This window comes from Manis pentadactyla, chromosome 3, assembly GCF_030020395.1.
Source record: "Manis pentadactyla isolate mManPen7 chromosome 3, mManPen7.hap1, whole genome shotgun sequence".
Classification (NCBI taxonomy): Eukaryota; Metazoa; Chordata; class Mammalia; order Pholidota; family Manidae; genus Manis; species Manis pentadactyla.
The window spans coordinates 106,011,505-106,083,593 of NC_080021.1; the positions used below are offsets into that span (position 1 = coordinate 106,011,505).

Consider the following 72,089-nt stretch of genomic DNA (forward strand, 5'->3'; position numbering starts at 1 on the left):
TCTTCCACATGTACACACCTAGTACCTAACTACTGTAACCATAAGGGTGGCTAATTATACTGCTGGCCAGGAGAAGTTCACCCCGAACCAGGTATGCCTAAAACTTTATTTCATGGTCATTAAATGACATTTATGCAATCCCTCCTTGTCCTCATTGCGCTAGAGGAGCCTTGCTTTGGAGTGGGATATGCAAAAATTATTTTTTTTTCTGGTGGTTTTTCCATCTCTCCTTCTTTCCATTTCTTCCTCCTCTTGTGCTTACTGCCCGCAAAGTGGCTGGTTGATGATCTCTCTTCCTTCTTGACCAATTCCAGGAAAGAAGGGACTTTAGATACAGGACTAATTCTCAAATGACTTCTTAAATTTTTCAGCTTAGTGGGAAATCATTCCCGTTGGACACCAGAAGAAGTTACTTGATTGTTTGCATGTCTCTTCCGCTACCATTGTGTTTACATACATACAAATGAAACCTTATTAAAAATGAACACCAAGGGAAATCTGATCTGTGGAACTCAAGAAAGAAATGCTAGGACTCACAGCTTAGGAGGAGAATTCATGCTCAGAGCAAATGTCACACAGCCCGAGAGGGCCACAAGGATGTGGTGGGGAGGGGAACATCAAAGAGAAGGGATTGGACACTGGGGTTAACTGTTTTGCACAACCTCAGGATCACTGTTGACCAGCCCTTAGCTCCTTTTTACTGTGCCTCTTCCTTTATGATAAGTGCTCCTCACATTTTAAAGTACTAAATGCTCGAGGGGCGGAAGATGGTGGCATGAGTAGAGCAGCGGAAATCTCCTCCCAAAACCACATATATCTATGAAAATATAACAAAGACAACCCTTCCTAGAATAAAGACCAGAGGACACAGGACAATATCCAGACGACATCCACACCTGAGAGAACCCAGCGCCTCGCGAAGGGGGTAAGATACAAGCCCCGGCCTGGCGGGAGCCGAGCGCCCCAACCCCAGCTCCCGGCGGGAGAAGAATAGGCAGAGCGGGAAGGAGACGGAGCACAGGACTGCCGAACACCCAGCCCCAGCCATCTGGGCCAGAGTGCAGGGCCCTCGATACTAGGAAAACAGGGCAGCAAGAACAGTGAGTGGGCACTGGAGGCCGGGCGCCGGAGGACATAAGAAAAGCAAGCGACCAATTATTTTATTTTTGTTTTTTTTATTTGCTGTTTTGTTTTGGCGAGAGCTTTTTGGAACTCTTAAAGGGATAGGACCCCCAGTACTAGGGAAACAGGGCAGCAAGAACAGTGAGCGGGCAAAAGGGGCCTGGCGCCGGAGGACAGCAGAAAAGTGAGCGACCATTTTTTTTTTTTTAATTAAAAAAAAATATTTTTTTAATTTAAATTTTTTTTTTTTTGTGGTCGTTGTTTTGTTTTGGCGGGTGATTTTTGGAAGTCTTAAAGGGGCAGGGAAGGACACTTAATCCAGAGGTAGGGAATCCGGGGATCTCTGGGCTCCCTAACCCCTGGGCTGCAGGGAGCAGGGAGGCTCCTTACGGAGATAAATAGCCTCCAGGCCACTCCCACTCCAATGCCACTCCACCACTTTGGAGCAGAGGCCTGAACCGGGCCACGCCCACAGCAACAGCGGAGATTAACTCCATAGCAGCCGGGCAGGAAGCAGAAACCCTGTCTGCGCGCAGCTGCCCAGCACAAGCCATTAGAGGTCGCTGTTCTCCCAGGAGAGGAGGGCCACAAACCAACAAGAAGGGAAGTTCTTCCAGCCATCACTTGTCCCAGCTCTGCAAACTATTCCTATCACCATGAAAAGGCAAAGCTACAGGCAGACAAAGATCACAGAGACAACACCAGAGAAGGAGACAGACCTAACCAGTCTTCCTGACAAAGAATTCAAAATAAGAATCATAAACATGCTGACAGAGATGCAGAGAAATACGCAAGAGAAATGGGATGAAGTCCGGAAGGAGATCACAGATGCCAGAAAGGAGATCGCAGAAATGAAACAAACTCTGGAAGGGTTTATAAGCAGAATGGATAGAATGCAAGAGGCCATTGATGGAATTGAAATCAGAGAACAGGAACGCATAGAAGCTGACATAGAGAGAGACAAAAGGATCTCCAGGAATGAAACAATATTAAGAGAACTGTGTGACCAATCCAAAAGGAACAATATCCGTATTATAGGGGTTCCAGAAGAAGAAGAGAGAGGAAAAGAGATGGAAAGTATCTTAGAAGAAATAATTGCTGAAAACTTCCCCAAACTGGGGGAGGAAATAATCGAACAGACCACGGAAATACACAGAACCCCCAACAGAAAGGATCCAAGGCGGACAACACCAAGACATATAAGTATTAAAATGGCAAAGATCAAAGACAAAGAAAGAGTTTTAAAGGCAGCTAGAGAGAAAAAGGCCACCTATAAAGGAAAACCCATCAGGCTAATATCAGACTTCTCAACAGAAACCCTACAGGCCAGAAGAGAATGGCATGATATATTTAATACAATGAAACAGAAGGGCCTTGAACCAAAGATACTGTATCCAGCATGACTATCATTCAAATATGACGGTGGGATTAAACAATTCCCAGACAAACAAAAGCTGAGGGAATTTGCTTCCCACAAACCACCTCTACAGAACATCTTACAGGGACTGCTCTAGATGGGAGCACTCCTAGAAAGAGCACAGCACAAAACACCCAACATATGAAGAATCGAGGAGGAGGAACAAGAAGGGAGAGAAGAAAAGAATCTCGAGACAGTGTATATAACAGCTCAATAAGCGAGCTAAGTTAGGCAGTAAGATACTAAAGAGGCTAACCTTGAACCTTTGGTAACCACGAATTTAAAGCCTGCAATGGCAATAAGTACATATCTTTCAATAGTCACCCTAAATGTTAATGGGCTGAATGCACCAATCAAAAGACACAGAGTAATAGAATGGATAAAAAAGCAAGACCCATCTATATACTGCTTACACGAAAGTCACCTCAAACCCAAAGACATGTACAGACTAAAAGTCAAGGGATGGAAAAACATATTTCAAGCATACAACAGCGAGAAGAAAGCAGGGGTGGCAGTACTAATATCAGACAAAATAGACTTCAAAACAAAGAAAGTAACAAGAGATAAAGAAGGACACTACATAATGATAAGAGGATATAACCATTCTAAATATATATGCACCCAATACAGGAGCACAAACATATGTGAAACAAATACTAACAGAACTAAAGGGGGAAATAGACTGCAATGCATTCATTCTAAGAGACTTCAACACACCACTCACCGCAAAGGATAGATCCACTGGGCAGAAAATAAGTAAGGACACGGAAGCACTGAACAACACAGTAGAGCAGATGGACCTAATAGACATCTATAGAACTCTACGTCCAAAATCAGTGGGATAAACATTTTTCTCAAGTGCACATGGAACATTCTCCAGAATAGACCACATACTAGGCCACAAAAAGAGCCTCAGAAAATTCCAAAAGATTGAAATCCTACCAACCAACTTTTCAGACCACAAAGGCGTAAAACTAGAAATAAACTGTACAAAGAAAGCAAAGAGGCTCACAAACACATGGAGGCTTAACAACACGCTCCTAAATAATCAATGGATCAATGACCGAATCAAAATGGAGATCCAGCAATATATGGAAACAAATGACACCAACAACACTAAGCCCCAACTTCTGTGGGACGCAGCGAAAGCAGTCTTAAGAGGATAGTATATAGCAATCCAAGCATATTTAAAGAAGGAAGAACAATCCCAAATGAATGGTCCAATTTCACAATTATTGAAATCGGAAAAAGAAGAATAGATGAGGCCTAAGGTCAGCAGAAGGAGGGACATAATAAAGATCAGAGAAGAAATAAATAAAATTGATAAGAATAAAACAATAGCAAAAATCAATGAAACCAAGAGCTGGTTCTTCGAGAAAATAAACAAAATAGATAAGCCTCTAGTCAGACTTATTAAGAGGAAAAGAGAGTCAACACAAATCAACAGTATCAGAAACGAGAAAGGAAAAATGACGATGGACCCCGCAGAAATACAAAGAATTATTGGAGAATACTATGAATCCCTAAATGCTAACAAGCTGGGAAACCTAAGAGAAATGGACAACTTCCTACAAAAATACAACCTTCGATGATTGACACAGAAAGAAACAGAAAATCTAAACAGACCAATTACCAGCAACGAAATTGAAACGGTAATCAAAAAACTACCAAAGAACAAAACCCCTGGCCAGATGGATTTACCTCGGAATTTTATCAGACATACAGGGAAGACATAATACCCATTCTCCTTAGAGTTTTCCAATAAATAGAGGAGGAGGGGATACTCCCAAACTCAATCTATGAAGCTAACATCACCCTAATACCAAAACCAGGCAAAGACTCCACCAAAAAAGAAAACTACAGACCAATATCCCTGATGAACATAGATGCAAAAATACTCAACAAAATATTAGCAAACCGAATTCAAAAATACATCAAAAGGATCATACACCATGCCCAAGTGGGATTCATCCCAGGGATGCAAGGATGGTACAACATTCGAAAGTCCATCAACATCATCCACCACATCAACAAAAAGAAAGACAAAAACCACATGATCATCTCCACAGATGCTGAAAAAGCATTTGACAAAGTTCAACATCCATTCATGATAAAAATTCTCAGCAAAATGGGAATAGAGGGCAAGTACCTCAACATAATAAAGGCCATCTATGATAAACCCACAGCCAACATTATATTGAACAGCAAGAAGCTGAAAGCATTTCCTCTGAGATCGGACACTAGACAGGGATGCCCACTCTCTCCACTGTTATTTAACATAGTACTGGAGGTCCTAGCCACGGCAATCAGACAAAACAAAGAAATACAAGAAATCCAGATTGGTAAAGAAGAAGTTAAACTGTCACTATTTGCAGATGACATGATACTGTACATAAAAAACCCTAAAGACTCCACCCCAAACTACTAGAACTGATATCAGAATATAGCAAAGTTGCAGGATACAAAATCAGCACACAGAAATCTGTGGCTTTCCTATACACTAACAATGAACCAACAGAAAGAGAAATCAGGAAAACAACTCCATTCACAATTGCATCAAAAAAAATAAAATACCTAGGAATAAACCTAACCAACGAAGTGAAAGACTTATACTCTGAAAACTACAAGTCACTCTTAAGAGAAATTAAAGGGGAAACTAACAGATGGAAACTCATCCCATGCTCGTGGCTAGGAAGAATTAATATCGTCAAAATGGCCATCCTGCCCAAAGCAATATACAGATTTGATGCAATCCCTATGAAACTACCAGCAACATTCTTCAATGAACTGGAACAAATAATTCAAAAATTCATATGGAAACACCAAAGACCCTGAATAGCCAAAGCAATCCTGAGAAAGAAGAATAAAGTAGGGGGGATCTCACTCCCCAACTTCAAGCTCTACTATAAAGCCACAGTAATCAAGACAATTTGGTACTGGTACAAGAGCAGAGAAACAGACCAATGGAACAGACTAGAGAATCCAGACATTAACCCAGACATATATGGTCAATTAATATTTGATAAAGTAGCCATGGACGTACAATGGTGAAATGACAGTCTATTCAACAGATGGTGCTGGCAAAACTGGACAGCTACATGTAGGAGAATGAAACTGGACCATTGTCTAACCCCATATACAAAAGTAAACTCAAAATGGATCAAAGACCTGAATGTAAGTCATGAAACCATTAAACTCTTGGAAGAAAACATAGGCAAAAACCTCTTAGACATAAACATGAGTGACCTCTTCTTGAACATATCTCCCCAGGCAAGGAAAACAACAGCAAAAATGAACAAGTGGGACTATATTAAGCTGAAAAGCTTCTGTACAGCAAAAGACACTATCAATAGAACAAAAAGGGACCCTACAGTATGGGAGAATATATTTGAAAATGACAGATCCGATAAAGGCTTGACGTCCAGAATATATAAAGAGCTCACACACCTCAACAAACAAAAAACAAATAACCCAATTAAAAAATGAGCAGAGGAACTGGACAGACAGTTCTCCAAAAAAGAAATACAGATGGCCAACAGATACATGAAAAGATGCTCCACATCGCTAATTATCAGAGAAATGCAAATTAAAACTACAATGAGGTATCACCTCACACCAGTAAGGATGGCTGCCATCCAAAAGACAAACAACAACAAATGTTGGCGAGGCTGTGGAGAAAGGGGAACCCTCCTACACTGCTGGTGGGAATGTAAGTTAGTTCAACCATTGTGGAAAGCAGTATGGAGGTACATCAAAATGCTCAAAACAGACCTACCATTTGACCCAGGAATTGCACTCCTAGGAATTTAACCTAAGAATGCAGCAATCAAGTATGAGAAAGATCAGTGCACTACTATGTTTATCACAGCACTATTTAGAATAGCCAAGAATTGGAAGCAACCTAAATGTCCATCGATAGATGAATGGATAAAGAAGAGGTGGTACATATACACAATGGAATACTACTCAGTCATAAGAAAAGAGCAAATCCAACCATTTGCAGCAACATGGATGGAGCTGGAGGGTATTATGCTCAGTGAAACAAGCCAAGCGGAGAAAGAGAAATACCAAATGATTTCACTTATCTGTGGAATATAAGAACAAAGGAAAAACTGAAGGAACAAAACAGCAGCATAATCACAGAACTCAAGAATGGACTAACAGGTACCAAAGGGAAAGGGACTGGGGAGGATGGGTGGGTAGGGAGGGATAAGTGGGGGAGAAGTAGGGGGTTATTAAGATTAGCGTGCATGGGGGGGTAGGAGAAAAGGGAAGGCTCTACAACACAGAAAAGGCAAGTAGTGGTTCTACAACATTTTGCTATGCTGATGGACAGTGACTGTAAAGGGGCTTATAGGGGGGACCTGGTATAGGGGAGAGCCTAGTAAACATAATATTCGTCATGTAAGTGTAGATTAGTGATACCGAAAAAGAAAAAAAAAGGGCAGTTCCTGCGTGGTAACCTCCAATGAGTTCTACACAAGAGTATAAAGCGCATATAAAAGTGTAGGCAAAGGGTCTGTTTGTGTTTATACAGAGGATCAAAGCCTAATTGGGCTACCCCGAAAATGAACTAAGATACGATATGAAAACGAACTTCCAACATCAGCACTCTCTGGAAGACTCATGCCAGAAGATGATCATCAAAAAACCCCAACAAAGATCCACTCACTGCTACAGCTGTAGATGCACTCATCCCACCAGTTCCTGGACTTGCCATGGGAATGAGGAAGGACATAATCTAAGCTGGCCTGTGCATATAGTAAAACAACAAATTTGACTGTATCTATACTGTTGGAACTCAATCAAGAATTTGGAGAAGTGCAAATTGTAGCGCTCCAAAATCTTACAACTACAGACTATTTACTGTTAAAAGAACATATGGGATGTGAACATTCCCCAGGAATGGGTTGTTTTAATTTGTCTGATTTCTCTCAGACTGTTCAAGTTCAGTTGGACAATATCCATCATATCATAGATTAGTTTTCAAAAACGCGTAAGGTGCCTAACTGGTTTTCTTGGTTTCACTGGAGATGGCTGGTAATTACAGGTATGCTTTGGTTATGTAACTATACTCCTATTATGTTAATGTGTGTGCGCAATTTAAGTAGTAGCTTAAAACCTATACATGCTGAAGTTACTCTACAAGAAGATATGTCAAAGAAATAATCAATCTTCCCATGTTTTCTTCTGCCTGCTACTTCTATAGCTTTTCTTCTTCTTCCTTCCTAATTACAACCCTTAAATAAAATTCGTGCCTCATATCAAATTTACCGAGTATCATAATTCTTCCAAGTGGTAAAGATACCTCAAGACAAATGCTGGGCATAGAAGCTACAGGGCATAAATGTCCAAAGAAATAAAAAGCTAACCATTTCAAACAATAAGGCTTCTCTCTCACTTACCAACTTTACATTTCCCTTTATGGCCCCGGAAGATGACTGGTTAGCCAGAGATGGGTAAGATTCTTCAAGGGAGAAACAACCTAAGACAGGCACTGTTGCAGGGGGGGTCATCAGGTGAGAAATTGGGGATCAACAGAGGTGAGGCTTAGAACCTCACCCCCCCTGTTCTGAGAGAAATCTTCTGCATATGTGGATGTTTTATTGCCCTTGTCTAGCTTGGATTAACACATAGTCTACAGGCACACACCTGATCATCTACATTTGCTCTCTTACAACACTAAACTATGTTTTCTACCTTTATCTTATATCTATCTACCACTTCAGCATTTTATTAAAAATAATAATAATAAAGAGAGAAATGTGGTATCGACATATAAATCAAATATAAAAATCAAATGAGTATTCATATTTGAACTGACTGATTATAGTTCATAATGCATGAGCAAAACCGAAGGTTTCTGTGATGGCTGCCCTTGTACTGTTCACCATGCAAGAACTTATTCACTATGTAAGAATTTGTTCTCCATGTAAGAACTTGTTTGTTATGTCTCAGAAGATTGGAGACTGACGAAAATTAGGCTTGGGGTGGATTAATGTTTGTGCATTGAGCATTGACTCCCCTGTACAGAATTTTATTGTTGTTAACAACCATTTGATCAATAAATATGAGAGATGCCCTCACCAAAAAAAAAAAAAAAAAGTACACACTTCCAATGGTAAAATAATAAGTAACCGGGATGTAATGAATATAGTCAAGATATTGTAACAGCTTGGTATGGTGATAACTGGTACCTAGATTTGTCATGTATATAAATGTTGAATCACTATGTTGTACACCTGAAACTAATGTAATGTAGTACTGTATGTCAACTACCCTTCAATAAAAAATAATTATCTACAAAAAAAAAAAAAGTACTAAATGCTTAGGGCAGCTCTGAACAGAAGGTGAGCTCTCTCACTCAGGCTGCATCTCCACTGGTAGGAGTGAAGATGGAGTAAGGATGGCACCTGGAGGTCGGGTGCTTCAGAGGAGGCACTGTCTCCCCATGAGAGGATACAATTCTGTGTCCCATGTGCTCTGGCCACCACCTTAAGTCTTGGCCTCTCACCCCTGCAGGGCCCACCTTCTTAGTCAGCCCTGCCCTGCTCACACTAACTTTTTTTTTTTTTAATAATTATTTTTTATTGAAGGGTAGTTGACACACAGTATTACATTACATGAGTTTCAAGTGTACAACACAGTGGTAGAACATTTATATACATAATTCTAGGTTCCAGCTATCACCCTACCAGGCTGTTACAATATCTTGACTATATTCCTTATGCTATACATTACATCCCGGTTACTAATTTATTTTACCATTGGAAGTCTGTCCTTTTTTTTTTTTTTTTTTTGTGAGGGCATCTCTCATATTTATTGATCAAATGGTTGTTAACGACAATAAAATTCTGTATAGGGGAGTCAATGCTCAATGCACAATCATTAATCCACCCCAAGCCTAATTTTTGTCAGTCTCCAATCTTCTGAGGCAGAACAAACAAGTTTTTACATGTAGAACAAATTCTTACATAATGAATAAGTTACATAGTGAACAGTACAAGGGCATTCATCACAGAAACTTTCGGTTTTGCTCATGCATTATGAACTCTAAACAGTCAGTTCAAATATGAATATTCATTTGGTTTTTATACTTGATTTATATGTGGATACCACATTTCTCTCTTTATTATTATTATTTTTAATAAAATGCTGAAGTGGTAGGTAGATACAAGATAAAGGTAGAAAACATAGTTTAGTGTTGTAAGAGAGCAAATGTAGATGATCAGGTGTGTGCCTGTAGACTATGTGTTAATCCAAGCTAGACCAGGGCAATAAAACATCCACGTATGCAGAAGATTTCTCTCAGGACGGGGGGGTGAGGTTCTAAGCCTCACCTCTGTTGATCCCCAATTTCTCACCTGATGGCCCCCCTGTGACTGTGCCTGTCTTAGGTTGTTCCTCCCTTGAGGAATCTTACCCGTCTCTGGCTAACCAGTCATCTTCCGGGGCCATACAGGGAAATGTGAAGTTGGTAAGTGAGAGAGAAGCCTTATTGTTTGAAAAAGTTAGCTTTTTACTTCTTTGCATATTTATGCCCTGTGGCTTCTATGCCCAGCATTTGTCTTGAGGTATCTTTACCACTTGGAAGAATTATGATACTCGGTAAATTTGATATGAGGCACGAATTCTATTTAAGGGTTGTAATTAGGAAGGAAGAAGAAAAGCTATAGAAGTAGCAGGCGGAAGAAAACATGGGAAGATTGATTATTTCTTTGATATATCTTCTTGTAGAGTAACTTCAGCATGTATAGGTTTTAAGCTACTACTTAAATTGCACACACACATTAACATAATATGAGTATAGTTACATAACCAAAGCATATCTGTAATTACCAGCCATCTGCAGTGAAACCAAGAAAACCAGTTAGGCACCTTAGGCATTTGTGAAAACTTATCTATGATATGGTGGATATTGTCCAACTGAACTTGAACAGTCTGAGAGAAATCAGACAAATTAAAACAACCCATTCCTGGGGACTGTTCACATGCCATATGTTCTTTTAACAGTAAATAGTTTGTAGTTGTAAGACTTTGTAGCGCTACAATTTGCACTTCTCCAAATTCTTGGTTGAGTTCCAACAGTATAGATCCAGTCCAATTTTGTTGTTTTACTGTATGCACAGGCCAGCTTAGATATCTCCTTCCTCATTCCCATGGCAAGTCCAGGAACTGGTGGGATGAGTGCATCTACAGCTGTAGCAGTGCGTGGATCTTTGTTGGGGTTTTTTGATGATCATCTTCTGGCATGAGTCTTCCAGAGATTTCAGATCTTGGAAGTTCTTTCTCATATCCTATCTTAGTTCATTTTCGGGGTAGCCCAATTAGGCTTTGATCCTCTGTATAAACACAAACAGACCCTTTGCCTACACTTTTATATGCCCTTTATACCCTTGTGAAGAACTCGTTGGAGGTTACCACACAGGAACTGCCCTTTTTTTTTTTTTTGCTTTGTTTTTGGTATCACTAATCTACACTTACATGACGAATATTATGTTTACTAGGCTCTCCCCTATACCAGGTCTCCCCTATAAACCCCTTTACAGTCACTGTCCATCAGCATAGCAAAATGTTGTAGAATCACTACTTGCCTTCTCTGTGTTGTACAGCCCTCCCTTTTCTCCTACCCCCCCCATGCATGTTAATCTTAATACCCCCCTACTTCTCCACTCCTTATCCCTCCCTACCCACCCATCCTCCCCAGTCCCTTTCCCTTTGGTACCTGTTAGTCCATTCTTGAGTTCTGTGATTCTGTTGCTGTTTTGTTCCTTCAGTTTTTCCTTTGTTCTTATATTCCACAGATAAGTGAAATCATTTGGTATTTCTCTTTCTCCGCTTGGCTTGTTTCACTGAGCATAATACCCTCCAGCTCCATCCATGTTGCTGCAAATGATTGGATTTGCCCTTTTCTTATGGCTGAGTAGTATTCCATTGTGTATATGTACCACCTCTTCTTTATCCATTCATCTATTGATGGACATTTAGGTTGCTTCCAATTCTTGGCTATTGTAAATAGTGCTGCAATAAACATAGGGGTGCATCTGTCTTTCTCAAACTTGATTGCTGCGTTCTTAGGGTAAATTCCTAGGAGTGGAATTCCTGGGTCAAATGGTAAGTCTGTTTTGAGCATTTTGATGTACCTCCATACTGCTTTCCACAATGGTTGAACTAACTTACATTCCCACCAGCAGTGTAGGAGGGTTCCCCTTTCTCCACAGCCTTGCCAACATTTGTTGTTGTTTGTCTTTTGGATGGCAGCCATCCTTACTGGTGTGAGGTGATACCTCATTGTAGTTTTAATTTGCATTTCTCTGATAATTAGTGATGTGGAGCATCTTTTCATGTGTCTGTTGGCCATCTGTAGTTCTTTTTTGGAGAACTGTCTGTTCAGTTCCTCTGCCCATTTTTTAATTGGGTTATTTGTTTTTTGTTTGTTGAGGTGTGTGAGCTCTTTATATATTCTGGACGTCAAGCCTTTATCGGATGTGTCATTTTCAAATATATTCTCCCATACTGTAGGGTTCCTTTTTGCTCTATTGATAGTGTCTTTTGCTGTACAGAAGCTTTTCAGCTTAATATAGTCCACTTGTTCATTTTTGCTGATGTTTTCCTTGCCCAGGAAGATATGTTCAAGAAGAGGTCACTCATGTTTATGTCTAAGAGGTTTTTGCCTATGTTTTCTTCCAAGAGTTTAATGGTTTCATGACTTACATTCAGTTCTTTGATCCATTTTGAGTTTACATTTGTATATGGGGTTAGACAATGGTCCAGTTTCATTCTCCTACATGTAGCTGTCCAGTTTTGCCAGCACCATCTATTGAAGAGACTGACATTTCGCCATTGTATGTCCATGGTTCCTTTATCAAATATTAATTGACCATATATGCCTGGGTTAATGTCTGGATTCTCTAGTCTGTTACATTGGTCTGTGGCTCTGTTCTTGTGCCAGTACCAAATTGTCTTGATTACTATGGCTTTATAGTAGAGCTTGAAGTTGGGGAGTGAGATCCCCCCTACTTTATTCTTCTTTCTCAGGATTGCTTTGGCTATTCGGGGTCTTTGGTGTTTCCCTATGAATTTTTGAATTATTTGTTCCAGTTCATTGAAGAATGTTGCTGGTAGTTTCATAGGGATTGCATCAAATCTGTATATTGCTTTGGGCAGGATGGCCATTTTAACGATATTAATTCTTCCTAGCCATGAGCATGGAATGAGTTTCCATCTGTTAGTGTCTCCTTTAATTTCTCTTAAGAGTGACTTGTAGTTTTCAGAGTATAAGTCTTTCACTTCATTGGTTAGGTTTATTCCTAGGTATTTTATTTTTTTTGATGCAATTGTGAATGGAGTTGTTTTCCTGATTTCTCTTTCTATTGGTTCATTGTTAGTATATAGGAAAGCCACAGATTTCTGTGTGTTGATTTTGTATCCTGCAACTTTGCTGTATTCCGATATCAGTTCTAGTAGTTTTGGGGTGGAGTCTTTAGGGTTTTTTATGTACAGTATCATGTCATCTGCAAATAGTGACAGTTTAACTTCTTCTTTACCAATCTGGATTCCTTGTATTTCTTTATTTTGTCTGATTGCCGTGGCTAGGACCTCCAGTACTATGTTAAATAACAGTGGAGAGAGTGGGCATCCCTGTCTAGTGTCCGATCTCAGAGGAAATGCTTTCAGCTTCTCGCTGTTCAATATAATGTTGGCTGTGGGTTTATCATAGATGGCCTTTATTATGTTGAGGTACTTGCCCTCTATTCCCATTTTGCTGAGAGTTTTTAACATGAATGGATGTTGAACTTTGTCAAATGCTTTTTCAGCATCTATGGAGATGATCATGTGGTTTTTGTCTTTCTTTTTGTTGATGTGGTGGATGATGTTGATGGACTTTCGAATGTTGTACCATCCTTGCATCCCTGGGATGAATCCCACTTGGGCATGGTGTATGATCCTTTTGATGTATTTTTGAATTCGGTTTGCTAATATTTTGTTGAGTATTTTTGCATCTACGTTCATCAGGGATATTGGTCTGTAGTTTTCTTTTTTGTTGGGGTCTTTGCCTGGTTTTGGTATTAGGGTGATGTTAGCTTCATAGAATGAGTTTGGGAGTATCCCCTCCTCCTCTATTTTTTGGAAAACTCTAAGGAGAATGGGTATTATGTCTTCCCTGTATGTCTGATAAAATTCTGAGGTAAATCCATCTGGCCCGGGGGTTTTGTTCTTTGGTAGTTTTTTGATTACCTCTTCAATTTCGTTGCTGGTAATTGGTCTGTTTAGATTTTCTGTTTCTTCCTGGGTCAATCTTGGAAGGTTATATTTTTCTAGGAAGTTGTCCATTTCTCCTAGGTTTCCCAGCTTGTTAGCATATAGGTTTTCATAGTATTCTCCAATAATTCTTTGCATTTCCGTGGGGTCCGTCGTGATTTTTCCTTTCTCGTTTCTGATACTGTTGATTTGTGTTGACTCTCTTTTCTTCTTAATAAGTCTGGCTAGAGGCTTATCTATTTTGTTTATTTTCTCGAAGAACCAGCTCTTGGTTTCATTGATTTTTGCTATTGTTTTATTCTTCTCAATTTTATTTATTTCTTCTCTGATCTTTATTATGTCCCTCCTTCTGCTGACCTTAGGCCTCATCTGTTCTTCTTTTTCCAATTTCGATAATTGTGACATTAGACCATTCATTTGGGATTGCTCTTCCTTTTTTAAATACGCTTGGATTGCTATATACTTTCCTCTTAAGACTGCTTTTGCTGTGTCCCACAGAAGTTGGGGCTTAGTGTTGTTGTTGTCATTTGTTTCCATATATTGCTGGATCTCCATTTTGATTTGGTCATTGATCCATTGATTATTTAGGAGCGTGTTGTTAAGCCTCCATGTGTTTGTGAGCCTCTTTGCTTTCTTTGTACAGTTTATTTCTAGTTTTATGCCTTTGTGGTCTGAAAAGTTGGTTGGTAGGATTTCAATCTTTTGGAATTTTCTGAGGCTCTTTTTGTGGCCTAGTATGTGGTCTATTCTGGAGAATGTTCCATGTGCACTTGAGAAGAATGTATATCCCGCTGCTTTTGGATGTAGAGTTCTATAGATGTCTATTAGGTCCATCTGCTCTACTGTGTTGTTCAGTGCTTCCGTGTCCTTACTTATTTTCTGCCCAGTGGATCTATCCTTTGGGGTGAGTGGTGTGTTGAAGTCTCCTAGAATGAATGCATTGCAGTCTATATCCCCCTTTAGTTCTGTTAGTATTTGTTTCACATATGCTGGTGCTCCTGTGTTGGGTGCATATATATTTAGAATGGTTATATCCTCTTGTTGGACTGAGCCCTTTATCATTATGTAGTGTCCTTCTTTATCTCTTGTTACTTTCTTTGTTTTGAAGTCTATTTTGTCTGATATTAGTACTGCAACCCCTGCTTTCTTCTCACTGTTGTTTGCTTGAAATATGTTTTTCCATCCCTTGACTTTTAGTCTGTACATGTCTTTGGGTTTGAGGTGAGTTTCTTGTAAGCAGCATATAGATGGGTCTTGCTTTTTCATCCATTCTGTTACTCTGTGTCTTTTGATTGGTGCATTCAACCCATTAACATTTAGGGTGACTATTGAAAGATATGTACTTATTGCCATTGCAGGCTTTAAATTCGTGGTTACCAAAGGTTCAAGGTTAGCCTCTTTAGTATCTTACTGCCTAACTTAGCTCGCTTATTGAGCTGTTATATACACTGTCTCGAGATTCTTTTCTTCTCTCCCTTCTTGTTCCTCCTCCTCGATTCTTCATATGTTGGGTGTTTTGTGCTGTGCTCCTTCTAGTAGTGCTCCCATCTAGAGCAGTCCCTGTAAGATGTTCTGTAGAGGTGGTTTGTGGAAAGCAAATTCCCTCAGCTTTTGTTTGTCTGGGAATTGTTTAATCCCACCGTCATATTTGAATGATAGTCGTGCTGGATACAGTATCCTTGGTTCAAGGCCCTTCTGTTTCATTGTATTAAATATAGCATGCATTCTCTTCTGGCCTGTAGGGTTTCTGTTGAGAAATCTGACGTTAGCCTGATGGGTTTCCCTTTATAGGTGACCTTTTTCTCTCTAGCTGCCTTTAAAACTCTTTCCTTGTCCTTGATCTTTGCCATTTTAATTATTATGTGTCTTGGAGTTGCCCTTCTTGGATCCTTTCTGTTGGGGGTTCTGTGTATTTCCATGGTCTGTTCGATTACTTCCTCCCCCAGTGTGGGGAAGTTTTCAGCAATTATTTCTTCTAAGATACTTTCCATCTCTTTTCCTCTCTCTTCTTCTTCTGGGACCCCTATAATACGGATATTGTTCCTTTTGGATTGGTCACACAGTTCTCTTAATATTGTTTCATTCCTGGAGATCCTTTTATCTCTCTCTATGTCAGCTTCTATGCGTTCCTGTTCTCTGATTTCAATTCCATCAATGACCTCTTGCATTCTATCCATTCTGCTTATAAACCCTTCCAGAGTTTGTTTCATTTCTGCGATCTCCTTTCTGGCATCTGTGATCTCTTTCCGGACTTCATCCCATTTTTCTTGCATATTTCTCTGCATCTCTGTCAGCATGTTTATGATTCTTATTTTGAATTCTTTTTCAGGGAGACTGTTTAGGTCTGTCTCCTTCTCTGGTGTTGTCTCTGTGATCTTTGTCTGCCTGTAGCTTTGCCTTTTCATGGTGATAGCAATAGTCTGCAGAACTGGGACGAGTGACGGCTGGAAGGACTTCCTTTCTTGTTGGTTTGTGGCCCTCCTCTCCTGGGAGAACAGCGGCCTCTAGTGGCTTGTGCTGTCCAGCTGCGCGCAGACAGGGTTTCTGCTTCCTGCCCGGCTGCTATGGAGTTAATCTCCACTGTTGCTGTGGGCGTGGCCTGGCTCGGGCAGCTACTCCAAAATGGTGGAGTCGCGTTGGAGCAGGAGCTGCTGGGAGGCTATTTATCTCCGTAAGGGGCCTCCCTGCTCCCTGCAGCCCAGGGGTTAGGGTGCCCAGAGATCCCAGATTCCCTACCTGTGGATTAAGTGACCCGCCCTGCTCCTTTAAGACTTCCAAAAAGCACCCGCCAAAACAAAACAAAGACCACAAAAAAAAAGAAGAAAAAAAAAATTTTTTTAATTAAAAAAAAAAAAATTTTTTTAATTAAAAAAAAAAAAGGTGGTCGTTCGTTTTTCTTTATTCTCCGGTGCCAGCCTCAGGCCTCTGCTCACCGGTCTTTCTGCCCTGTTTCCCTAGTATTGGGGTCCCTGTCCCTTTAAGACTTCCAAAAAGCGCTCGCCAAAACAAAGCAGCAAAAAAGCAAAAAAAAAAAAATGGTCGCGCGCTTTTCTTATGTCCTCTGTCGCCCAGCCTCCAGTGCCTGCTCACTGTTCTTGCTGCCCTGTTTTCCCAGTATCAAGGGCCCTGCACTCTGGCCCGGATGTCTGGGGCTGGGTGTTTGGCAGTCCTGGGCTCCGTCTCCCTCCCGCTCTGCCTGCTCTTCTCCCGCTGGGAGCTGGGGGGAGGGGCGCTCAGCTCCCGCGGGGCCGGGGCTTGTATCTTACCCCCTTCGCGAGGCGCTGGGTTCTCTCAGGTGCGGATGTGGTCTGGATATTGTCCTGTGTCCTCTGGTCTTTATTCTAGGAAGGGTTGTCTTTGTTATATTTTCATAGATATATGTTGTTTTGGGAGGAGATTTCCGCTGCTCTACTCACGCCGCCATCTTCCTCCCCTCCTCACACTACCTTTTATAGCCTTTATCTCCCCACCCAGCCCTTTATACCTTTCCCTGCTTTATTTCTTTTCATATTTATCACCATCTGAAATGAAATATATTTTACTTATTTAGTCTCCACAGCTAGAACAATCTCCATAAGAATAGGGATTCTGACCATTTCTTGATTGGTATATTTTCTACACTTTACCTTGCATACAGGAAGCTCTTGATCCACAGTTTTGAATGAATGAAATTAAAACTTATTTCCCTCACTCTTCTGCGTATTGAATCTGTACAACTAGCATTTGGTAACATTGGAATAAGGATATCTCTGTTCTCTGTAGGAACTGTGTTGGGTTCTGTGAGCATAAGCTTAACAATAAGGATCATAAATATTTGCAACTATCTGTACAGCTACCATGGGTGCCTTCCCAACTGAGTTCCAGTAGCCCAAAACCTACCATAAAATTAATTAGGCAGCGAGTGCAACGTTCTGGCAAGAACATAGGCAAAAAGAAAGAAGGCTGGGGCTCCACTCTTGGTATACTTCCAACTTGATATATGACTTCAGACAAGTGTGCTACTCTATACAACAGGATGTCAGAGTAAATAATGTTGAAATTTCCTTTCACTCCTACCACATCCCTCTGTCTTCCAGTCCAATATACTCCACAGGAAAAATGTACAATTATACACGGCCTGCAACAATATAGAAAGGGTTGAGAAAAAACAAAACAAACCAAGGAATCCTCCCAACACATTTCAAATTTTTAAAAAAGCCACCTTAGCTATAAATATCTTGAAGCAAAGCTGTAAATACCTTCCTCTGCTTTCTAAAGAGGTTTTACCCTGTACTTCATGTCCTCAATTCTTGTCCCTTCTACCTATTCCCAAAAGGTTTATATTATAGAATGCTTACCTTTATTGGTTATCTTCATTGAATTTTCTTGGGAAGCATAACTTTTAGAATGAAATTATTTTTAAACTGTAGCTGTATTTCCAATTAAGCATCCAAACCAAACATTTTTATTCTGATAGTGATTATCTTGCCAGTTCATTGGATTCAGTGGAAGTATCTGCTATTAAATGAATTTGGGTCAAGGTAAAAAATGAAAAGCCAAAGGAAAAAAAAATCACCCATCAAGAAATGTGACATAATCTTCTTTCTATTCACCATATTACTGCCTGGAACATAAGGGGTAGGAGGAAGATAAAGCCTTTGCAGTAGATGCTATTTGAAACAACTTGCATATGCTTTACAGAAGTGCAGCTTTCAATTAAACTACATAGTGAAGTTATACAGCTCCTTCCTCCACACAATATAATGCAAAGGTATGGCAGAAGTTCAAAATTCATAGACAAAATCAAGTAGATAACACCAGTGAGATCTTAAAATGTGGAATATTTTACTAATGTATGTAAGTTAAATCTTGGACTCCATCTGCCTGAATAGATGAAATTAAAATGATCATTTTGATGTACTTTAACTAGCAGTATGCATATGTAAATGTTTACAGGTCCTTAGTTAGAGCTGGGAAAATGACAGTAAAAGGGGCAACTAGCCAAATTGCCCAAAACAATGATTTAGGAAACACTTGGGCCACCTTTTCAAAAAAGTTAAAAATCCAGATAATAGTTTAGATGATTTCAGTAAAGTTAGTGGTGAAATAATGTGTTAGTTTCAATTACTGAGTATCGTTTATATTAATAATCGTCCACTTAGTTCTAGAGTGCCAGCTCATACAGAAAGCAATTCTTAAAAAGTGCCTCTGTACCCATCATACTGATTCTTGCAGATTCTTCTGTGGAAAAAGAACAAGCAAGTGTATCAGAATTGAGATTCTAATGGTTAAGTAATTACAGAGGAGAGTGGGTGTTCAGTTTGGATAGAAGAAAGAGAAAGGTTCCAAGAAAGATTCCCCAGGCAATGGTGGAAACCCATTCCCAGCCCCTCAGTGGGAAGCTGGTAAATGGTGTTTTGATCATATGAGACAGCATGGTTTCATCCTGGGCACCTCTGTGAGGGTCCAGCTCTAATTTGAGCATTTATAGAGGTCATAGCCTTTGGAATTTATTATCTTAAAGAAGCAGTTATTTCAATAAGATTGTTGCCTTCGAGAAGTCATTACTGAGGCTGTGCTTCAGTTTCCTTCTGCATCAACAGAGGCACCTACCTTACAGGCATTTCCATCAGAGAGGAATGTTTGCATATAAAAGGAGATAATGCACTGGACGAAAGTTTGTGCATTAAAAAGAGGGAGATGTTAGAGAGGTTATTATATTTTCTTGCTTCAGAGGGTCATCACATTGGTGTGCTGTCAGTGCATGGAGTCTTCTTACAAGGGGCTTGAGTAATACACTCAATGATTTAACTTACAAAGTTGAAAGGGCAAGGCAGGGGAAAACATCAGGAACACTGTAGGATGGTGAAATCCACATTAAGGCAATACCAGTGGCGTGGAGAGAAAGATACATTTGTGAATGAATTTACTTGGGCTGTAGTTTATGTACAAATATGGCAGGGCAGAGTTTTTTGGGGTTCAGAAAGCAGGAATGAGCGCTGTTCTGGCCCTTGCTTGCTGTCCTGAATCTCTGCACTCCTCTGCTGGGCTCAGTTACAAGGTGCTGTTTGCTTCCCCCACGCCCATTCAGCACTCTGCTTGCCCTGAGCCTCTTTGCCCAGCACTGGATGGGTGGATTAAAACTGGAATGAGAGGTAAGAAGACTGGGCTTATTATTCAATTTGGATTTAACAGTAATAAAGGTGACATTCTACTTTAAGTCTCAGCTACTTGCTGCTCATTTCCAATTTGGCAGAAATGAATTGAGGATGTGTGTGTGATTAATTCCTCTAAACCCCTGACAGAGAGGACGAGCATCTCTGGATAAAATAGGAAAAAATAACAGCAGAAAAAAATACTGTGAGAAGGCAGAGAATGAAACTGGTAAAAAGAGTTTGTGAGCCAAACAAAGTGATGTAGAAGACAAAGAAGAAGCAAACCTGCCATTTCTGGAGTTGTAAACAGATATGAACCTATTCTAAAAGACAGAAACTTTGAACATTCTAGAATCACTGCATCTTAGGCCTGATCATCATTATAATTCAAACTCATTATGTAAAATTTACAATTCATTATTTCCATCCTAAGCCCATGCATGTCTCCTGCTGTATTTCTGTCTGGTTTCTGGGATGACAGTTTGTAACTAGCTCAGAATGGACAGGGTCTTTATGAGGTACCTGGAGTCCAAACGTGATACTCATATTACCTCATCTCACGCCTGCCTTATCCCTCCTGTATATTTTGCCAAAATTTTCATCAAGAGATGACAGCGATGGTTCCATTCCCTAAGCCTCCAGCAAAATGTAATCAAGTGGCTCCTGGGCTTCTCAGGTCTTAGCCTGAGTCTTTCCCAGAACTTTTCAATTCTACTCAGCACAACAAAGCCCTCAACTGGCCAAATCCAACTTTGCTAGAAAACAATCCTGCAATTACCTGTTACCACTCAAGCATGCTCCTTGGGTGGTGGTAATTGTGTGTGTGTGTGTGCGTGCAAGTATGCTCATCACACTATTTCTCCATCAAAAATGTATCTCTTGAGAAGGAAGGAAGACATGTCTACTGTTAACAAAAATAAGATTCCTTTCTGTGTCTTCACACCCAAAGCAATTATCTCAGTCATTTTCAACTCTTTTGTCTCTCTTCCGTGGTCAGATATCAAATCCGGCCATCAAAAATCCTTAGTAGACATCCGAGTCACACCGGAGTCCGAGTATCCACTATCAGACTGTGGTATTCACTACCAAATACTCTTTAATAATGCCCCGATCAAATACACAAATACTCATTGGCTGGGCATGTGGAGCTTTGTGACCAAGCTCTTCCATTTACAGCCTCAGCCCCCGTGCCTTCCCACCACGTTTAAGCATGTTGTTTTCCTGAGCCCGTTATCTGCGCACACTGCTCTGTCTGTCCCCCGTTTAATTAGTGAACTCCTATCCATTCATATGTATCAAACCAATTATCTTCTCTGAGAAGCCTTCCCTGACTACCAGCCTCTTCTCCCTGCCTTTATGTAACCACTCAACCCAGACCTTCATAGAATCACCAACTTCCTACTTTGCATTCCCACAGCCTCCTGCCTATCCCTCTATTGTAGCACTCATCATCTGTACCTAGTGTTCTTTATGCATTACAGTCCTGGTGTTTTTCTTAATTTCATTGCACTTTTTAAAACAGATTGAAGAACATGAATTCAATTTGACCTGTTGCATCTATTTACTCCAATATATCTTTTCCCTTTTGATGTTAGTTGTTTTTTGTTTGTTCTTTTGATGTTTTTAAAAGGCATACCAGATTTTTAAGTTAATTTACCACTTATTTTCCTATATGATTGTTTTTAAATGTAAAATTTTTCCCATCCAGATATTTGATAGATATTAATTTTAATATTATCTAGATTTTTGGTTTGATTTCCTAAATTTAGCTTTTTAATTTGTATGGTATTTATCTAGCACATGATGTGACACAGGATCTAATAATATATTTGCCTAAAAGCTAACCAATAGTCCTAAAATCACTTATTGAATAAATGTTTTTTCTTTATATTGCTTTTTATGGCTTTGTATTATATATATGTTCTTATATCTGGCAGCAAATCATATAGGAAAGTAATTGGTAAGTGAAACTCACATCTTTTCTTGGACAATCTAATCAGTTTCTTTTGAAAAAGAAAAGGAATAGCTCAAACTGAGCAAGTAAAAATCCACCTGGCTGTTCATCAGGCTAGTATAGCTAGCTGCAAGATGAACAGGAAATCCTTATTTCTCCCAAGGGCACGCAATGGCTGTGAAGTGTCCCAACATCCATCTTTTCGGGGTGACTACTGCTTTCTTACTCCTTGGAAGATCTTGTTCTCTAAAGTCACAGAGTATCAGAAAATTTGATTTTTAAAATTATATCAGTAAGATGGAAACATCCTATTCTTAGTTGGGGGTTCTCACTCACTTTGACATGGAGAAACAGCCCTGATTTACATCTCAGGAGCAAAGCTTCAGACAAGGCTTTTCGGAATATGGCATTCCACATTTATTCATGGAAACAAACCCCGGGTTCATTTTGCAGTCCAAGTCTCATGTTGATTCCTTTACTCCCAGCCCTACTATCAAAACTTGGCCTTACTATTGCTCTATTGAGCGGTCTCCATTTTTACAATAAGTCATTAAGCCTGATTGTGGAACTATGTTTTGTCCTTGATGGACTTGGACTGATTGGATTGGACACAGCCTTCTATTCTTGTGTCAGTGAAAAACTCTTAATTATTATAATTTAAAATATGGTTATTTTTCATTGTTAACTAAAGGTTTTCCAATTTTTTGGTCTTTCGGCCCTCCTGTACACTCTTAAAAATCATTTGAGGGCACCAAAGAGATTTGTGTCTTATCTTTTGGTATTTACCATAATAGAATAAAAACTGAGATGCTTAAAAAATATATTTATTTTAAAGTTAATTTTAAAACACTGGTAAATTCAGTACATGTTAACATAAATAATATTTTTATGAGATGTAACTATAGTTACCAAAATAATAGAAATCTAGGAGAGAGAGTATTACTTATATTGTTGCAAATTTCTCTAATGTCTGACATAACAAAACATATGTGCTTCTGCATTCAATCTGTTGTGATATCACATATCACATAGCCACTGGAAAACTTCACTGTATACTTGTGAGAAAATGGAAATCATAAAAGAAGTGAAAAGAAAAGTCTTACTATTATTATGAAGGCAATTTAGATGCTGTGAACGTCTTGACAGGGCTTCTGGGACCCCAGATGCTCCCCCCAACCACAGCCTGAGAACTGGTCTTAGCTATTCCAGCTTCTTTAGATTCTCAGATGAATTCTAGAATATTTTTTGTATTGTAATTGGGAAGTAGTACTTAGGTATTTAAAATCTTTTCTTCTCACTTAAGGGTAGATATCCTGTCTCTCTAGTTAATAAAACATTTTATAAATGATTTCTCAATAGTCTTGCATTTTTCTTTTCGTATCTCCCACATTTCTTATTTTTTATCACTTAGTTATTTCATGCTTTGTTGTTATTGTGAATGGAAGTAATTTTTCGCATTGTACCTTAATTGATTATTGTTGGCATATTTTAATTTATATGTGGTTCCTTGGCTACTCTTTATTCTTATGTTAATAAATTTGATATGATGTTTTTTAAAGAAACAACTTAAAATTTTGTGCCTGTTTACATAATGTTGGTATTGATACAGACATTCTCAAGATTCTGAGAAAAATACACTGTTCAATGTCTAGATTTCGAAGATAGTTTACGTGAAAGGATCTAGAACATGCTAAATGCCTTTTTGGCCTCAATTCAAATGATTGTTGTTTTTCTTAAGACAGATGCATTGATTAAGACTAGATAACCTCTGGTCTTTTCTAGAATTCCTTAGATAACATCATGAACGCCAGACCCATTTACATTATTAACAGAATCAAAGAACATTTTGATTACGGTTCTCACCTTCTGAGGTGGAGAGCTAACTATAGCCATAATGTCCTTTGAGGCTGTTTAAGGGAATCTGGCCAGCGTGGTCCTCCCAGTGAGCCCTGTTAGGAGACTGGACAGGACTCCTAGGCAGGAAACCCACTACAAGGCTGGTGGTGAACAGGCATCCTCCTGAGGGCAGGGTTCCTGCCTTGACTTCAGCCTGAGCCCCAACTTCCTTAAAGCCGCCAAAGGGAACTGGATTCTGGGGCGTCCCATAGTCACTTCCCTCTCGGGGCTGAAACCGCTGCTGATTTTCGGGCTCGGGGCCTGCGGGCCACGAAATGATGTCCTCGAGGTCTGGGGGAGTTCTTGGGGAGAGGACACCGCGCAGTACAACGAGGTGAACTTCTTCCAGGACACTGGGCCCGCCCGCAACGGCTGCAGGGATCCGGGGGCGCGCCAGAGTGGGCGCCAGGCCAGGGAGGGCGCCCGAGTCCCGGGACCCCGCGCAGGGCTCTGCGGGGACAGGGCGCGGCTAGCGCGGCCTCCCCTCGGCTCACGGGCTGAGGGAGGGACGCTCCCCTCTGCCTGGAGGGGGCGGACGGCAGGCGCGGTCCTCGGGACTCCCTGGGCCGGGTCGCCGCCGCCGGCTCCTCCCGCCCGCCGTCGGCCCGCCCCTGGGGGGGCGGCCCAGTCCCACCCCCCAGTCCCACCCCGCTGGCCGCCCGGAGAGCAGTGAGCGGGCGCCCCGCTTCCGGCCCAGGTAGGCTGCCGGCGGGCCGTGCCCGGGCTCCGGGAGCTCGAGGCCTCCGCGCCCAGCCGCCCCGAGACCGGCCGGGGACCGTGAACCGTGCGGGGACAGCGCCCCGGGTCCCGGCGGGCTCCCGGAGGACCTGTGGCCTGCGCCGCTGCAGGTCCACCCAGGGGAACCCACTTCGGGATGATTTCTGTAGGAGCAGGTCGGTGGAGCTGGGGTCCCCGCAACTCCAGACGTATGCAAAGTTTTCTTTTAAAGGGAAAAGTTGAGACAAGAACGTTGTGGTCCCTGTGGAGACAGAGAAATCCTTCCAGAAACCATGTCATTTCAATTTGCTCACCGCCGGCGCTGTTCTGCTCGCCAGTAGTTTCTGCATGCACTTCGCTGTAATTTTCGTACAAGAAAATGTTTACTTTTTATGTCTTATAAGTTACTTATACAATTTTTCTATTTTGTAAGTAATTTGTTATTATTTAGAATGTAATTGGACGTAAGGTTTGAAATAGCCGCTATAATGGACACTAACATTAAAAAATACATGTATTTTTGAAAACCCAAAGAGTTCTTGTGTCCTCTGCAGCAGGCGCGTGGTCTGGGGGGGCCAGGGAGGCTGGCGCGACCCCGTGTCCCTGCGGCAGTGTTCCCTTTTTCAGTTACCCAGTGGCTGCTCTCAACCTCAGTTTACATTTAGAAATTGAGTTCTACTGAGTAGAGCTTCCATAAGTTTAGGAAAATAGAAATTACTTTGTGTGAAATCCTTGGATAAATAATTTATTAAGGAAAAAAAAAACAAAAACCCCAAAGGGTTTTTTTGTTTCTGCGGTTTTCTTGGTGATTGTAGGTGCTCTTAAAGCCTCTTAAGTTCATTTGTAATTTACATTGACTCAGTAACTGACTTGAGAGGTGTTTTATGCCAGTACAGGAAATGAGGTGCTTTGTATTCCTTATTAACTGTGTAAAAATGCTAAAACTGAGGAATACATTATAGTCCTGTCATCCTACCTCAGTGTTTCTAAGTTCAACTTCTAATTTCTTTCTCCAGGTTCTGGATGCCTCTCCCTGAAGCACTGTGACTTTTTTTGTTGTGTGTTACAGGCCCAGGGTCGCAGCTGCAGCCTGGACACTTACGCCAAGTCCTGATATCTGAGCATTATTATGCATTATTTTCAAGCCTTGGTAAAGGTATGTGATAAAGTTATCAAGTTTTCTGAATTTACTGCAGCCTAAGGGCCAAGGCTTTACAGGTAAATGAGGGTGCATGTTATTTATGACATACTGATGTTTTTATTACATTATAAAAGATAATTGTTTTCCAATGGGAAAAATTAAAGATGTATAAGATTTCAAAGATAACTTGCTCTTTATGAATATATTGATGTGATATCTAGCATGTGAAAAATTACTCTCATTTGTCTTAGTCCTTTTTTTATTATTGGGAACCAAAAAGTGCAAAGTAAAAGATTCAGTTTGCTGATTTTTACACCAGCTTAGTGTATCATTTGCAGAGATTTTGGTCACATCACATAAGGGGATAACATTGCCCTGTGCTTCCTTTACAACTATAACTTTACAGCCTGTTTTTTTGTGCAAATATTCTTTGAAAAATAACTTTTCTCTGAAATCCAAAATATTTGAATACCCATTAGTTGCTACTAATAGTTTGAGAAATAAATATTTAAAAGTCAAAGTATATCTTAGATTCTATAAATGTTAATTACATAAAGTTTGATGGGAAATGTTTTATCATTTTAATAATTTCTCCAATGTTAGTGCTCTAAACTATTTCCAACTTTTTGTTTGTTTGTTTAATCTTTACAAACAAGGATTCCTGCATTAGTTTTTTTGCCTGGATTACATATAATTTGTAATTACATGTAACTTGAAAGATTGTATCTAACAAGCTCCCTTTTCTTGCTAATAGAAAACAAACTCAGCTATCCGTTAGAGGGCAAATAGAAGAATGGGGCAAATAGGTTTTCAAACTTAATTCACAGAGACCCCTTACCACTCTGGGGAGTCAGCAACTTCAAATTGGGAAGCAGTGCTCTTTTGAATTGAAATAATCTATCATTAAACACCAAATTTATACCATGGACTTTGACTTGGTTTATTTCTTGACTGTACCATTTAACAGCATTTTTTTCTGAAAGTGAGGGCTACACGTAATGCCTTTCTGAAGGCTTCTATGCGCATTTAAGGTTACTGACATAATGCATGTGAAACTCTGGTACCTGTTCTATGATAAACAGTCATAAAATGTTATTCATTTTTTTGATGCCTAAAACCTCTCCATATGGATAGGTCTATGTTTATTGGCCATTTCTTAACAGAGAACAACAATAAAAAAAATCATGTAGATGTCATAGGCTGATATTGATGAAGGCTGAATTTGGCCTTCAGGTGTTTATTTGTGTCAGCTCAGTGCTTTACAATTGTTTACAAATGTTTTAAACTTAGTAACTTTTGAATAAATTCCCAGAATCCTAGCTTCCCCTGAAAAACAAGAGGACTGGCAAGGCAGGGCTCGAAGCTGCTGGCAGCTGAAGCCAGGATGTGGTTGCCCACTTCGGAGGCGGCATACATGCTCCTCTTTGCCACAGTACCTCCACTCACTGCTTTTACATCATCCAGACCTGCTGTGCTCATGTATTTCACCTCCTGTGCCCCTGCAGACCTTTCAGTTTGTGATTTCTGACACAGACGATATACCTTACTAATTTGAACAGGAGTTATGTGACCAAAACTATAACCTGACTTCCATCCTTCAAAAAGGAGGAGAGTAATCCTGTATGACAATTAATGAAGCATTTCTTCCTAAAACTCATTGGACACAATATCAACTCTGAGAATTAGTTCTGACATGCATTATTATTCCAGTTTACAGCTGTGGACATTGAAGCTTGTAGGTTTGTACTAAAGCTTAAAATTTCTGATAAAGATTTTTGAATTCTCATCAATACCACTTTTTAAGTATGGAGAAATTTTCTAGGAAATGATAGCCTTTCTTTTGGTTCTAGTATTTATTTTAAGCAAGTACTTTTATCTCCATAATTACAAAGTAAGAAAATGAGTGGTAGAAAATAGAATACATGTGTAGAAAGACAAAGTAGACCGTTTTTCTCCTCTCTACAAAACATTTTTGAGCAAATCAAAGGGAACAAAACATTGATTATGGCTCATTTAAAACACCGTACAAGTAACTAGACAAAGTCTGTTTTAAACCATATTTATTGCCTGTGTTAGGGGTAAGCTGAAAAGGATATGTGTCTAGCTCATCTGGTCTCTAGTTACGTTGCATCAGAGACTTCTTTGAGTCTGTGTTTTAGAGTTCTGTGGGAAAAGAGATAACCAACACTTGTTTGGTAATTCATCCTGGTGTCTCCAGAAGGTGGTTTTATATAGCAAACTCACTTTTTCACAAGCTTCTTTAAACCAGGAAGGCTTAATTTTATTACTTCATAATCAAACCAGGAAAGTAATTGATTTATTACATTAAAATCAGAAATAGTTCATTTGTGGGTATACTAACTCTATGTGATCCTGAAGGTATGTGAGTATGTATGAAGAAAGTTCAAGCCAGCCCTGTAGAGTGGGAGACGCCTCCAGGCAAAGATAACAGGAGGTCCTGCAGCAAAAAAGGGTTTTCAGTGTCCTAAGACCTATCAGAAGGCAGTTGAGGCTGAAGTCACTGTGAGTGGTAAAAAAGAATGGAGGATGAGTTTAGGGAGGTCAGAAAGGGCCAGCTTTGATTCAGGGTCTGCAGGACATAGTAAGAATGTGAATTTTGAAGAATATTTAACAGGAAAATAATTTGATCTGATTTCTGTGTTGAGATCATTCTGGCTGCTCTGTGCAGAGATAAGTTCTATAGTGAACCAGTTTGACATTTCAGGATGTCTCCCACATCACAGGCGGGCACTCCTTTTGAATCTAACATAAACCTTATGTGATGCGGTTTGAACAGCTTGACAGAAGTGGGTGCTTAAAGGGAAGGATCTTCCAATAATGTTCTACAGTAAACAAATGATGAATGTTTTTAAAAGTGAGAATCACAATATTAAAATATTTCTTGGTTTTGAGTAAAGCCATCTGTTACTTTCTCTGTGTGTTCTATATCAAGGCAAATTGCATTTTCATTGAGAAATGGTATTCTCTATGTATTTTCAAAAAGTTCACAATCTGATTGACATTTGTGTTATATTAGAAAGGAAGATGTGCTCATGTTCATTTATGAGGCAGTAATCCCTAAATTGGATTTCTAGCCCCTTTTCACTGATAAATTTGGTTATTATATCTAAAATATTAAAAGATACTTGGAGAGAATGATTTTCTGCTGTTAATTTCTGTACTCTCCTTAGATATTATATGACTTAAGAATTGTTAGGAGGTAAGAGTATGAAGGCGTATTAATGCAAACATTGTGAGAAAAGTAATTTTCATTTTTCTGTTATTTTCTTTTGCTAATATTACTTCTAAGAAACTGTCCATTTAATATCAGTTTTAAAGTTTATTGATACAAAGTTATGTTATCTTTTTCATCTCTGCTGTAATTTGTCAGTCTCTTCATCCTTAATATTGCTCATCTCTACCTTCTCTCGTTTGTTTTTTATTTCTTGATTAGTCTTGACAGATGTTTGTCTATTATAAAAAATTCTCTTTGAAGAGCTGTTGTATTAGTTCCCTATCATCTTTTTTCTCTATAATGTCTTCCTTTAATTTCTACTCTTACCTTACTTTTTTCTCTACTCTTTGGTTTTATTCTGTAATTATCTCATTTTTAGTGTCTCTTCCTTTCTAATACAAAATTTGAGGCTAATGTTTTCCTAAATGTACTGCTTTAGCTGTATCCCATAAACTTTCATGAGTAATATTCCCATTATTATTTAGGTCAAAGTCTATTTTAAAATTGTGAGTATATTTCCTCTTTGGCTCCTGAATTGCTTAGTAGTGCCTTTCAAGGTATCTAGTTGCATGGATTAAAAAAAAAAATCTTGTAATTGATTTCTTACTTAATTATATTGCAGTCATATGTGCTTATGAAAAATATTTATCCATTTGTAGATATAGGCTATCATGTGTATCCCAGGATATCCATTAAATTCTCCTTGTTAATCATGTTGTTTAAATTTTACTTATCGTTAAAAACTTTTTTGTCCACTTGATCCAAAAATCACTGAGAAAGTGTTTTAAAATCTCCTTCTAACATTGTGATTTTCTCTATTTTTCTTTGTATTTCTTTCAGTTCTTATTTTATGTATTTTGGGGCTCTGTTTTGAGCTTTTATATTTTCTTGCAAAATTAAATCTTTTGATTATTATATAGTGAATCTTTTTACCTCTAATAAATATTTTTGCCTTAAAGTATATTTTATCTGGTGTTTATCTAGTGATACTCACTGTCTTTGGTTGAGTATTTATATATACCACTATTTTACTTCCATTCTATCACTGACTGTGTGAATCTCTTGCAAACAGCCTATAGCTATTACTTTCTGTCTTTTCTCTAGTAAGTTTGGTCCATTTACAGTAATTGTGATTACTGGTAAACTTATAATTATTTCTACTGAGTTTTCTCATACTTTCTATTTCTCCTGCTTTTCCTGTGCTTCCTTTATTCTCCTTTTCTGAGGTTTTTGATTGAATGAGTTTGTTATCATCAGTTTTTCTCCTGTAATTTTTTGGAAGCTATACAGGTATTTTGAGGTTCTAGGGTGTAATATATATTTTCTTTGTCAATCTACCTAAAGATTGATCAATTTTGTTTCTCTCTCTGAAGAATCAACTCTTGGTTTTGTTGATTATTCCTTGTTGTTTTTCTGTTCTCTATTTATCTCTGCTCTAATCTTTATTATTTCTTTTCTTTTGTTATCTTTGGGTTTAATTTGTTCCTTTTATTCTAATTCTAGTTCTGGGATATAAAGTTAGGTCATGGGTTTGAGATTTTTCCTTCTAAAAATATCTTTTTATTTATTTACTTATTTATTGGAATAAAGTTGATATACAATATAATAGTAGTTTCAAATGTACAACATAGTGAATCAATAATTATCTACATTACTAACTGCTCATCACAAGTGTAGCAACTCCCATTACCATACCAAGATTTTACAACATTATTGGTTATATTCTCTATATTTTCATTCCTATGACTAATTTATTTTATTTTATTTCTGATCTATTTGTATCAGAGGGTTTTACTTATTTATTTTTCCCAGTATATTTTTATTGAAATATAGTTGGTATACAATATAATATTGGTTTTGGGTATACAGCATAGGGAGTAAACAATTATATACATTACTAAGTGCTCAACACAATGAATTAGTTACCATCTGTTAACATAAAGCTTTTACAACTATAAATTTGCCTCTTGGCACTGCTTTTGTTACATCCCATAAATTTTACTATGCTGTAGTTTTGTTTGTTGCCAGATACGTTCTAATTTTCCTTGTGATTTCTTGTATGATGAATCAGTTGTTTAGCTGTATGCTGTTTAATATCCACATATTTGTGGATTTTCTACTGATGTAAGACCTAAAGGAAGTGAGGGAGTAAGCTGTGTAGATACCTGGAGAAAAAGCAATCCAGGCAGAAGGAAGAGACAGCTTGGGAGATAATCCCTGCTGTGTTTTAGAATGAGTATAAAGGTAGTTTGATTATTTTAGTAAAAAAGAATTAAGTGAAGGTTTACAAAACCAATCAGAATAATTTGTTGAGATAAATGTTAGTATCCTGAAGTAAGATTCATTGTATTATGGTCTTTTTTCTATCACAAGAAAACCCCAACAATTCAATATATAATAAATCAATTCAAAGAGATGATTCTTCATTTTTAAAATGTAGCTTTATAAGTACCTTTACAGAATTATGGTAAATATATACATCAAAATAGAGTAATATGCATGAAAAACAGTTTTTTAGCTTACATAATCATATAATTAAAAACTTAATTGTGTGTTTAGTTTTATGAGGGACAGAATTTCTTTTTATTCCATGAGTGCTAAAGGGCTAGAAAAAATGTGAACATTCATTGCTATGTAGAATGCAATTTACTACAATCATGAAATAATCAGTTGTTTACTAACTGTGACATTTTACTTTATTCTTAAAGAATAAAAAGCTATGTAGTGGAAAAAATAGTGTAGGAGTCAGAAGACTTGCTTCTATTCTAATTCTTTATTTAGTTCTTTAATTAAGTTCTTTAATGTTTAATTTTGAGGAAGTCATTTTACATTTCATTTTATTTACTCATTGGGAGTTTTGTTTGTTTTAAATGAGATTCGACTAGGTGTATTCTGTGTCCAAAATGCCTGTGCTTGTCATTCTGTGATTATTGTTTTATAATGTGTTACAGTAATGCACTGCCTTAATTATATGTCATACTGCAAACTTTTAAAGAGGAAATTGTATTTTGGACAAACTCCTGTTCATGTTTAATGTTCAGCTCCAATACTGCCTATTTTATATATCTTTTCATGATCACTTAAGATTAGTTGTTTCTTCATCTGGGCTTCTGTGGTACTTTATACCTATTTCCATTTCTCTTTCATAATATATTGCAGCTACATATTTATTTATCTATCCTTGAGTTGCCTATTTTGGAATTCTCACAACTTTAAAATACTTTTCATATATTTGGTGTCTAGTCATTTTTTAACTGGATTCTCATGCCTGTCTATTGAAAGGCCAGTAGTTAATACACCAGAAATTAAAATTGTGTTCAATAACATTTGCCATTTGAAAGGTAACATTCTACATAATGAATGTTTCTCCTAGTTGAAAACTCCTATTACAGGCATTTAACAAGATTTAATTTGGTCTTTTGGTCTAACTTTTACATTACATGGATGGCATAAATGCTTATTTGCATGACTCAAGTAGACAGATGTAAGAAGTAGTTATCTTGTCACTGATTATGAAATCACTAAAGTGGATGATTATTACTGATTATCTCCTACTTGTCCCTTTGCATTTTGGATCAAAGGCACATATTTCATAAAGATTAAGTCTTCCAAGGACTATTCATAAGTGTGTTTTTACATAGGGATGTAATTTTTAGCAGGCATTCACAGCCATTTACTGCATGGTATGCCTTTAAGTATGATGAATCAGAGTATGATCCTTATTTTGTTTAGATTTTCAAATTCCTTTCATCTAATCACCTAACCTAATCTTTATTTCTCTCCCTCATTTAAAAACAGTGTTTAAAGAACCATACTGATGCATTTATTCAACAGCTACATATTTAATATCTACTACTTGCCAGACACAGAGTTAGGCATTGTTAGATTTGAAATTGAACAGATAGTTAGATAAGGTCTCTGTTGTCAGAATTAAAAGGTAAAGAAACATTTGCCCATTTAGCCAGCATTTACTAATTGCATACCGTGTGCTAGACATTGTTCTGGAAATTGTGGACACAGTAGTAAAAATAACAAAGTCTATATACCCTCTTGTAGCTTACATTCTAATGGAGAAATAAACTATGTGGGGAAGGTTGGTCAGGAATGGCCTTCCCAAGAAAGTGATGTTTGTGCTAAGATCTGAAGGCTGCTGTAGGACGACAGGAGAAGACTAATTGAGGCCAAACAGTGGTTACCAAAGATAGATAATGAGAATGGATTCATGTTTGATGCACATTGTTTTGTAGTTTTTGAAATGAGAAGATTAAGGAATTTTTAAAAATAATAACATAATTTTTAAATTAAGGATTAAGAACATTTCACAAAGAAAATCTCCCATAAAGAAGCACTCTGTTAATTTTACTTCAAAAATAAAAGCATCCGTAATTTTCTTTTTATATCTACTACTATTGCTATTTTTTTAAATGTGAAAAAGTACTTTTATCTGTTTTGAATTAATTATTAGTTTCCTAGTCTTTAAAAACTGGGAATAATTCTACCTTCTCCTTGTTCTTGAATTAAATGAAACACAGTGGAGTGGGTGAGAAGAGAAGGGACCCTAAATGACTGCAATTGATATCAATCCAATGGAACTTGTTCAACAACCGTTCTGTGGAAAGGTCGCCATGTGCCAGGTACTGAGCTGGGTGGCATCTGTCCCTGGTCTTAAGGTAGGGAGGAAAATGGATGAGGAAACAAACCACAATATAATGTAGAAAGTACTGTATTACAGATATGTATAAAGCACTGGGGTTCCAGCTAGTAAAGCACTGAATGAGGGAATGAGGGGCTAAAGGTAGAGTCAAGGAAATTTACAGAGGGAGTAATAATGGTGCTGTGCTTTCAAGCAATAATGGCCAGATGGACAAGGGGTTGGTATGTCAGACAGAAGAATGAGGATATACAATGACATAGAGAGTGAAGGGCATATGCACTGAGACAATAGCAAATATCAGGCTGGTGTAGCCTGGTCCTGGATTTCATGGAGAAGTTACTGGGTATCTAGTCAGAAAAGTAGTTGGAGCCCCTATCACATGCTGAAGGCTATTTTATGACCTGCTGAGAAGTTTAAATTTGTAGCTATTGGCAGTGGGAAATCATCAGAGTTGGGTGTTTTTTTTTTTAAATCATTTTAAAGTGTATAATTTAATTTTATTTAGTACATTGTGCAGCCATTCCAACTATTTCCAAAAGAAAACTTTGGACTCATTAAGCAGTCACTCCCTATTCCTCCCTCCTTGTTTTCTGTCTCTATAGCTTGGCCTACTCTGGATATTTCTATAAATAGAACCATACAGTACATTGCCTTTTCTGTCTGGCTTCTTTCACTTAATGTGTGTTCATGGTTCATCCATATTATAGCATATGCCAGCACATCTTTTCTTTTGATGGCCAAATAACGTTCCATTATACAGACACACCACATTTTGTTTATCCAGTTATCAGTTGATGGACATGTGGGTTGTATCCACCTTTTGCTAATACGAATAGTGCCTCTACGAACATTCATGAAGATTTAGTTTGAGTATGTTTTCACTCTTCTGGATATATTCCTAGGAGTGGAACTGCTGGGACATTTGGTAATTCTATGTTTAACTTATTGAGGAATCCATCAGACAGATCTTTAATCGAAGAAATGGCATGATAAGATTTTAGTTTGGAAAGATAAATGTACTGAATAGATATTTAAGAAACAAGATCGTACAGAGCTCCTCAAAGATCCACCAAATAGCTATTCATTTGCTCCTTCCTACATTCCCTTCTTTCCTGCCTGCTCTCTCCTTTTTTTCTTTTCAAACCTACAAATTGGAATATAATCTGGTGGTCCAAATATATGTCCACCCACATACCTTGTGACTCTAAACCATCTTCTGAGGCGTCTGTGCTAAAATTCTGCTGGCTCAGCCCATATGCAATGGTTCAGATTGTTTTCTTGCTTTGAAATTCGTGCTCTAGAGAAGTATCTTTAGATACTTTAATAAATATTAATGCTTCAATAAATAGGTCTCTTGGTTTCAAATGAGAGGTCCTAGAGGAGGACAACTGTTCCATCAGGAAATATGAGGTGCACTGGAGTGGTTGGTCTCGAACATTCCTGCCAAGATGACTGGCTCCACGTGAACACCCTTTCTCTCCACCCCACTCCTCCAAACACAGGATCATTCGTGGCCAAACAACCACTTCCTCGGGTGTCCTCCCGGGTTTCTAATTTTGAAAGCAAACAATTCTTCACAGAATTTCAAGGACCTTCAAGCCCAACACAGACATGAATAAAGCATTGCTTGGTTTCTCAAATGTTGAATATTTGCCTCTATCAGCACATCAGGACATAGGCAATAGCAGAGGGATTCACTCATTCTCTTTCTCAAAGTTGTCATAGTGACAGATGCGCTTGGAAGTTGTAGTGATGGTCACTCAGTTATCAATCAAGGGATTGGAATGAAATGTGTTGCTCCTGTTGTTACTTTCTGAGGCAGCCCTTTGACCAGCAAAGCTTCCTTGGTATCAATAATTATCTGCCAGAAGGGCCTTTCAGGATGAGGGTGTCGATGTCCCGGTCGATGCCCAGGAAATAGCACTTCCTCCAGAGGCCCAAGTAGGTGGCGAAGAGCGGGCGGCCGCACTCGGCGTCCAGCCCGCCGAGCCCCAGCAGCGAGCGCCAGGACTCGGGGTCGGCGTGCTCCGAGCCGCCCTGCAGCAGCCGGCGCCCCAGGGGGGGCGCGTCCCGCAGCGGCAGGTGCGACAGCGGCATCAGGCGTTTCTTCTGGTCCGGCGGGTCGGCGCCGGCGCGGCTGCGCTCACAGCTCTCCTGGTGGCGCCGGGGGTCGGTCTCGTACCAGTGGTCGGTGAAGATGGCCGTGACGAGCAGCCCCAGGGAGCAGAGGCTGAGGCCGAGGCTGAGTGCAGTGACGAGCGCCCGCGGCCCCATGGCTTCCCTCCCCGCCGCAGCCTCCGCTGGGCTCGCGCGCCGCCGCCAGACACTGAAGATTAAGGAGTTTATCGTTGATTTTATTTTTTAAATTATTAAGTGAGGGCATCAGTTGGGAAGTTTTGTGGGAGGGGGTGGGCAAGCAATGAGAGAACAATTTGGAGAGAGAGGTCACTGTGAAGCAGTCACTCCAGAGAGAAGCAGGTATACAAACCAGGGACATGCAGTGGGATTGCTGGGCAGTGTTGAGGGTCTACTTGTTAATTGTGAGTTTGAAGGGAAACTAGTCAACCTGGTTGTGTGGTTTTTCCAGCTATGAAACAGGTGTAAAGAAGATGTAAGGTTTAACCAGAGTTGGGGTTTTTTTACTCCAGGAGACTGGCCCTGGAGAGAGAGCAGAACAAGAGTGTTGATGAATTATGAAACATAATTCAAGAAGTAGAATTTAGAGTGGGGAAGGAGAAAATGAAGAATGGAGGCTGAGGAAAGTTGATGGATATAAAGAAAGTGAGGAATCCATGGATTGGAGGCATGGATGAGGTTGAAAGTTGTGGATAGAGAAGTGAATTTTATAGGCTAATATTATTATGCAATATTAAAACATACTTAATAGATATTTTTCTCTGTATGCATTCACATAAAAACATACCAACTTTTTAACTTTGAAAAGAGTGAGGCTTTGCATAGATAATTGAAAAGATGTGATGGCCACCAGAAGTTCTGGGAGCCATTCCTTTTTTTAGTAATTTCATACAAATGGCTGAATGCAATATAGCAAGGATGTAAAAGGTTAAAAGCACTACTCGGAAATCAAGAAATCTGGGAACTTGTTCCAGGTTCTGTGCAAAATTTCCTATTTAAAGTCACCTGACCTCATTCGCCGTGTTCTCCTAATTATTTCAAGCACTGTGCCCCGTGCTGGGCATATAGTCATACCAGAAAATGAGAACAGAGTGCCACTGGAGTACGGAGATGGGCATTCAACCCGAATGGGATTGAGAGTTGTCCCATTTGGAGGAAGTCGTGTCTAAGCTGGAGTTTCGAAAGATAAGAAGGAGTTAGAAGATTGCTAAGAAACCACAGGCAGAAATGGGAGGGAATAGTGTATATAGAGATCCTCAGGCAAGAAAGAAATGACCTGAAGGATCCCAGGTGGCTGGTTCAGAGTGTCTGAGAGAAGAAATGTTGAGATACAAGACTAGGAAATTAATAAGGGCCATATTTTAAAGGACCTAGAAGGTTATGTTAAAAGAAATTCCATCCCAAAAGCAATGCATGGGCTCAGTGTTGGGTTTTGCCTAGAGCAGGACTGTAAGACGCAATCACTTTAATGTATGGGATTTGCTTTGATGAAGAAGTTGAATTTTACCATTTCTAAGATGCATTCTAAAATTCTTTGATTCATTATATTAACACCTAAATATAAAGCATTACATCAAAATGAGTTAAATATGGTCCTCATATTTTAATCTGAAAAGAATTTTAATAGCAATTAATATGGGACTATAATAAACATAAAAGTAAAGCCCTACTTAGAAAGTCTTATTAAACTTATATTCGTCTGTTTGCCAAAAGAATGGAAATTAAAATTTCCTGTGACTCTGAGTACATTTGGTTACTGCTGTGTATCTTCTTCCATCATATCAGTGAAAATATTAGGTAATTTCCCATGAGTTTGTGTACCATTTAATATCCCTGATCAAATGTAGATGAAACTACTTTTTGTCTCCAGTGATTTAGACTTTGGGATGCTTCCATTAATTGGAAAAACAATCATCTTTGATAAGTTCCCTGATCCTTCGGATACATGGGAAATCACTGAAACCATTGGCAAAGGAACTTACGGGAAAGTTTTTAAAGTGTTGAAGAAGAAAAATGGCCAAAAAGCAGTAGTCAAAATTCTGGATCCAATTCATGTAAGTCACATTACTTTTTTTCCCACTAATTAACTTTGTTTTTATCTGTATTGAATAGTTAAAAAGTCTGTAAGCATATTATCTTGATTTATTTGTCACAGCGTCAATTAGAACTTGAAGAAAATGTAAAAAGAAAGTCTACTTAGTTTTTCCTTATTTAGCTGCTTAACATCTATTATGGGGCCAATAAATACTTGATAAGTGAATAAATATAAAATACAAATAATTACATAAATATAGTTCTCAACAGCTGAAGTTGATTTAATAGGATTTTAGATTTCAAAAATTGTAAAATACAGTCGCATGGGTCTAGAAGTATTATGTCATTTTGACCAGACCTTTTCTTCTTGCCTTTATTTAGGTTTCAGGTAGAATTTCTCTCAAGCTAAGTCAGAAATGTTTTTTAAAAATTAAATATCTTTCAGAGAAGGGATGTTAATGTTCAGGTTTGCTTAAATATTTCTAAAGCAGAAATGGTATATAATCAGGGTAAAGTTCCTTGTGACAAACTGGATTTCAGGTTTAGTCCTCATGGCCTATTTGTAAGTGATGCCCCAGTGGAATCTTCCTTTGATTTTTTTGGAATAGCAGTTGTGATAAGGGATCCTACGGAGCCTTGCCTTTGCCTTAAAGAGCATGAGGAGATTGACAAGATTATTTTCTGGGGTTGAAAGCTGGCCATTTGGAAGCATTTTCAGCTCCTGGGAAAAAAGTGGCTCCCCCATGGCACACGGTGAGCCAGAATGACTCAGCCGTCACATAATCCCCCAACGTCTATGGAAAGAACCTTCTCCAATTACTTGATGGTTGCACATGATGGGACTGTGGTTTGATGAAGTGATGTCATGTGTGCGGTGAGGACATGGAGTCCTAGACCTTGTCACAGCTCTTACATGAACAAACATACAACAGTGCAAAAGGTCCTGGACCTCTGTTCATCTTATGGTTGCTCTTTATTTTTTGATAGTTTATTTCTACTAAACCCATTATAACCACAGTGCTTCATATATTTTGAGCAGAGAGGGAGAGTGGGGGTTTATTCTTAAGTAATAACTTAGATACACTGGAGGAAAAAAAATGAGAAATACTATGCTCAGGTTAACTGATACTGAAGGTCTTCATATTCCCTTATGGAAAGTTCTGACCATTTAAACTGAGAGAACAGAGACACGAGTAAGCTGCATCAAAGTGACTGTACCTCCTGCCTCCAGTCTTTGTAGCTACAGGTTGGGATTCATGGTGGCAACAGAAAGGCCTTCCCCTAGATCTCAGTGTCTGGCCCCACAATTAGGGTTTCTGTCTCATTTCCCTGCTTCTTAATGGAGAAGAATGAATGGTTTACAGATTCATGAATCCACTATTCTTTCATAATTTACTCCTGTTGGTGTACTACTATCTTATAAACCATGTTTTGTTTTATTGTTTTATTGAAACATACTGAGTTCATAACTGTAGTATGAAGTTTGTTCTATGGCTGCTTTCATTCTTTTCATAGTACATATATACCTTTCTAGGAATTATTTATTTACTCTTCATCATGTCCCAAGTTGAATAAAAAATATTTATAACCATGAGATTATAATCTTAATCAAATAAGTTTAAATGCACCCAAGCATTTTACAGAATGGCTTTTTTATTAAAAGGATCCTACTATTATGAATTTTGAACTAGTAAATTTCTTTCCAAGAAAGAGGTGAAATGAACAGAATTAGAAGATAGTAAGTGGGCTGCTTGTCTCGAGCCTGCCCACACTCCCTTCTTGAGTGTGTACTTCACTTTATTGAACTATTCTTTGTTTGTAAAAAAAGAAGGTAATAAGTGGTAGACTTTGAATCTAGACCTACATCTTTTGCTAACTAGCTCTGTGACTTTAACTTCTCTGAGCTTTAGTTTGTTCCTCTCAAATTAGAGCTCTGGTCCATAACTCTTTACAGCTCTGTGATTGCATGGTTCTGTCTTCAAACAGTGTGGACACTAAATGTTACTGTAAAAACAGTTTAAGCTTTCTCTCATCTATTATTCTGTGAGTTGTTTCATGTATTGTGTTTTTCTAGAAACATGACTAAAGTGTCTATCTTGCATTTTTCTTGAAAAGATAGCAACCTCTTCTATTTCTGGTAAATGGACCTTTAGCTAACTAAAGGCTATATGCCATCTTCTATAATTTAACTCTATTTTACTTTTTTGGAAAGGTGGGAATTTATTGCTTATATGACTAGTATTTGAAAGCTTCTAAATATCCTGTATTTCAAAAACAAAATGAACCAACTAAGAGTTTTTATTTCAGATCAGTGGCTTTGCCATTGAAACAAAGTTAATACTACAAAGAAAGGAAAATCATCTGGAGTAGTTCTCCATGCATGTTTCTTTCTAATTGCATACAAAAATAATTTATTTATTTATTCCTTTTTAAGTCAATGAAATTTATTTATTTATTTGAAATAATTTATTCATTCCTTTTTAAGTCAATGAAATTAACACAATCAGAGATGTATTTGATTAGCAAGAAAATTGCAGTCTCTCCCCAAAAACAATGTTATGAGAAATTTCAATACATAATACTGAGAAGAAGAAAAGCAATTAAGACCTTGCTTTGATAAAATTCTGTATTGGTAGTCTATAATAGGTTTCTTTGACATTATTCGTGCTTTTCTCATAGTTCTCTTCCTATGACTTTTTGAAAATAGGACATAGATGAAGAGATTGAAGTGGAGTGTAACATACTGAAAGCACTTTCTGACCACCCTAATGTTGTTAAATTTTATGGGATGAACTTTAAGAAGGACGAAATAAATGGAGATAAGCTGTGGTTGGTTCTTGAGGTAAGTGTTCCACATGATTTTATAGTTGGATGTTTACAGTGTGGTATAGGAATGACTTAATGTTTATGTAACATTGACACCATAAAGCAGTTCTAGAATGTTCCTTACTGGTCACATCCTCAGTAAAATATTGTGTCCAGTTCTGGCCTTGTTATCTTAAGACACATAAGGAAATTAAAGATAAGCCACAAAGACTATTAAATAAAAAAAGAAAATATCTTCACAATAAAAGACTAAAGAAACTAGGGTTATTTTCTTTGCAGAAGAACAAGCCTAAAAGGGACTTCATTATAATATTTACTTATTCATCCATATTTTGTTCAACTAACACATGATAGAGGCTTAGTGCCAGGTGCTAGAAAATAAGAGGAAATTAGTGTCAGTGAGACTTCATTAGACAAAAATGGTGAGCTGTGATTTTCTTTTTCTGTCTTCATTGAATACTAATGACATAAAATACAGAACCAGGTATTTACATTTATGGGGTAAAAATATACCCTATTAGAAATGGTGTTGAATACTTAATAAGTTGTCCCCAAAGAACTGCAGAGTGTGTCTTTTCAAGTCCCAAGAATTGGTTTGGACAATTCTAATGTAGGAGTACTAAAAGGTATCCCTCTAAGGTAACTGCCAGCCCTAGAACAATGTGCTTTTTCTAATTTTCATTGAATATTATTATTCAAGAGGTAATCTTTCCTTCTAATAAAATTCATAAGAAGTTTTAAAGGTTGCTTTTATCCAACTAAAGACTAGTAGAACCTTTATTTAACCACTGTAATGGCATATTTTGTGTCCATTATGATGTTATTAGCATTTAATTATTATATTTCTTTCAGAATGTTCTATTGGTTTTCCTGCAGGGAAATGGTAATGACTATTAATTATAATGTTTCCATACTTTCTTTATATATATATTTTTTATTATGGTTTTTAAGTGATTCTACAAGTAATGGATGATCATAGTAGAAAACACTTTAGACTATACAAAGAACCACTTGTAACATTTTATGAATTTACCTCATCCTTTTTTGTATGTTTAAAATGATTGGCAATATTATTTATGAAATTTTTTTCACTTAATATAATTTGAGATAGACAATCATTTTTATCTTTTTCAAAATAAATACATTGATATTGTTAATTAAAAGCAAATATAACCAAAAGGCTTGTACTGTAGAGCAATAATAATGTAGGTGCACCTTCTCCTGAGCAGGTGATGTACCTGGAAATGTATGGCTGAGCTCTGCTCTTTCATTTTGTAATCTGCACTCTGAAATTTGGCAAGGTCCTTAAATTGTACTTCTGGAGTCCTACATCCCCCTGCTCCATTCTGGAGGTCTGTCATCTGACCTCTCTGATAGCTCTCTGCTGTGCCCTTGGGTGGAATCAAGTTTTCTGGACCTCCTGGCCTCCTCTTTGCAGGTTTGCTCTCAGTCTTGCACATCGTGTAGTAGTATGCACCATACACTCATTATCCACTGCCCTGGTGTCACCACATCTTGAGTCCCTTCTATTCAGTTTCTCTAGGGAACAAAACTTCGGTCTCTTGCCTGGGTGTGTGTGACAGAGGAGGGCCCAGGCAGGCTCCTGGATGTGGATATTTTGCATGTGGGGTAAGAAAGTGTCAGCACTTTGATTAGAGACTTCCAAAGGATCCCTTGCTTTCTGCTCCTCCTCTTCCAACTCTGCCTCCACTTTCACTATTAACTAGCTCTTCTTGGGCTGATCTGCTCAGGTGACCTCAGAGTAGCCCTCAGCTAGTACTTCAGCATGCAGCTGCCCCTGCATCGCTAAACCAGATGTCACTAGGTTATCTGCTTTCCATACTGAAAAATTTTGTTGAAATTGCTTGTCCACTGCTCTCCTTTTTTCTTGTGGTTTATACTTTTAAAATATTCTTTTGCTATCATTTTAATGAAGATTTATAGTGAGAGGAAATAAATTTATATGTTAAATCTGCCACCTTTAGTTGAACCATAGAGCGTTTCATAGTTGTAAAAAAGTATTTTCAAGAATTTTTTTCAAAATCTGAAACTGTGTATTAAAGTATTTTATAGAAGTTTAAAGATTTTAAAAAATAACCAGTTGTGCTTTTTAAAAATAGGCAATTTATTATGATAGAATTATTTTGATTTCTCAAGTTTAAGATAACTTCTTTTTAGTTGAATTACACATTAAGACAAAGCAAAGCTTTTACTGATCTAAACTTAACTGCCTAAGTAATAGTACACAAATTATGAACTTAGACTATTTTGCCTTATGTCAGTGGAGAATTCTTAAAAATTTGCTTTCATGTTTGTGTTTGCATATTTGAGATGTAATGGTGTGCAAATCTTAATGTAGTCTTGAATATAAAATTTTTTATCATTATTTCCTTCAAAACTTTTTCAATAATTTATTATTTTTTTTCCATGCAGAATCATTTACAGTTTAGCATTTGAATGGAGATTCAGGTATTCTGCCTAGTGGGCCTGGGCACAAGGTATAAATCTCTGTCCAGAGATTAAAATATTGAATGAGATCGATCATTGTCTTTTATGCCTATCAAATCCCTGTTCTAATTATATTGTTATTTCTCAGTATTGTCACTTGGGATTAGGGGAGAGTTGGAAACTCTGGATTATAGTTAAATGTCCTTTTGAGAGAGTAGAAAAAGTTGATTAAAATGGTTTTAGAACATCCAGTACAAGTGAAGCAGTTTCCTGATATAATGAATCAGTAGAGAATTAATATCTTCTTTGAACTTTGTTCTTATATTTTATTATCAGGTGGGGGCGTATTGGAAATATTCCAAAGTGACTTGAGGAAAAAGAATACATGGTAGTTTATTAAAATAATATTTCAGAAATCTTATGTAACTGAACTTACAAAGTAGTGAAAGAAGAGCATAAAGAAAGTACAAAGTTGGCAAACTGTATGTAAGATAAGTGATTTGCATATGTAAATGAGGCTAATTACATGTACACATAAGTGACTCAAAGTGCAATTATCTGATTTGTAAACATGAATGGTGCAGGTGCTGCTTTAGAGGCTTGTTCAGAAAACTGGCTTGTGACATCAATACTTTGTTGTACAAAATGACTAATTATACTTCTTTGGTAATAAAGCCCAAATAAGTTATTTTACCCAAGGATACAAATGCGTGGCCAACGAGAGGCTGTAATATTACACAGAAAGTCATTTTATCAGTGCCAGGCTTCAATATGTATCTCCACAGAGAGGGTGTCCTGGAGGGGTGAGCAATCGGTGTTACACCCTGTTATTAGCTTGGCCTGTGGGGAGCTACACCTGCTCAGACAAACTCCTGCTCAGTGACTTTTCCCCATGAAAAATCATTTTATTTATATTTTGATCCAGAATTGAAACCCTAAGAAAAATATTTCCCCAGCTCTTGCTGGGCGGCCTGTTTTCTTTATTATTTAGTCATGAGTTTTAATTATTCTTACTTTTTGATACAGTTTTTCTCTTTCCTGTATTTTTCCTTCTTTTTGTTATACTCTTTGATCATGAGTGATATACAAAGCCCTGTTTAGCAAAATTTCCTTATAAATTCTCTATATGTTAATTTTCAGACTCTATTGCCCATATTTATTAAAAGAGCACTAGTTGCGCTCTGAAATTCCAGTCACATGCTTATAACGAAACTAATAAGAGAAGGGAAAGAAAGTTTGCTGTGGGAACTGATTTTTTAAAATATATTTTTTATAGAATGCCTGGGAGTTTTATTGCCACTTATATCTTAGGTTCTCCTAGTGATACAGGCATAAGGGGAGAACTAACTTTTTTTTTTACTTATGAAATACTATACTTACATGATTTTTTAAAAATACCATACTTAACATTAATTTCTGCTTATTGCTACCATATTTCTTGATGACATGCTTACTAAACTATAGATACCTCTTTTGGCTTTGAATTTTCTTTAAGTCCTAGTGTGTGGTATTGAGGGTCAGTGGCCAAGTTGGAGGGAAACCTGAGGAGGTGGGAGTTGGTTAGGTTTCTGTATGTTTATCACTGAGCTGAGAGACTTAACAGAGTAAAAATTGAATTAAATCAGTCTGTTATTAAGCATTTGCCCCTGAAAAAACAAGGGGAAAACAAATTTACCAGTAATTTTCCTTCTTGGTTGGATGAACAGCCACATTGTAATCACGTAAGGAAAGCAGTCTTCTTCTGTTCCAGGGACTGTTTATGTGGGACTTCAGCCACAAGGGAGCCAAAATTCAGAGTTCGGATATCTTTCTGTTAAGGGACCCTTTCCCTCATAATCCAGTCTTAACTATAATTACTCCTTTCACAGTGGTCCTGCAGACTGTATTCTGTTATTTATCTGAGTTAATCCTGATTTGTTCACTCTTTTAATAGTGACATTGCTTTCTCTCATTGCTTTCCAATTTTAACAATGTTTGTCCTTAAAATTATATCCCTTCCAAGAAATCAAATACTGGAAATTACAGGTGGCACTTGGAAGCACAAAAATTAGGCAGATAGTCATAAAGGCTCTCAAATGCACATTTCAGGTAATTAAAGTGGTTTTCATAGATATAAATACTGCTTTCATCTGTCATGTGTAGTTCTGTTTTTATACTTACATCTAGTAAGATAAGATTTGTCATTAAAAAAAGAAACGTAGGGTGACAGAAAATAAGTTAGAGAAGTGAATAAGTGGCTGCTATTTGTTTAGTTATTAACCCTGTGATGTTTCTGCCCTGGAGATAACATGTCCACAGAAGGGGACATGAAGCCGCTGCAGGCTTGTCTATGTGGGAGGTCCCGGAAGCAGGGCAGGATTGGGAAGCCCGGCTTCTGGATTGCTCTAATAGCATAGCATTGTTCCTTCCTTCCTGTAGCTGTGCACAATTGCAGTGGAGGAGCAGACTGAGGGGATGGTTCCTTTTATGTTCATAGGGCTGAAACAACCATTCCCAGCTCTCATATAAAATGCTGTTATTTGGTGTACTTGCAGCACAACAGATAGCCAATTACCTAGAATCATTTCATTTAATTTTCTGTTTAAAGGACAAGTTGGAAAACCAGGCTAAATGTACTTCCTTACACTCATCTAACCCAGGAAATATATAAATACTATATGTCATATTTGTGAATCTTTCTTCCCTAGCCATACTTAATTCTTCCAACAGCATCAGCTCCTTGAAGAGGAGTGCAAGTATAGTATTATTTCAGGGGGAAAAAGTCAAGGGACCCAAAGTGTTTTGCTGTTTGGTGAATCAATATATTTTTACCATATACATTAAAATATTTCATCCGAGTTCCTTTTTTATCATCAATTTCTTGTTGCTATAACATTATTGATGTTTATGATGTTTTCCTAAGGATTTTAAAACCTGTTAGGGTGAGGGAACTGTTTAATATCTTGATTTAGTGGTTACATCATTCATACAATTGCCAAAACACATCCCACTGCATACTTAAATGAGTCAATTATGTCATATGTCAATAGTGCCTTAAAATACTGCTTCCAGTTTACACACTAGAAAAGTAATGTGAAAATTATATGTATTACAAATCTATACATTAGGAAATACCTATCAGTTGATGGTACCATTCTCATTAGTATTTTCTCAGGAATTTTTTGGAATGCAGAATTTGGTATGTTTTATTGAAATTAGGTCAAACATGTCAAACTTTGAAGAGGTACCTTCCATACCATGTGAAAAGATGGCCTTCTGTTACTGTGTGAGTGTGTGTGTGCACTCATGTGCATGCGCACATGCATGCATAGGGTACAGAACTTAAGTGTATTCACCCAGTTAGTTATTAATTTCATAAATGTTATCTATCACTTCTAGCCAGGCTGAAGTAAAGTGACCTATACCTGTTAGTGCTCCTATCTGTGCTGGTAGGGTTTGCATGTTCAATGGAGAGTCTGTCATCATAAGGCTTATAGTCTAATGGGGGAGAAAGACAACGTAAAAGAAATAAATATGTAACTATATGTATGTATTAATGCTATAGGGAATATAAATGGGCTATTAATAAAGATGAAAGGAAAGACCTATGAAAAGAGAAGTGAAAGGAGGGCTGAGTAGGTAACATTTGAGTCTGCCACCTGAAAAAATAGGGTAGTTTTTATACCTTTATTCTTTAATACATCTTCCAAATACTCTGATGCTAGGAATCACTCCTGTCTCAAACCCACTGAAGCAAAAACTTCAAGAATGACATTTTAAAAACTAGTTTTTAAACAAATGCTAAGGTGATTCTTTTCAAAGGAAAATTTGAAAAACACTGTCAAAGGATCTCAAATTTCGGTGTGCATAAAAATGATCTGAGACTTCTGCTTCTGGCTATTGCAGTAACTTGTGTCATCATGTACCAAAATTAGCTAGAAAACTGGATAAAATGTATTTTAAAACACAATACTTCTCAGACATTGGAAAAGAGACAGCTTAGGCCTGTGACACTGAAAATAGAAAATCAATGAGGAGAATTCTACAGTCACCTCATTTTCATTGTTAGAGGCAGTAAAGACCAAGGAAGGAATTCCCAAGGAGATCACAGCAGTCTTATTAAACTGAAAGGATTGGAAGGGTAGTTGTGGCTGAAATTTGCAGAAAAGAGGGAGTTAAGGAGGAAGAAAGTGGCCAGAAATCTGCCTGGGGACTCCCATTAGTCTTTGACCAAAAATCAAACTCAATAGGTAGAGGGCAAGACTTCAGGCAGTTGGGCAAAGAACAATTACCAGGGAGAGAATTACAGAAAGCTATAATTGAAACAACTACCAGAGTTTGTGCAGGCTTGAGAGATGCTTGAGAAACTTTGTTAAATACCTGAAGCAGTAGAGACCCCTAGAAAGGTTATGTTTTAGGGGAACGGCTAAACTAGACGTAAAGAGCTACCCTAAACCCACCCCAAAAACTATAAAAACAAGTCTTCAAAGGTTCAAGTTGGTCCACAAGTAAATTAACTGCTTGCCAGAACAACATTCAACATTCATTAATGGAAAACAATAAAACCCAAACATTCAAATATAAAATTAATAACATCCAAGATGTAATAAAAATTATTAGATATGTGAAGAGGCAGGAATATGTCACCCATTATCAGAAGAACAATCAATCGATCAATAGAAACAGACCCACCAAATAAACTAAAATAAAATGACCAAGATGATGGAGTTATTAGGTAAGGACTTCAAAACAATTATAAATATGCTCAAGGATCTCAAGGAAAATCTGAACATAATGTTGAAAGACATGGAAACTATAGAAAAGAACTGAATGTAACTTCTAGAACTGAAAAATACAGTATCTATAGTGAAAAATGCACAATATTGAGTTTTATGGCAGATTAGACATATGGAAGAAAAGATCAGTGAACTTAAAGACAGGAAAATAGAAGCTGCCCAGACTGAGCACCGAGAGAAAAAAAGAATGGGGAAAAAAGCCCGTTTGACCATAGTATATTATGTAGTATTCTAATCTACTTGTAACTGCAGTCTGAGAACTGGGGTGGCTGGGGGGCAGGGTGGTGGGGGTAGGGGAACATACAATATTTAAATAAATAGTGGCTGAAATTTTTCTGAATTTGGTAAACACTAAAAAGCCACAGCTCTAAGAAGGTCAAAATCCCATTTGTAGAATAAACTAAAACCACTCTAAGATGTGTCACAATTAAGATACTGAACATTAATAATGAAAATTATAAAAATACCAAGAGGAAAAAGGTAACATTACATGTAGAGATTAAAGATCAGAGTAGCCACTAATTTTTGAAAACGAGTGCAATAGAATGACATCATTAATGCAATGCAATAGAATGGTATCTTCTCAGCTTGCCTCTTCTGGCATGGACCCATGCCTTGCGAGCAAGCTGGGGTGTGGGTAATGGGTACCCCGTTATTCTTGGCATGCCACTCCTGAGTTAGGACTCCATCATATGAATGGAGGCTAGGTAGAGGGATGGAGTCCCCCACATGCTCTAGGAATTTAGCTCTGCGGTACAGAGTTGGGAGAGGAGGTGAGAAGTGCTGGTGGTCTCCCCATCGCAAGAAGCTACTGTAGACCTTGGATGAATCTGGAGGGACAGGAAACCCAGTCTTCTTGGCAACACTCACCCAGAGTAGAGCTGTTGTCACTCTGCACTAGTTGGAGGTGGACGAAGAGAGTGGCTCAAGTGCACAGAGTCTTGCTGTTCCTACCAAGATTTAGTTATGTTCTTGAGTGCTTCTTGATTTGCTATATATCCTTTACAACAGTTTCCAAAGACTTTAAGTGGTTGTCCATTTTTATAATTTTCATTTGTTATGATTGTTTCACTGGCGATGGGTCCACAGAATTCTTCATAGCACCATTCTGGGGAAGAAGAATCCTATAAAGTCTTTACAAAAGAACTAATGATCTTGTGTCTTGTGTGAGGCCAGCATTATATTGAAAAAGGAAGGCAAAGACATTGGAAGAAAAAACTATAACATTCCAGATGAATGTGTATACAACAATTCTTCACCAAATACTAATGAATAAAATCCAGTAATATATAAAAATGTTAATGTATCATGACTGAGTGGAGTTTATCCCAGGAATGCAAATTTATTAAAACATTTAAGTTTGTTAAATATTAAAATTCACTGCATCATAATTCACTGCATTAACAGAATCAAAAAGCAAAAAAATCATGAAAAACATACCAAAATTCAACACGCTTTTGTGATAAACAATTTTAGCTCACTAGGAGGAGATGGAAATTTTACCTAACAAAGTGCAAAACCCAGTTTTTTTTAAAAGTTAACAAAAGTTTGGACTTTTCACAAAAACATATAAAATATGTTCAATATCTTTAGTGAAGTTCAAATTAAAACCACGGTGAGACTACTAGTACACACCCAATGGCTCAAAGTAAAGTGATAAAACAGTATTGGTGAGATTGTGGAGCAAGCTGAGCTTTTACACATTGCTTAGGCAGTGTGAAATTGCACAATCACATTGGAAAGAGTACAGCGTCTTTAACATTACACATACATTTACCATATGATCCAGGTTTCACTTGTGGGCATTTACTAAAAACTAGTTTCTAGAAAAAGATCCAGACACCAGTGATGGTAGCACTTTTATAAAATAAGCAAAGTAAAAACAAGAATGAATATTGCAAAATAAGAGTTTCTGCTTTTGTGGCCTCACACGAAAATGGGCAGATGAAGCAAAAGGCCTTTAGGAGCATTCCTAAAATAAAAAAACAATGAAGTCAGGAAACCTTCCCCTACCAAATATAATTCTTGTTAAGAAGCTATAGTTATTTACATAGTGGATATTGATGCAGGAAAAGCCAGATAGATGTACACAATGAATAAAGGGTACAGAAATAGATCCATAAAGATCTATTTATAGATAAGAGAAAAATGGAAAAACAAAAGTCAGAAATACCAACTGCAGAAATTAGCAGTCCTTTTTCAGAAATATGAGTAAAAATCACATATGCTTTCCCAACATAGTAAAGACAGAGTGCATTCAGAAAATTTACAAAGGCTGTCTTGGGACGGTAACTGTAATGGTCTGTTTGTAGACTATCATCCCTTTTGATTTAGGGCTTTTTGAAAAAATGTTTGACTACAGCTTCAGTAGAGAATTCATTTCCACTGCTGCTCTGTTTAATTAGTGTAGCTCTGGATTAAGAAAATTATACTTCAGTTTTGTTTGATTAAGGAATGTTAAGGGCTTAAAATAGCTTCGTGTTGCAAAGTTGTACTTAACAGTTTTTCAGTCCTCTATTACAAATTATTCTTTTAGTGATTTAAGAATTGTATAGACTGTTTATGATGTATTCATTCACCTGGATGCAATTCTTTTAAAAGGGAAATATAACATCATTTGTATTTTTAAAAATCTGTTGCCTAGATCAAAAACATTTACACTTCATTTTATATCTTTTAGTCCTTCATATTCATGGAAAAAATGTACTTGAGTTAAATTTTTTTTCTTTTGCAGGGAATGCATTTTATGCTAGTTGAGCAAATTTTAATTTCATCCAAGAGCATATTTGAAATTTTACTAATTCTAAATGAGGATTTAGGAAATTCATGATGTAATTTCATTTTATTCATCTTTAGAAAGAGTTCAGATACAAATTAAACATTGCAAAGGGATAGCAACAATAAAATCAGGGACAGAACATTAAGAAAAAAGTTGATAAATTTGAGTTCTCCCCTCTCTCCCCCATAAAGTAAATTTCTTTATTGCAGAACACACCATAACCAATGTAAATTTATCAAAATAACCTAGAGGAGACTTTTTGTCAACATATATGAGGGCAGATTCTCTTCTGTCATTAAAACTTTTCTTTTTTCCCTTCAACTTGATGTTATCAGTCTGTCTGTGAAATGCTACAGTGCTGGCTCATAATTATCCACATAACTATAATTCAAGACCTAGCATATAATCCAGGCAATTATACCTCTAATTTAGGGTTTTTCAAACTTGGCACTGTTGACATCAATGGCGGATTGTTCAGTGCAACGTTGGCAGCACCCCTGAGCTCCCAGTGCCAGTAGCATCTAGTCCTGACATTCAGAGATACCTCCAAGCAAAATCATCCTTGGGGCAAAATCATCCCTGTTTGAAAACCACTGTTAGCTATATTTTAAGCCCAGCAAGGGCGAAAGGTGCTCTGTCTGCCTTTGATCATGTTAGCACCTATCTTGGTGCTTTGTACATAGTGACAATTCAGGAAATTTTTGTTGAATATAAAGAAATAAAGAATAATTCTTCTAGGACTCTTTTCTTAACCAAAAATGCTATTATAACAGAAACTTATGTTGTCAAGAATAATTTCTGCATTAGTGCCTCACTTATGGGAAAATGTGTTGGATATAAAATGCAACCATGAGTAGGATAATGTGCTTCTGAAACAGTATTATAGGGTGTCTATCATAACTTGTATTAATTCTTTATTGCTCCTTTATTGTTATTTTAGGACCTTTTAAAAAATTCTTGATGCTGGCACAGCTAGATTTTTTAAAAATTGATGAACTTTATTTTTTGGACAGTTTTAGGTTTGTGGAAAAATTGAGCAGTCGGTATACAGAGTTCCCATAAACTCCTTATCCCCAGTTTTAACTAGTAGTAACATTTTGCAATTGTATGGTATATTTGTTATAATTGATGAGCCAATAATGATACATTATTAACCCAAGTCCATAGTTTACATTAAGGTTTTTTTTGTGTTGTTTATTTTGTGAATTTTTAGACTGAATTTTTTTTTAAAAGCAATTTTAGATTGCAAAAAGACCACAGACAAGAGCCCCAAAGAGAGGTGGGGCAAAATGCAAAAAAACTAAAGGTCAGAGATTAGGGGATCCAGTACCCAGGGGTCACAGCTTCATTGGGACCATTTACTGACTTATCTGCCCTCTCAAATTCTTCTACTAATACCAGTGTTTCTTTGTTCTTCAAATTGGAAGCTCCTTGAAAGTTTCCTGTGGGATTTATTGTTACCTAACACTGGTTAATCTAGAGGTGAAAACCTCCCTTATCATGTTCTTCCCTCTTGTTTTTCCATTAGATTCCCCTACTTTGGGGAGGAGGCTAAAGAACCTGAGAAACATATTTAAACACAGTTTTCTAGAGTGTTAATTGTGATCCTTATTTCAATACACTCTGAAATTTTGCCAGAAAGGAGGAATGTTTTAAAATTAATGCACATATAAAATAGTACATAGCCATGTTTGGAAGTCATAGAATCTACTGCACTATTAAGCTATCAGAACTCAACAATGGTTTTACGCTCTAGATCCTAATATTTGGGATGAATCTGTAGAATCATGATTCTTGTCCTTGAATTCAAAAACCAAGCCTGTGTGTCTCCAGATTCTCTTCTAAAAATTAATTCATATGAAAATTGTGTTTGAGTCACTAATTGTTCACTCTTGCAAGTTTATATATTCATATGATTAATGAAACCATACAGATGATGGAAGTAATCATTTGAAACAAAAATGCAACAATTTTTAGAGTATTTTCAGGAAACCTTTCATAGCATGTACTTAAGATGTCATACCTATTTTAATATATATCTTGAAATATGTTTTTATAGCTATGCAATGGAGGGTCGGTGACTGATCTCGCAAAAGCCTTCCTGAAAAAGGGTGAAAGAATGAGTGAGCCCATAATTGCCTATATTTTGCATGAAGCACTATTGGTAAGGCCATTTAAATTGTTTGTGTGTTAGTTATTGGGCATTCTGGTTAAATAAAAAATGTGGATCCTATTTTTAGAAAAAATCATTCCATTAGTATTTATTGGTGCAAGAGTATATGCAAAATCTGAAATGTTTAACATAAGAAATTCCTTTTTTCCATTCGAAATCTACCCTCTTTTGTTAACAGAACACTGAGTTCTGATTTCCTAAGTGCATTTCAGTGATTGTAATTGTGATGAAGGTAGCTAATTTTTGTTTTTTTACTAATAGTTAGGTTTTTATTTGCCCATTATTTAAAAGAAGTTTATAGAATGTTCTTTTTCTATTGAGATCAACACTCTTTTAATAAACTATTTGATAGGAGCCAAGGGTATACTCTGGTTTTAGGAATTTTAATATAGTCCAAAGTACAAATGATGTACTTTGATTGAGCTAATTCAGTGTGAAACATTTAAGAATGTTTGAGTGTTAAATCTTAACATGTATTTCCTATTAATTTTGCACAAATGCATCCACCTAAAAATTTGTTGTTTTTGTTGTTTGATGTTTTCTTTAAAAGTTACTATATATTTCCCACCTTTTAGGGACTTCAGCATTTGCATAGCAAAAAAACTATCCACCATGATGTAAAAGGAAATAACATCTTATTGACCACTGAAGGTGGACTTAAACTCATAGATTTCGGTAACTTTTGTTTGACATGCATGAATTTGGGCTGCAAAATGAGTAGTATGATGTGACTTGATAATTTTCCATCAGCCTTGCTTTCTAGGCATTGAAAGTAGAGAAAAAACAGTATGTCCTTGAAGTGAGAAAATGCAGATATAAAAAAATTTGGCCTATGAGAGATTCCTAAAAGAAAGGACTTCTTTCAAGCCAGCTGGCTTGTATTCCTAATGCCACTGTAGCAGTAAGTGTGGTTGATTTTCTCAAATAGACTACCAATAGAGATTATAGTGAGCCTTGAGTGGTCATCCCATGGCCCTTACTAATTGCTTTATAAATGGGAATGTCCCCAAATCCAGGATATTGAGACTTGAAGAGAAATCTTCAAAGGTCTCTGGGAAAATTTCTTCCTTCCTAAGGAGGACCAGGGAAAAGGGGTCCCTTTCTTCCCTGGGGCCCTTTGTGACTTATCGTGATGCCTGTAACTGCTGAAGCTGTGTTGTTCTACCTCGACTGGAAGGCCAACCCTGAGACAGACAGAGCTGAGAGGCAGGAAGAATGAGGGTCCTTGATGCCATCACTGAGCCTCTAAATCTGACTTTGGAGGCTGCCCTATCTCTGGGCCTTTTGTTATGTCAGATGATAAATTTGTGTATTCATTAAGCTGATTTTGAGTTTCTGTGTGCAGCCCAGGGCACCATAGCTAATACTCTTCCCTTCAACTAAGAAGTTACTTAGACATTGGACAGCACCCCCCCACACCTTCTCTCATTTGATCCTTAAGCACACATGACTCCCCGGAGGACAGGGACATTATGCTATGAGCTTGGAATTCTTCAGTCATTCTTCACCTTCCCTCTGCCTGTGCTCTGGTGGGGATTGGGGGGCAGGGTCCCTCCCTGTGTATTTCACCATCTTTGTGTTTATCACATGGGACTCTATCTATTTGGTTTCTACAAATAGATAAAGATACTTAGAAAGATAGGTAGGACCTTTAAGAGGTGGGACTGTGTCTTATTCTATTTTGTAGACCTAATATAATGCTTTGGATATCGTTGTTCAGTGAGTCATAGTTGAATGAATGAATCTTCATTCATTTTGCTTTTTGGAGCTGGAAAGTTAGAGAAAGTAATTGATTAACTTTAGAAAGTAATTCTTTTAATATCCAAGTATGCAGCTCTCTGTAGTGATCTGGCTTAACTCAGGAATGAATTTCAGATCATGTAGAGAGGAATGAATGAATAACATCCTTCAAACAACCAGGCAGGTAGCTTTTCTTTCTCAGGTGAGCTTTTGAAAACTACTGAGCACTAGTGAGTTTGAAGTGAATTCCTGACTAATAACTGGGGTACAGCTAATCTGTGTTGGTAGTTGAGTTCAGAGGTATGTGTTTGAATAACCTGGCTGGGTTAGAATACTAAGAACTTGTGCCTGAAATTTAAAGAAAAAGAAAATACTCTTCACTGCTTCGTAGGCATGGCCACGTCTCTCCTCAGAATAATTTTGGCTCTGCTCTAACAGACCCAACTGGAGAACTTAATATATAACTTAAGATCCCATAATTCCTTGCTTTAAAAAATGGCTACAGTATTTATATCCTAGATGAAAACTGTTAAAAGAAGGGTAAGTGTCTATCATAAAGAAAAACTTGGGAAACAGGGGGGAGGAGCCAACATGGCGGCATGAGTAGGACAGTGGGAATCTCCTCCCCAAAACATATATATTTTTGAAAATACAGCAAATACAACTAATCCTAAAAGAGAGACCAGAAGACACAGGACAACAGCCTGACTACATCCACATGTGCGAGAGACCAGCGCCTGGTGAAAGGGGTAAGATACAAGCTCCGGCACGGCAGGACCCAAGCACACCTCCCTCCAGCTCCCGGCAGGAGAAGAATAGGCAGAGCGGGAGGGAGACGGAGCCCAGGACTGCTGAACACCCAGCCCCAGCCACCCGCACCAGAGCACAGACACAGTGCATGCATGGAGGGCTGGAAACTAGGGAAATAGGGCAGCAAGACCTCTGAGTGGGTGCCGAAGCTGATGCCCCTGTGACAAAGAAAAGCGAGTGCTTTTTGAAAGTCTTAAAGGGACAGGGACTTAACAGCTAGACGGAAACAACACAGGTCACAGCCCAGTGGCTGGAAATTACAGGGAAAACCAGCGCACTAACCCCCTGGGCAACATCTCTGAGACACCTCACAGAGGTAAACAGCCAAACAGCCCCCCGTCCATTACCCCTCCGGGCGCTGCGAAAGCAGAGAAACAGCCTAAGGCAAAACACCCCCACAGAAAGGAAAATTCCTACACTTTGGCCGGGCAAGACACAAAGACACAGCCTACATGCAATTACACAACACAAGCGACTAGGGGTTGCAGTTGTCCCAGTAAAGAAAGGCCAGTAGCAAGTGAAAAGTTTGGCCCTCCCAGCTGACAGTCAATATCACCTGTCAACATGAAAAGGCAAAAAAATATGATCCAGACAAGACTAACCCAGACAGCTTCGGCATCTGCTACATCTTCCCCTGAGAAGGAACCTGGGGAGATAGATTTAGCCAGTCTTCCTGAAAAAATTCAAAACAAAAGTCAAAATCATGCTGATGGAATTGCAGAGAAATATGCAAGAACTAAGGAAGGAGAATAGAGAAATAAAACAAGCTCTGGAAGGACTTCAAAACAGAATGGACGAGATGCAAGAGACCATTAATGGACTAGAAAACAGAGAACAGGAACACAGAGAAGCTGATGCAGAGAGAGAAAAAAGGATCTCCAGGAATGAAAGAATTTTAAGAGAGCTGAGTGACCAATCGAAAAGGAACAATATACGCATTATAGGGATACCAGAAGAAGAAGAGAGAGAAAAAGGGATAGAAAGTGTCTTTGAAGAAATAATTGCCAAAAACTTCCCCAAACTAGGGGAAGACATGGCCTCTCAGACCACAGAGGTACACAGAACTCCCATGACAAGGGATCCAAAGAGGGAAACACCAAGACACATAATAATTAAAATGGAAAGATCAAAGACAAGGACAAAGTATTAAAGGCAGCCAGAGAGAAAAAAAAGGTCACCTACAAAGGAAAACCCATCAGGCTATCATCAGACTTCTCAACAGAAACCCTACAGGCCAGAAGAGAATGGCACGATATACTTAATGCAATGAAACAGAAGGGCCTCGAACCAAGACTACTGTATCCAGCACAAATATCATTTAAATATGAAGGAGGGATTCAACAATTTCCAGACAAGCAAAAGTTGAGGGAATTTGCCTCCCACAAACCACCTCTTCAGGGCATCCAACAGGGACTGCTCAAGATGGGAGCACTACTAAAAAGAGCACAGAACAAAACACCCAACATATGAAGAAGGGAGGAGGAGGAATAAGAAGGGAGAGAAAAAAAGAATCATCAGACCGCATTTATAATAGCTCAACAAGTGAGTTAAGTTAGACAGTAAGATAGTAAAGAAACTAGCCCTGAACCTTTGGTAACCACAAACTTAAAGCCTGCAATGGCAATACGTTCATACCTTTCAATAATCACCCTAAATGTAAATGGACTGAATGCACCAATCAAAAGACACAGAGTAATAGAATGGATAAAAAAGCAAGATCCATCCATATGCTGCTTACAAGAGACTCACCTCAAACCCAAAGACACGCACAGACTTAAAGTCAAGGGATGGAAAAAGATATTTCATGCAAACAAAAAAGAGAAGAAAGCAGGTGTTGTAATTCTGGTATCAGACAAAACAGATTTCAAAATAAAGAAAGTAACAAAAGACAAAGAAGGACATTACATAATGATAAAGGGCTCAGTCCATCAAGAGGATATAACCATTATAAATATATATGCACCCAATACAGGAGCACCAACATATGTGAAACAAATATTAACAGAACTAAAGGAGGAAATAGAATGCAATGCATTCATTCTAGGAGACTTCAACACACCACTCACTCCAAAGGACAGATCCACCAGACAGAAAATAAGTAAGGACACAGAGGCACTGAACAACACACTAGAACAGATGGACCTAATAGACATCAATAGAACTCTACATCCAAAAGCAACAGGATACACATTCTTCTCAAGTGCACATGGAACATTCTCCAAAATAGACCATATACTAGGACACAAAAAGAGCCTCAGTAAATTCCAAAAGATTGAAATCCTTCCAACCAACTTTTCAGACCACAAAGGCATAAAACTAGAAATAAACTGTACAAAGAAAGCAAAGAGGCTCACAAACACATGGAGGCTTAACAACACGCTCCTAAATAATCAATGGATCAATGACCAAATCAAAATGGAGATCCAGCAATATATGTACACAAATGACAACAACAACACAAAGCCCCAACTTCTGTGGGACACAGCAAAAGCAGTCTTAACAGGAAAGTATATAGTAATCCAAGCATATTTAAAAAAGGAAGAACAATCCCAAATGAATGGTCTAATGTCACAATTATTGAAATTGGAAAAAGAAGAACAAATGAGGCCTAAGGTCAGCAGAAGGAGGGACATAATAAAGATCAGAGAAGAAATAAATAAAATTGAGAAGAATAAAACTATAGCAAAAATTAATGAAACCAAGAGCTGGTTCTTTGAGAAAATAAACAAAATAGATTAGCCTCTAGCCAGACTTATTAAGAGGAAAAGAGAGTCAACACAAATCAACAGTATCAGAAACGAGAAAGGAAAAATGACGATGGACCCCACAGAAATACAAAGAATTATTAGAGAATACTATGAAAACCTATATGCTAACAAGCTGGGAAACCTAGGAGAAATGGACAACTTCGTAGAAAAATACAACCTTCCAAGACTGACCCAGAAAGAAACAGAAAATCTAAACAGACCAATTACCAGCAACGAAATTGAAGTGGTAATCAAAAAACTACCAAAGAACAAAATCCCCGGGCCAGATGGATTTACCTCTGAATTTTATCATACATACATTGAAGACATAGTACCCATTCTACTTAAAGTTTTCCAAAAAATAGAAGAGGGAATACTCCCAAACTCATTCTATGAAGCTAACATCACCCTAATACCAAAACCAGGCAAAGACTCCACCAAAAAAGAAAACTACAGAGCTACAGACCAATATCCCTGATGAATGTAGATGCAAAAATACTCAACAAAATATTAGCAAACCGAATTCAAAAATACATCAAAAGGATCGTACACGATGACCAAGTGGGATTCATCCCAGGGATGCAAGGATGGCACAACATTCGAAAGTCCATCAACATCATCCACCACATCAACAAAAAGAAAGACAAAAACCACATGATCATCTCCATAGATGCTGAAAAAGCATTTGACAAAGTTCAACATCCATTCATGATAAAAACTCTCAGCAAAATGGGCATAGAGGGCAAGTACCTCAACATAATAAAGGCCATCTATGATAAACCCACAGCCAACATTATATTGAACAGCGAGAAGCTGAAAGCATTTCCTCTGAGATTGGGAACTAGACAGGGATGCCCACTCTCCCCACTGTTATTTAACATAGTACTGGAGGTCCTAGCCATGGCAGTCAGACAAAACAAAAAAAAATACAAGGAATCCAGATTGGTAAAGAAGAAGTTAAACTGTCACTATTTGCAGATGACATGATACTGTACATGAAAAATCCTAAAGACTCCACCCCAAAACTATTAGAACTGATATCGGAATACAGCAAATTTGCAGGATACAAAATCAATACACAGAAATCTGTGGCTTTCCTATACACTAACAATGAACCAACAGAAAGAGAAATCAGGAAAACAACTCCATTCACAATTGCATCAAGAAAAATAAAATACCTAGGAATAAACCTAACCAATGAAGTGAAAGACTTATACTCTGAAAACTACAAGTCACTCTTAAGAGAAATTAAAGGGGACACTAACAGATGTAAACTCATCCCACGCTCGTGGCTAGGAAGAATTAATATCCTCAAAATGGCCATCCTGCCCAAAGCAATATACAGATTTGATGCAATCCCTATGAAACTACCAGCAACATTCTTCAATGAACTGGAACCAATAATTCAAAAATTCATATGGAACCACCAAAGACCCCGAATAGCCAAAGCAATCCTGAGAAAGAAGAATAAAGTAGGGGGGATCTCACTCCCCAACTTCAAGCTCTACTATAAAGCCATAGTAATCAAGACAATTTGGTACTGGCACAAGAACAGAGCCACAGACCAATTGAATCGACTAGAGAATCCAGACATTAACCCAGACATATATGGTCAATTAATATTTGATAAAGGAACCATGGACATACAATGGCGAAATGACAGTCTCTTCAACAGATGGTGCTGGCAAAACTGGACAGCAACATGTAGGAGAATGAAACTGGACCATTGTCTAACCCCATATACAAAAGTAAACTCAAAATGGATCAAAGACCTGAATGTAAGTCATGAAACCATTAAACTCTTGGAAGAAAGCATAGGCAAAAACCTCTTAGACATAAACATGAGTGACCTCTTCTTGAACATATCTTCCTGGGCAAGGAAAACAACAGCAAAAATGAACAAGTGGGACTATATTAAGCTGAAAAGCTTCTGTACAGCAAAAGACACTATCAATAGAACAAAAAGGAACCCTACAGTATGGGAGAATATATTTGAAAATGACACATCCGATAAAGGCTTGACGTCCAGAATATATAAAGAGCTCACATGCCTCAACAAACAAAAAACAAATAACCCAATTAAAAAATGGGCAGAGGAACTGAACAGACAGTTCTCCAAAACAGAAATACAGATGGCCAACAGACACATGAAAAGATGCTCCACATCGCTAATTATCGGAGAAATGCAAATTAAAACTACAATGAGGTATCACCTCACACCAGTAAGGATGGCTGCCATCCAAAAGACAAACAACAACAAATGTTGGCGAGGCTGTGGAGAAAGGGGAACCCTCCTACACTGCTGGTGGGAATGTAAGTTAGTTCAACCATTGTGGAAAGCAGTATGGAGGTACATCAAAATGCTGAAAACAGACTTACCATTTGACCCAGGAATTGCACTCCTAGGAATTACCCTAAGAATGCAGCAATCAAGTATGAGAAAGATCAGTGCACCCTATGTTTATCGCAGCACTATTTAGAATAGCCAAGAATTGGAAGCAACCTAAATGTCCATCGATAGATGAATGGATAAAGAAGAGGTGGTACATATGCACAATGGAATACTACTCATCCATAAGAAAAGCGCAAATCCTACCATTTGCAGCAACATGGATGGAGCTGGAGGGCATTATGCTCAGTGAAACAAGCCAAGCGGAGAAATAGAAATACCAAATGATTTCACTCATCTGTGGAATATAAGAACAAAGGAAAGAACAAAACAACAGCAGAATCACAGACATCAAGAATGGACTAACAGGTACCAAAGGGAAAGGGACTGGGGAGGATGGGTGGGTAGGGAGGGATAAGTGGGCGGAGAAGAAGGGGGGTATTAAGATTTGCATGCATGGGGGGGTGGGAGAAAGGGTAGGGCTGTACAACACAGAGAAGGCAAGTAGTGATTCTACAACATTTTGGTATGCTGATGGACAGTGACTGTAAAGGGGTTTATAGGGGGTACCTGGTATAGGGGAGAGCCTAGTAAACATAACGTTGATCATGTAAGTGCAGATTAGTGATACCAAAAAAAAAAAAAAAAAAAAGAGGCAGTTCCTGTGTGGTAACCTCCAATGAGTTCTAACCAAGGGTATAAAGGGCATATAATAGTGTAGGCAAAGGGTCTGTTTGTGTTTATACAGAGGATCAAAGCCTAATTGGGCTACCCCGAAAATGAACTAAGATACGATATGAAAAAGAACTTCCAACATCAGCACTCTCGGGAAGACTCATGCCAGAAGATGATCATCAAAAAACCCCAACAAAGATCCACGCACTGCTACAGCTGTAGATGCACTCATCCCACCAGTTCCTGGACTTGCCATGGGAATGAAGAAGGAGATATCTAAGCTGGCCTGTGCATACAGTAAAACAACAAATTTGACTGAATCTATACTGTTGGAACTCAACCAAGGATTAGGAGAAGTGCAAATTGTAGCACTCCAAAATCTTACAACTACAGACTATTTACTGTTAAAAGAACATATGGGATGTGAACATTCCCCAGGAATGGGTTGTTTTAATTTGTCTGATTTCTCTCAGACTGTTCAAGTTCAGTTGGACAATATCCACCAGTATAAAATATTGTGTAAAAACAGTATAAAAACCAATATAAAAATAATAATATCATAGATAAGTTTTCACAAATGCCTAAGGTGCCTAACTGGTTTTCTTGGTTTCACTGGAGATGGCTGGTAATTACAGGTATGCTTTGGTTATGTAACTATACTCCTATTATGTTAATGTGTGTGCGCAATTTAAGTAGTAGTTTAAAACCTATACATGCTGAAGTTACTCTACAAGAAGATATGTCAAAGAAATAATCAATCTTCCCATGTTTTCTTCTGCCTGCTACTTCTATAGCTTTTCATCTTCCTTCCTAATTACAACCCTTAAATAGAATTCGTGCCTCATATCAAATTTACTGAGAATCATAATTCTTCCAAGTGGTAAGGATACCTCAAGACAAATGCTGGGCATAGAAGCTACAGGGCATAAATATGCAAAGAAGTAAAAAGCTAACCATTTCAACAATAAGGCTTCTCTCTCACTTACCAACTTTACATTTCCCTGTATGGCCCCGGAAGATGACTGGTCAGCCAGAGACGGGTAAGATACCACAAGGGAGGAACAACCTAAGACAGGCACAGTCGCAGGGGGTCCATCAGGTGAGAAATTGGGGATCAACAGAGGTGAGGCTTAGAACCTCATCCCCCCTGTTCTGAGAGAAATCTTCTGCATATGTGGATGTTTTATTGCCCTTGTCTAGCTTGGATTAACACATAGCCTACAGGCACACTCCTGATCATCTACATTTGCTCTCTTACAACACTAAACTATGTTTTCTACCTTTATCTTGTATCTACCTACCACTTCAGCATTTTATTAAAAATAATAATAATAAAGAGAGAAATGTAGTATCCACATATAAATCAAGTATAAAAATCAAATGAGTATTCATATTTGAAATGATTGTTTATAGTTCATAATGCATGAGCGAAACCGAAAGCTTCTGTGATGACTGCCCTTGTACTGTTCACCATGTAACTTATTCACTATGTAAGAATTTGTTCTCCATGTAAGAACTTGTTCATTATGCTTCAGAAGATTGGAGACTGATGAAAATTAGGCTTTGGGTGGATTAATGATTATGCATTGAGCATTGACCCCCCCTATGTAGAATTTAATTGTTGTTAACAACCATTCGATCAATAAATATGAGAGATGCCCTCACACACACACAAAATATATATATATACACACTTCCAATTGTAAAATAAATAAGTAACCAGGATGTAATGTATAGCATAAGGAATGTAGTCAAAATATTGTAACAACTTGGTATGGTGATAGCTGGTACCTAGAATTATCATGTATACAAATGTTGAATCACTGTGTTGTACACCTGAAACTAATGTAATGTAATACTGTGTGTCAACTACCCTTCAATAAAAAATACTTATCTAAAGAAAAAGACAAAGAAAAACTTGGTAAACCAGTAACTTTGAGTAATGCAACTTCCTGGGATACCCTCCAAAGCACTCTAGATTAAAAATATATGCATATATAATAAATAAAGTGACCTTTCACATGCTGTTTTTATAAAGTAGACATACCACCTGGAAAACTGACAGAATGAGAGCCTTGGCTTTAGGTTAACAAACTTAAAGACTTGACTTTCAGCAGCAATTAGAATAGAAGGTCAGTTGTCTATTAAATGTGTTCTTAGTGTCTGATACTAAAATGTTATTATTTGCATATGAGAGAATGCTTATATTTCTGTTCTCCATGGTAAGGGGACATGGATTCAGTTTGACAAAAATGATTTGTAAGTTTTCATATGAATAAATACCTCAGGGGCCTGTGTAGTGAAATTTCTCAAGGGCAGAAGGAATAAGTAGTGGTAAGTCACAGTCTGCAGAAACAAACTGGAAATCAATGTCGTTATTTTATGTTTAAATTAAGCTTTCAGACTAGGTTATAGCTGGGAATAAAGGGTTTTGGGATACATTTTATTTGAATCTCTCATCTTATAAAATATATGGGGAGCTCACTGTTGGATAATGAAGATCTGTGTTTGGATGGCTGCCAGTCCTTAGAATGTCCAAAATGGAACTTCACCATCTTATCCATCCCTAGAAATCTGCTCACATCAGAGTTTCTTTCTTGTCTTAAAAAGACATCATCAGTATTTATTTTGTTGCTCAAGCCAGAAATCTTAGGCTGATCCTTGAGTCTTCTGACTTCTTCTCCCCCATTGGCAGCTAGTCCCAAAGCTCTGTCTCTCTGGTCTGTCTCCACAAAGTCCATCCTTTCTGCCCCCCTGAGTCCCAGCCATCATTGCTGACCTGGGACCCTGCTGTCACATTTCAGTGAACTCCCTGAGCCTCCTTCCCCACCTGCCACCAGAGGGACTCTCAGAAAGCACGTCCGACCTGGCTGCTCTTGCTCAGTGTTTTATGGACTGGCTTCCTCCAGCCCTTGGGGGAGCCTTGCTGATGGTCCTTGGTGCTGGCACAGAGTATGCACTTAACGACTGGTGCTTTCTGTATCACCATGCATCTCACCAGGTCCCTCCCTTCCTATTAACTTCAAGCGGGTCCCATCCCTGTCCCCAGTCGGCGCTTTCCACATGTGATTGAGGAAGTACTTTGAAACTTACTAACATGCTCTTTTCTTTTGCCTGTCCAAGAACATGATCTGCATCTCTTAATATGACTGCCTTCCCTACTAAGCTATAAACTTCATGATGACAGGGTGTCTCTCTGGTCTATCCCTTTGTCCCTGGAGCCAAGCATGGTACTGGCACACTGAGTGTGTTCCCTAAGTGCTCTTGAATGAATGAATGAATTTAATGAGAGGCAGGATTTTCCATACAGTTGTGTGACCTTGCGAAAGTCACTTACAGTCTCCAAGGACATCAATCTGCTCATCTCCAAGTGTAAACAAAAACATTCTCTACCTCATATGGTTGATTGCTGTGAAGAGTAAATGTGATGATATAGGTAAACGACTCAGTATAATTATTGATTACTTTAAAATTTAAAAAATCTGAACTATGACCATTATCATGAAATAATATTCTCACCTAGCCTCTAGCTCAGTGTTGTACACACTGCAGGTACTTGGTAAATAGTAAATAGATACTTTACTAAATAGTTCTAAATAATGAAAGTTTGAGTCATCAAAATAGATGTTTGTTTCTGTGTCAGTAAAAAAAAAACCAGCCCTTTGCTAGAGTAAATTTAGTGTTACTTTAAGTATCAAACTACTTAATTACACTAAAAGTAAGATTCAGTTTGCTAATACTTGTTAGGAATAGTCTTTATGAAAATCTTCTGTTTGTTTTTTTTTATTAAGTGGGATATGCTCTTAGAGAAAACCACCAGATACTTCAGAGAGTAAAGAGACAAGTATGCTTGTAAACATTATTAGTGAAATACATTAACAATTACTGGTATGTAATGAATCAATAAATAAAATGACCTCCCAGGAGAGTAACCCCTTTAGGCAAGCCTTTGACTGAAAAAGTGGTCCTTACCTGGAAGTGAAAATGAGAGTCTAGATTTAAAGGGCAGTTCTCTGCTCTCATTTCTATGGATCTCTCTCTGAGGAACATGGTTTCTAAAAGGATAGTTAACATTTCAATGCAAAAGTACAGATTGTACTTTCTCTGATTTATTTAAACATCGTTCTTGACAGAATATTTTATGGCTTTAAATTTCTTATTACTCACATGCCCAATTTTAGACCAAATCCCAAATCCCAAATGAGTAATGTAGGTCAAAGAGAAATTGTGATTTATTTATTAACCCACTTTTTAGCATCAAGTGAGGTGATTACACCTGAATTTCAAAACTGTAAAGTTTCCCTCATGCTTTCTGTTCCCTGAGTAATTCAGAACAAAAGTTTTAGGTGGGGCCTACAAGCAGGGGAGTCAGGGTGCAGCTCAGCATGGCTTGAAAGGGGTGAGGAGGTGTCCATGCCGGGAGGGTGGTGGTAGTGGTGGCTTAGCATGGTGTGTTGAGTCCCCGAGGGGGACAAAGACAGCATCCGTTGAGGAGTTGGATGGTGACTCCACTCAGATTATTAGAGCCAGAGCTATTATCTGGGGCATCTGCAAAGAGGTCAAGATTGGTTACATAAAGGGGCTTAATACCATCAGGATGTATTATGAGGACAGTGGGAGCCAGGACCCTTTTGTTGGAAGGACATATTTGGGAAAACTAAAGAACTTCAACTGGAGTCTATAGATCAGGTGGTAAAAGTGCAGCAGTGTTAAATTTCCTGATTTTATTAATTGAATTGTGGGTATGTAGGGGAATATCCTTATTGTAACAGTCACACACTAAAGGATTTGCAGCTAAAGGGACATCGTATAGCCCACTTAGCCTCAAGTGATTCAGGAAAAACTTATTTGTACTTCTCTTGTCAACTCTTCCTAAGGATGAAATTATGTCAAATTTGTTTGAACTATGGAATAAAGTTGGAGACTTAGCACAGAAGTCTGAATATATTTATAGATCTATATGTCTAAAGACAACATATATATACTATATATAGATATAGATATAGTTATATACACACACACACATACACATCAAACACCTGTATTTGGTAGTTGAACATTATGAATCTTGAAAATTTGAGAGCTAGTGCCTTATTGAATGAAATTATTGAAAAAAAAAGCTAGAGGGAAGAATCATTTTTAAAAGTTGACAGTTTAGAATTGTCACTTTAGAGTTTTCACACCTATACAAAAAATTAATGTTTAATTCAGTGAGAATTTATTTTTGTATTTTGAGGAGGTGACCTTTAGTTGATAGGAAAGACATTAATATCCCTTTCATTATATAAAGCAAAACCATGAATAAATGGACTCTTCTTTCTAGAGCTTCGTGGTTCCAGGTAAACCTGTGGTCCAGGTATTCCAAAGTGAAATTGTCCAAAGTTGAGTTAAGCTATTCAACATTATAGATAATGTTGTGTATCTTAGTCTTTTAGTTGTAAGGACAAGAAAACCAAACTAGCTCCAAAAAAGGGTAAGATGCAAAAGGCAATCTCCTGGGTGAGGAGAATAGGAAAATGGGGGCAAGAACCATGCGTGCTTGCTGCCTCCTGCACTTTCACTGGAGAAACCAAGTCTCTCCTCTCTGCTTCTCTTCCGGTGTCTACAGACCAGCCTCTGAAGTTTGCATGTTGCCCATCAAGACCTCTCAGAAATAGCAGCCTCAGTCTTCCCAGTCTGTATGACCTATGGGTCTAGTGCCAACAGACCCAGACTTTTAGCCCCAACTCAGAAGGGATTTGGAGTAGAAGAAGGAGCTCAGTCAGACAGGCTGGATCACATAGATCCCCTTTTGATCTGGTCAATGTGACTGGGAATGGGCTGATACGATACAAAGCAAGCCTGCCTGAGTCTTCCTATTCTGCAAATAACTGTGAATAAAAAGATGTTTTTTTAAAAGAGGGTTATGGAAAGTGAGAGACAAAGATATTTTCTAAATAATCGAGAATATTTTTTTCTAATTGATGTGCATTGCTGTGTATTCTGAGAGATGTTCAAAATTTTAGTTCTTGACTGTTGAAATTAAATTACATAAAGGTCACCTAAGAAAGTTCTGTTTTGAAATTAAGAATGGATTTCAGACATTTTGAAAATGTTATTATTTATTAACAGATAAAAGAAAACTTTACATCTAGGGATTTACCTAACACAAAAACTAAGAACTTAAGTGAAGCTATAGAAATGTTCATAAAAGCTACCAACTGCCTTTCCATGGTGTAATAACTTTCAGTGAACCAAGGACTTTCCTTATATTTTTAAAGAGTTTCCTCTTTGCTCCCTCAGTTTTCCTCAAATAGGAGTTGGTCTGTGCACAAGGGCATGCACAGTTGGGGGGTGCAGGTGACTGCAGGTGCATAGTTCGTATGTTTAAAGCCAGTGAGAGTGCAGCGAGCAGTGTGGTGCTGGTGTCTTCAGAGAAAGCACTATCCTGTCTCCATTTAAGATATAAGCTGAGTATTAAAGAAAGGGAATGATCTAGTGCCTGGTGGACTGGAAAAGACAGATTTTCAGGGGATATCACATTAGTTTTGAGGGGCATGGTGGTTGCATAGAAGCAGTTTCCTTGTGTCATCTTACAGACTCATTGGATGTGAATGCTGGAGATAACCTTGAATACCCTTTGCTATATTACATAGTAGAACGTCAGAAGATTTTTGATATCCTTATATGCAAAATGTTTTGTGAATATGAATTTCCTGATGAGAAAATACAAAGCTTTCATGCAACTAAGTAGTTTGTGACTCAAAGTAATAAAGAATAATTGATTTATTCCAATCTCCTAAATTAATAATGATAAAACAGAATCCTGGGCCCTCTGTGAGATGGGTCTGAACTAAAACTCCATTGCTCACCTGGCCTCTGTTAAGTCCCTACTCTGACTAGTGGAGCACAGTGACATTTGGGGTCTCCTGGAATAGTGTCAATTCAGTTAGTATCCAGTTAGCCTGGGAAAGTCTGATTATTCCCTTTTCCCCAGTGCACCATCACCTTGGTAAAAGGCCATAGGTGCCTTTGGGGAAGGTTGGGGGAAAGATTAACAGTAAAAATTTTTGTCAGTGTTGCTGGGGTCCTTCCTCAAGGAGTCAACCTCCCCTTCATTCAAGGGGCTCTGGGTCTTTAAACTTGCTCCAGTCTTGAAGTTGATTGAAGGACCATGATTTTTTATGATTCAAGTTAGACTTTTGTTCACATGACTTAGAACTGTTTTGCTTATACAGATCAGGTAAGAACTTAATAGGCTTCCCACCTACTTCCCTTTTAGGAACACCAAGATCAATGAGGCAATGCCGTAGGTCTCTGTGAATCAGACTCTTCTCATTACTGCTTTGACTCGACTGTCCATCGTAGTGACTGCCCACCTTGCCTGGAGTGACTAAGGGCTACCACTTGGCTCCTGCCACTCTGTGATCCACTTACTCCCATTGCATTTAGCTTTTCCAGTTCACTGGCAGCAGTTCCGATTGTGAGTTCTAGTCTACAGAGAAGACTGATCACAGAGCTCTTCAAGGATGCTGGGGTTCTCAAAAATTTTTTCTTGTGGTTGTGTTGAAAGGTATGTCCTCTGCACCCTCCCATGTGGGTGAGTAGTTCTTAAATGGCAAATCCACTCTAACATTCCTATCTTCCTAAACTTTGAGTCCCTCCCTTTAGAGTAGACCGATGTAGTTCTGGGACTTCAAATTCATTTACTAGGGGCTACTTTTTGGTCCATGGCTGACCCAACCTGTACGGGCCGGCCTACGGCCGAGGCTGAGTCCCACTATGGCTGAACACCGCCCTTCCACTCTAGTTGACCAATGCCCTAAGGTGGCGCACGCTTCCTGGGCACCACCCTGCCTGGTTTGGTGGCATTAGCATAAGGAAGTTGCTCCTATAGGCTTGCATGATCTTGATCACCATAGGCCAGCTTCCTTTATGTAAGGCATAAGCAGGAAAGAGAAGCTCTCTCTCTCTCTCACTCACTCTCTCTCTCACTCACTCACTCTCTCACTCACTCACTCTCTCACTCATTCTCTCTCAATCTCTGTCTCTCTCTCCTCTCATTCTTCCTCTCATTCGCTCCCCCCGGCTGTTGCTTCTTCTCACTCACCTTCTCCCGGCCTTCCGAGCAACAATAAAGAACTGAAGTGAACCAGGTCTGTGTACGTATCGCTGTCGTCACCGCCACAAGGGGCGAATGCGGTACCAACCAACTAAACAAAGTGGTGGAGCCCTTTCTAACTCCACAATCTGCAATATCAAATGCAAAGTCTCTGCTTCATAGCCCATGTCAATAAATTCAGCCTGACACAAATTTATGATCCCTCCACCTTTATCTAACACCCTTAATATCCATTCCCACACACATTCTCTGAATTCATGTCTGTGTTTATTTGATAAACCATGTAGTGCTTTGTACCTTACCTTTAAGGGGCTGCTGATACTTGAGTCTAATTGAGAGGTGGTTGGGGTGGGTCCCAAGGAGAATTAGCAGTATCTTGTAAAGCAACTCCATCAGGAAGCATTGCAGTTTGCTCAGGCCATGCAGGGTTAACTCCTCAGATGGGGTCAGAGAAGCTACCTTTACTGGTAAGGAAGACTCCAGAAGTTAGGGTTTCAGTGGCTCCAGCTTCAACAGGATCTTCCCATACGGCAATGTTCCTGTTTTCAGGATCCCATTCCTTCCCAATCACTGTGCTTGCTTTTACAGTAGATACCCTGTGAAGTTGGGGATTCAGTTTGCATTATAATTCAGCCGTGAACAGGATGAGATTCTGGGTTAGGTTTTCAGCAATCTTAGTGCTGTGGCTGCAGGAGAGAAGGGTCCCTTTCAGGGCAGACATGTGGTCTTCAGGTCCCTTAGGCAGCACTTGAGCTGGGAATTAGGATTCCTGAGCACATCCTTTTCCTTCTTCACTCTGTCCAGTGGCATTAGAAGCAACCAGCAGTCTCATGACACTTGTTAGTTTGACAGAAATGTTCAAAGAAATCATATACGTGGTTGCCCTAAACTGTGCCTCTATTAAGGATTTATGAGTATCCAATGATGATATTTGTGTGTCCCTATTGCCACTATGCCATCAGAGATCTGTGCTGTCTTTACTACTGGAAAGAGAGGAATTTGTGTCTTTAAATCTTATCGGATTAGAGAGCCAGTTCCAGAAACCCCAGAACCAATCCAGAAAACTCTTCTTTAGGTTTCTGTTTCTCCTGAATCAATCTCAGTACCTCAGGATTCTCCAGAGAAACAGAACCAACAGGATGGGCATGTGTGTGTGTGTGTGTGTGTGTGTGTGTGTGTGTGTGTGTGTGTGTGTGTGTGTGTGTGTATATAGAGAGAGAGAGACAGGGAAGAGGGGAGGGGTGCAGAGAGAAACTTATTTTAAGGAAATGGCTCATGTGACTGTGGAGGCTTGGCAATTCCAAAGTCTGATGGTAGGCTGGCAGGCTGGAGACCCAGGGAAGAGTTGCAGTTTGAGTCCAAAGGCAGTCTTGAAAGGAAAGGAGCGACACACAGCAGCAATTCACCGGAGAATTCCGCTTTATTAGGGAAAGGTGCTGGGTTATATAGGAAGGGGCATGGGGTGATTGTGATGTCACTTCTACGGGGCTGGTGGCTATTGGCTAGGTGCTGGGATTGGGAGGGGGGCGAGGGGTGATTGGGCTTCAGGTGACGCCGGCGGGAACCGAGGACCCAGAAGAGAAGCAGGAGGTTTGCCATCTTATGGGTGGGGGCCCTTCATTCCCCCCTTTCTCCTCTATGGGGTTGTGGACGTTGCTTTCTCTCTGACTGCTTCCTGCTGAATGGGGGCGGAGAAGGGAGTGAGGGCTTGAGGACCGGGAGGAAAGGGTTGATAGGACTCCCCACAGTAAGGACGAGTAGATGTGGACTTCTTCAGGTTGGAAATCAATGAAGGTTCCCTGTAACCATAGGTCGAGGACTTGTTGATTCTAATGGTGCCAAGAGGATACGGGTGCCCAAAGCCAGGCGTCTGCGGCCATTGTTTCCAGGAACAGTTTCCAGCGGAGAGAGGGGTCCATCTCAGCGTGTGGTGAGGAGGTCACGTGAGGGTGAGGGATCTTCTGTGGCTAAAAGCTGGTAGTTCCTGAGTAAAAGTTGGTTGAAAGTTTGATTAGAGATTTTACCAACTTGGGATTTGATAAACTTTACTATACAAGGTAAGAAGAGACAGGCGAGAAGAATGATTATTATAGGGCCTGCAATGGGCCACAGCCAGGTAGGGAAGGGGTTTGTTAGTATTGAAGAGAATGGGTTGGAGGAGTAATACTGTGGGTACCGGGAGTTACCCATGTAGTGAATGGCGCAAGACCAGTAGGGACATCTCTGTAGGTGTCTGGTCATCGCCTGCAACAGGCTTGTTTTTGGTCATAGAGGAAGCAGAGGTAGGGAGAATAAAGGTAGCTGCTCGTGAACACTTCGGTGGAGGGAGGAAAGTGGAGGTATAAAGGCTCGGAGCAGCCTTTCAGAGGGCAGTCTGATGTGGCAATGAGGGCAGTAATTTTTGTGTGTAAGTCTGTCTGACTTTGAATCACCATACAAAGGAGGCTGGGGTGGTGGGGAAGACAATAGGAATGAGGAAAAAAAGCGAGAAAGCAGTAAAGGAGGAAAAAGTCATGATTCGGGTATGGATGGCAAAGGGGGTGAACGGGATTTTGGAGGAAAGAGGACAGTAAGGTCAGGAGTCTGGAGGGAGGGAGAGTCTGTAAACTTTTGTAGGTTAAGAGATCCTTTAGGTGATGTGGGGACAGAATGGTAAGGGGTGCCCCGAATGTCAGTTTATGAGCTTCCTTCTGCAAGAGCTGTCCAGTGGCTAATGCCCGTAGGCAGGGGGCCCATCCCCGAACTGTGGGGTCTAATTGCTTGGAAAGATAAGCTACTGGGGCAAAGGATGGGCCATAATATTGGCCTAGGACTCTTAGAGCTTGACTGTACCTCTCATGAATGTATAATGGGAAGGGCTTCGACAAATCAGGAAGATGGAGAGCTGGGGCTTCCACAAGGGCTCCACGGAGCTTAGTGAAGGA

At 38.6% G+C, this 72,089-nt stretch overlaps 1 protein-coding gene across 1 annotated transcript; it reads left to right on the plus strand.

Moving 5' to 3' along the window:
* The first annotated feature begins 24,434 nt into the window (after window positions 1-24,434).
* LOC118935856 (myosin-IIIa-like) lies at window positions 24,435-53,501 on the plus strand. Its single transcript, XM_057499352.1, has 7 exons — window positions 24,435-24,678; window positions 25,519-25,658; window positions 37,539-37,722; window positions 40,410-40,544; window positions 52,590-52,694; window positions 53,279-53,378; window positions 53,467-53,501. Exons 3-7 carry the CDS (start codon window positions 37,555-37,557, stop codon window positions 53,499-53,501), a joined length of 543 nt encoding a protein of 180 aa, XP_057355335.1. The 5' UTR covers window positions 24,435-24,678; window positions 25,519-25,658; window positions 37,539-37,554.
* Window positions 53,502-72,089: the final 18,588 nt, after the last annotated feature.

Excerpts from the sequence above, each read along its gene's own strand:
- LOC118935856 (XM_057499352.1), top strand. The coding sequence starts at position 37,555 with ATGCTTCCATTAATTGGAAAAACAATCATCTTTGATAAGTTCCCTGAT. Across the intron at positions 52,695-53,278 it reads TTTTGCATGAAGCACTATTG|GGACTTCAGCATTTGCATAG; the intron begins GTAAGGCCATTT and ends CCCACCTTTTAG. Across the intron at positions 53,379-53,466 it reads ACTTAAACTCATAGATTTCG|GCATTGAAAGTAGAGAAAAA; the intron begins GTAACTTTTGTT and ends CTTGCTTTCTAG.